Genomic DNA, 72,089 nt, shown 5'->3' on the forward strand with positions numbered 1-72,089 from the left:
ATCTATTTTTACCCCAAACAACTGGGAAAACTTATCGACTCGTGGTAAATACATTAGTATCCCCCAGTAATGAAAGCCTCATGGAGCCATAAGGACCTGTTTAGTGTCCCAAATAGCCCTGACAGGTACCCTTTAACCCACTAACTGTGCTCCAGAATTTCTAGAAACCTTCTTTAACAGTTTTATTGGTGAAAACTACAACCGAATACTGTCATAAACAGAATAAACAAAAAATCTAATAGTGTCCAAAAGGGTTAATTTTATGATTTGAGTTAATAGTGTACTGACTTCTAAAACAGAACTCTCCCTGTGGCTATAGTTAATAACAAAATTGTGACACTTACTAAACTCTGGTACGTGTTTTATCACTGATACTGACACCTTGAATACTATAGATTCTCCTGCTCTATCCTGTTGATGTCTCCATCATCAGTGTCAGACTGGTAGGGTACACCAGTAAAATTGACTATTGGATCCCCACTGAAGTGGTATAGGTGATTATTACCTGACATATCACTTTTGGATGCATTGTACCTTTTTGCAAGACTGATTTCTTGGTATTATGATTTGGTACATCCAATATATATTTTACTGGTCTGTATACGAGTACCTTCTTGGGGTTAGTTCATTATTCTGAGAAGCAGTTACAGACAGTCCCCTACTTAAGCACACCCGACTTACAGACGACCCCTAGTTACAGACGGAACCCTCTGCCCACTGTGACCTCTGGTGAAGCTCTCTGGATGCTTTACTATAGTTCCAGACTGCAATGATCAGCTGTAAAGTGTCTTCAATGAAACTTTATTCATAATTAGAGATGAGCGAACATACTCGTCCGAGCTTGATGCTCGTTCAAGCATTAGCGTACTCGAAACTGCTCGTTGCTCGGACGAATACTTCGCCCGCTCGAGAAAATGGCAGCTCCCGCCGTTTTGCTTTTTGGCGGCCAGAAACAGAGCCAATCACAAGCCAGGAGACTCTGCACTCCACCCAGCATGACGTGGTACCCTTACACGTCGATAGTGGTTGGCTGGCCAGATCAGGTGACCCTGGGATAGACTAGCCGCTGCCCGCGCTGCTCGGATCATTCTGTGTCTGGATGCCGCTAGGGAGAGAGCTGCTGCTGGTCAGGGAAAGCGTTAGGGTGTTCTATTAGCTTACTGTTAGGCAGGAGTGATTCTACAAGAACCCAACAGTCCTTCTTAGGGCTACAATAACGTTATACTTTTTTTTTTTTTTATTTGCAGCTAGTACCATATTGTGAGGAATTTGCAGGGGGACTTGCTACTGTTGTGTTTAGCTCTTAGTGACACACATATCCACCTCAAACACCAAAGTGGGAAAATTTATTAGGGGTTTGATTTCAATTAGGCACAGTCTGCCATTTACTTTTTATTTTACGTTTATTTTTTCATAACTCAGCGTCATCTCATCTGGCATAGCAGTGTGCTTTCATACTTGGCTAGAAAATAGCCATAGGAGAATCCAAACGGCTTACTTACCTACAATAGCGTTATATATTTTATTTTTGGTTGATCTGCTGGTGGCTGTCCTTGCTGCAGTGCATCTACTACCAAATTGTGAGGAATTTGTAGTGAGACTTGCGACCTTTGTGTTTAGCGCTTAGTGACGCACATATCCATCGCAAAGACCGAAGTGGGAAAATTTATTAGGGGTTGGATTTCAATTAGGCACAGTCTGCCAGTTTCTTTTTATTTTACGTTTATTTTTTCATAACTCAGCGTCATCTCATCAGTGTGCTTTCATACTTGGCTAGAAAATAGCCAAAGGAGAATCCAAACGGCTTATTTACGCCTACAATAGCGTTATATATATTTTATTTCTGGTTGATCTGCTGGTGGCTGTCCTTGCTGCAGTGCATCTACTAGCAAATTGTGAGGAATTTGGAGTGAGACTTGCGACCGCTGTGTTTAGCGCTTACTGACGCACATATCCATCGCAAAGACCGAAGTGGGAAAATTTATTAGGGGTTGGATTTCAATTAGGCACAGTCTGCCAGTTTCTTTTTATTTTACGTTTATTTTTTCATAACTCAGCGTCATCTCATCAGTGTGCTTTCATACTTGGCTAGAAAATAGCCAAAGGAGAATCCAAACGGCTTACTTACGCCTACAATAGCGTTATATATATTTTATTTCTGGTTGATCTGCTGGTGGCTGTCCTTGCTGCAGTGCATCTACTAGCAAATTGTGAGGAATTTGGAGTGAGACTTGCGACCGCTGTGTTTAGCGCTTACTGACGCACATATCCATCGCAAAGACCGAAGTGGGAAAATTTATTAGGGGTTGGATTTCAATTAGGCACAGTCTGCCAGTTTCTTTTTATTTTACGTTTATTTTTTCATAACTCAGCGTCATCTCATCAGTGTGCTTTCATACTTGGCAGGAAAATAGCCAAAGGAGAATCCAAACGGCTTACTTACGCCTACAATAGCGTTATATATATTTTATTTCTGGTTGATCTGCTGGTGGCTGTCCTTGCTGCAGTGCATCTACTAGCAAGTTGTGAGGAATTTGTAGTGAGACTTGCGACCGCTGTGTTTAGCGCTTAGTGACGCACATATCCATCGCAAAGACCGAAGTGGGAAAATTTATTAGGGGTTGGATTTCAATTAGGCACAGTCTGCCATTTCCTTTTTATTTTACGTTTATTTTTTCATAACTCAGCGTCATCTCATCTGGCATAGCAGTGTGCTTTCATACTTGGCTAGAAAATAGCCATAGCAATAGAATAGCATCGTTTGGTTTTAAAAACTAAAAAACCCAAAAAAAAAAAAAAAAACACAAAAAAACACAAAAAAAAGTTAAAAAAAAATTAAAGTTATAACTTTCATTTTCAAAATGTTTAACCCGAGGGCTAGGGGTAGAGGACGAGGGCGGGGACGTGGGCGTCCAACTACTGCACGGGTCAGAGGCCGTGGTCCTGGGCGGGGTGAGACACCACCTGCTGATGAGGGAGCAGGGGAACGCCGCAGAGCTACACTCCCTAGGTTCATGTCTGAAGTTACTGGGACTCGTGGTAGAGCACTGTTGAGGCCAGAACAGTGCGAACAGGTGATGTTGTGGATTGCCGACAATGCTTCGAGCAGTTTGTCCACCAGTCAGTCTTCCACGCAGTCCACCCATGTCACCGAAATCGGCACTCCTCCAGCTCCTGCACCTCAGCCTCCTCCCCCCCAGTCTGCCCCCTCCCATGAAAATTTGGCATTTGAACCGGCATACTCTGAGGAACTGTTTTCTGGACCCTTCCCACAGTCACAAACCACTTGTCCGGTTGCTGCTGAGCAATTTTCCGATGCCCAGGTTTTCCACCAGTCGCAGTCTGTGGGTGATGATGACCTTCTTGACGTAGTGGAAGAAGTGTGTAAAGAGGTGTCCGACGATGAGGAGACACGGTTGTCAGACAGTGGTGAAGTTGTTGTCAGAGCAGGAAGTCCGAGGGGGGAGCAGACTGAGGGATCGGAGGATGATGAGGTGACAGACCCAAGCTGGGTTGAGAGGCCGGGTGAACACAGTGCTTCTGAGACGGAGGAGAGTCCTCGACCAGAACATGTTGGAAGAGGCAGTGGTGGGGCCAGACGGAGAGGCAGGGCCAGAGCAGGTGCATCAGCGCCAAATGTGTCACGTAGTGAAGCTCCCGTGGCGAAGGCTCCCGCGAGGGCTCTCGCGGGCTAGATTTTCAGAAGTCTGGAGGTTCTTTAAGAAAACACCGGATGACCGACGGACTGTGGTGTGCAACCTTTGCCAAACCAGGATCAGCAGGGGTTCCACCACTACTAGCTTAACTACCACCAGTATGCGCAGGCATATGAATGCTAAACACCCCACTCAGTGGCACCAAGCCCGTTCACCTCCGGCCGTGCACACCACTGCTCCTTCCCCTGTGTCAGCTGATAGTCAGCCCCCTGCCCAGGACCCTGCCACAAAAACCCCATCGTCGCCTCCATGATCCTCCACAGCATCCACCAGCGTTCAGCTCTCCATACCCCAGACGTTGGAGCGGAAACGGAAATATAGTGCAACCCACCCACCCGCACGCCCAAGCCCTTAATGTCCACATCTCCAGATTGCTTAGCCTGGAGATGCTGCCCTATAGGCTAGTAGAGACCGAGGCCTTTCGCAACCTCATGGCGGCGGCCGCCCCTCGGTATTCGGTCCCCAGCCGCCACTACTTTTCCCGATGTGCCGTCCCAGCCCTGCACCAGCACGTGTCAGACAACATCATCCGTGCCCTGACCAACGCCGTTTCTGACAAGGTCCACCTAACCATGGACACGTGGACGAGTGCTGCTGTGCAGGGCCACTATGTATCGCTGACGGCACATTGGGTTAACTTGGTGGAGGCTGGGACCGAGTCTGACCCTGCGGCTGGTCATATACTGCCGACGCCGAGGATTGCGGGGCCTACCTCGGTCCAGGTCTTTCAGGCCTACTATGCCTCCTCCTCCTCCCACCCCTCCTCCACCTCTTCCTCCGAACTACCATCCGTGGGCATGGCGCCATCAGTCGCTAGCTCTAGGCACAGCAGCAGTGCCGTCGCTAAGCGACAGCAGGCGGTGCTCAAACTGCTGAGCCTAGGCGATAAAAGGCACACCGCCCAAGAACTATTACAGGGCATCACGGCGCAGACTGATCTGTGGCTGGCACCGCTGAACCTGAAGCCAGGCATGGTTGTGTGTGACAACGGCCGTAACCTGGTGGCGGCTCTGCAACTCGGCAGACTGACACATGTGCCATGCCTGGCCCATGTGTTAAATCTCATAGTTCAGCGTTTCCTCAAGACATACCCCAATCTGTCTGATTTGCTCACGAAGGTGCGCCGCATCTGTGCGCATTTCAGGAAGTCCAGCACAGATGCTGCCACTCTCAGGGCAGCGCAGCGCCGCCTCCAACTGCCCGCTCACCGACTGTTGTGCGACTGTGAGGGAATGGAATCCATTTTCTTTTGTGTAACATATGTTTTACTATACAAAGATCCCTATGAATAGCACCACCCCCCCAAGGACACTGATCATCTTTCAGAGGCTATTGGAATGTGGGCATGGTCAATAGGTTCCTTTGTCTCAAGAACCTATAAAAACTGTCTGCAACCTAAATAAATTGGAATTCTCTCAAACATGTGAAGGTCTGAGTGATTCACCGAGCAGCTCGTACTATACAATGAATTGGAACCACACATCACATCGAGATATTTCCCTGACAAAACATGGCGCCCTAACAGGGACCTGGGTTTGCATGACGCCTACCGGACAACTCAGGGATCATCCTTTCAGGACAGACAGACCATGCAGCTGCACAAAAAGGTAAGAAGTTTTTTTTTCTTACAAATTGCTCTGTCGCTCCTTGTTTGGATGGCCCCACGTCCGGTGAGTTGCATGCCTATATTGCCCAGTCCAAAGAATCTTGTTAGTTTATTTGAAAACTCCATGTGATGTGTGGTAGTGTGTATGGGTATTGTGTGAGTTTGAACATGTGTGTTTGATAGCGCTATTGTGATACTGTACTGTACTGGTTTTAAGAACGTGCTAGGAATTGCCCTTACCTAAAGAGTCTCCTAGGCTAGCTGCTTTTTGGAACGTAATTCGCTTGAGACAAAGTAGACTGAGTTTGGACAGTCGGACTTTATAAATTTATTTTGTGTGGTAGGTTCCAGAGCTGCTTCAAGGAAGGGGACTGCAGTCATCTCTTGACGGGCAAACGGTTGAAAAAAAAAAAGAAAAGAAAAAAAAATTTTTTTTTAGAATTAGAAGTGGTTAAAACTGCCCTAAGGAAGAGTGGGGGACTGCGAGTGTGTGCCGGCATTAGTGATATAATATAGAAAATTATGGGAAAATTTGCTAGGTAGGATGAGAGGCAATTCAGAGGGAAAACCAGACGTACGGATCTTGAATGATAAAAAAAGAGGCTGTAAAGGAAAATTGTCAGAGAATGTTGGAAAAGGACAAGTATATCAAAAGATGGTTGTTTGTATGTTGGTAAATGGAAAGGTTCTTAAAAGAACAAAGGCTGGTTGCATAATGATGATATGATGGAAATTGCAAGTGGATAGAAGAAAGTTACAGAGGAAATGACCAGAGGAGGTTATAAAGAAACAGCCATAGGAAATTGTGTGTTGTATGAGTGTTATGACGATGACGGACAAAAACGTTGGACAGACAAAAGACAACATTTAGAAAAGTTCGGCCTCCACCCTAAAATGGTGGATGAATTGATGTATGGAAACAAAGAAACAGACTGGTGGAGACATGTGAATGCAATGTGGCACCTAGACCCAACCCCCACACTGGAATATATCCGGTCAAGACTAGATTTGAAAAAGTGCGGGCTCCAACAGGACAAAGAAGTAGCGTTCAGATGTTTCTCCTGTAGGGGGCAGATGTTTCTCACTTTGATATACTTTAGTAGACCAGTGATATGGGTAATGATGCATTGCCTAAAGATCTTTGGATTTGCATCTCACAGTCTGCTTAGCTGTATTGTTGTAACTTTAGAAGTCAACTAAGATATAGTACCCAGGGAATAAATGTAGGAGACTGTGCCTGCTTATCTAAGAGTCACCTCTCAGAACTTCAAAGTCCAAAAACCCGGGTAGTAACATATTTGTTACGGATTTTGGTCTTCTGTGGGGAGAGCTCCTGGACGGTTGTGCAGTTCCAATTGGATTCCCTGAGCTGACCCTTGCCAGATACTGTAGGTGTTTTATGAGTTTATTCCGTTATACAGTCCTGCAGATTATGGCAAATATAAATATGTGTTTTGCCTATATGACGTGTAGTGCTAGTGGTATTTCATCAAAGTTACCAGATGTGAGGAAAGTCTAGCACACAATTGTGGAGATTGTTCATTGCAGGCTTGGACCTGAGAAATCCTGTGATTTATGTTTAATAACATCAGAAATGTAGTGTAAAACTTTATAATACACCTAAAAGTTTGAAGGGTGTGGTCAAAAGTTTTTGCAATTTGTGTAGGATGATGGAGTGAACTTAGATGTTACAATGGTGTGTTGGATTCTTTCTTTGTTCTCTTGGTATGCTGGGACACCTAGTACTACAGACACCACAGGGAGAAGGAGGGGGCTGCCTCCCCCCTTGTCTCAGTGAACACAGGAGGGGGGGAGGGGGAGCACATGTTGGAATGTTAAGAGAAGAAAGGAACAATGAGAATGTGTGTTCATTACTGATAACCCTCATGGTCCTTAGCAGATTTGGGTTTGATTCGGTGCAACATTTGTAATTTTAATGTTTTAACCAGGAGTAAAACCTCCCTATGATCCCATAGTATTACTCCTATTCAGCAGCTATGACTGAGATTATTATTAGGAGCTTTTCAGGCAGAAGTTATAACACACCTAGAAGCCTCCTACGTCACTGTCTCTAGTGATGCTTCTGCCCAGTATGTGTCCCAAGTATGTGCCCCCAGTATAACTGTATAGGTTATAATAAGATCTAAGGTATTTGTATGCTGTATGTCTCCAATTATACAGCATTGATACATCGGCATTGGTCCCAAAACTGTGTTTTTTCTGTAATATAGTGTTCACTTTCTATTGTTCTCATTTAAGTTTAAGCCAAGCACCTCAGAGGAGAGGACACAGGCCGGAAGCTCTGCTGATCGTGTGTCACATGACAACCTGGACCCTTCTTGGTTTTGTATCCTACTGCTGCCTGTGTATAAAAAGCTTCTGTAGTAGTTTTGGATTATCCTGATAGTATTTCACCTCTTCATGACTAGAAACCTTGGTTACAATGTGCCCTCTTTATGATGTATTACATTGAATCCAGCTCCACTACTTTCGCTAGATTCAAAGGGGGGAGACATGAGGTAGACGGGTTATATTTAAAATTTTCTATTATCTTAATGATTAATGAACCAGTTACCTTTTTGTAATGTCAAAACTGAATATCTCATTAATCTGCATTTTGAGTTTTTTGTAGATGGCTTTAGAAACCAGGAATGAGGTTAATTCTACATCAGATGTGCAGTGGTCACACAACATGAGGTAACAGCAGCAGAACCACTCCTGACCTACCTGTCTGTACAGGAGGCGGAGGTGAGGGCACTGATGGAGGGGGGTAAAGTGGCAGAGGGGAAGAATGTGAGTCTTTTGGGATTCCTTATGATTTCTAACTTCATATAATAAGTTTATCAACAACTATGAGACTTTGAAATAGCTGATAGAGGCCTTAGTGTTACAATAAAGGTCCATCCTAGAAGGTAAAACTTTTAAAAAGCTCTAATACATGAAGTGACCATACTGGTTACCGGAAAGCCTAGGGGAAAGGAGCCTGGATCAGTACAGTCCGTGACCCTCGCTGGCCCAGTAGATTTGTCTATACTTCAGACTTTACAAAAACAGGCTCCAGAAGGTGAGAAACAAGATTGGAGCAAAATAGGGGCCCAAGAGGCGGAGGGTGGACTATGGCAAAAAGGTGACAAGCAATGTCTGCCAAGGGCCCTTTACCCTATGATGGTTCACCAGGCTAAGACTCTATATGCTCCGTGGTGGATAAGTATGGAGTATCACTTAGATTCACTTTTGCTACTGTCCATTTACACAAGTATGTTTATATATACCTAGTACAATGTAGGGAGAGTAGTGAAAACCCTCATATATACACTCCGAAGCCGCTCTACCCCTTCCAGAGGTTGCAGATTGACTATATACAGCTACCAAAGGTAAGTAGCTATGAATATGTACTTGTGTGTGTGGACCTCTTTTCTGGGTGGCCTGAAGCCTATCCTGTGACAAAAGCCACAGCAAAAAACACAGCACAGAAGTTAATGAGGGAGCTAGTCTGTAGATTTGGGATTCCAGAGACCATAGAGAGTGATAGAGGTTCCCACTTTACAGGGGAGGTGATGAGGGAGGTAATGGGAGCACTTGGGATTGAACAGGCCTTCCATACCCCCTATCATCCACAGAGTAGTGGGAAGGTGGAGAGGTTAAATGGGACTCTTAAGTTAAAAATTCAGAAAGCCATGGAAGAGACAGGGAAGAACTGGGTTGATTGTCTTCCTTTGGCCTTATTTTCTATAAGGTACACTCCCAACAGGAAAACAGGCCCCTCACCTTTTGAGATTCTCTTTGGATTTGCTCCTAGAATGGGCTTATATTTTCCACAAGTTTTACAGATGTACCATGGAGAATTGACAGGATACGTCCAAGCCCTGCAAAAACATCTAGCTATGGTGCATAAACAAGTTTTTGCTTCTATTCCAGACCATGATGCAGTAGGAGGATCACATAATCTACAACCTGGAGATTGGGTGGTCTTGAAGCGACACGTGAGAAAAAGCCTTGAGCCACGTTTTGAATGACCATTTCAAGTCCTTCTGACCACATCTACTTCCGTGAAGTTACAAGGGAAGCCTTATTGGATTCACGCTAGCCATTGCAAAAGAGTATTGAATCCAGCTGCTCATGAAGATGAATCTGTATCTCCAAATGTTAATATTACTTAAGATACTATTGATATTACCCCTTGGAAGAACTTTCAACGAGATGTTGAGAGGGGATTGGGATAACTTGCTCATTAAGCATCACCAAGTCCTTTTAAAAGATATGAGACATGATGTATTACCCAAAGATTGTTGGATTTGTACCCACTGTCCTGTCAGCTCTAGCAGTATGCCTTATCTAGCTATCCCAGTGACTTTAGAGGAAATATTTTCTATCTGTAACAATACAGTAATAGCTGTGCTGGAAAGTGAACATAAGGAGATGACTGTACCATTACCTGTAGCTGCGTGGGTGGAAGAGCCGTGGATGATATTTAATAGGAGCGGTCCACCGTTAGAGCAGACTGTCATTCCTTGGGCTTTAAATAATGTTAATCTTGCCTGTTATCCCAATTTTACATCTTGCAGTTGTATCCAAATTAGATCTAAAGGAATGTTTTTCTCTAACTCCAACTATACAGAGTGTGATGGTAACAAATCTGACATCACTAAATGTGTAGGAGTCGATGCCACTATTAATTCTACACTCCCCTGTGTTAGCATGTCCTTGCAAAACCTTGTTGCAGGTTTCCTTTCAAATGACACCTTTTTCCAACAGGAAGTGAGTGAAATCCTGAAGGTGAACATGCTAGTCAGATGGGTAGCAGAGCTTTTTAATGGCACTGTCGTTGGAGTACCGAAAAACATATATGTTGTATGTGGCCATCAGGCTTATAAATGGCTTCCTAGCAATTTTCCAGGAGTTTGTACACTGGCTCGCCTTACTCCTGCCACTTTTATTGTCCCCCATACCAATGTAAATGTAAATCTTATTCCCAAGCACACATTACACAAGAGAAAAGCAGATAATCTTCCTAGACCAGACGGACGCCCACATGTGGTGGAGATGGGAACAGCTAACACAATCTTCAGCACACTTTTTATTTATCCTATGATAATGCAGATGTGGGATAAATTGGTAGAAGCCACAGATTATCTAGATCAACAAATTTTTCCGATTTTGGGGGCTGTGAATAAGACAAATGTCATCCAGAGACAGTTAATTGTGGTAACCAACCAACATACATTAGTTTTAGATTACATCACTGCGTCCCAGGGTGGCATGTGTCAAGTCATAGGGCCAACATGTTGTCATTACATCGATCCTCAAGTCAACATGCAAATTAAGACAAATTTAGCAAAAATTGCTGATTTTAGAGATAGATGGCTCAAGGAGCATGATAGTAATAAGGACAGCTGGTGGTCTGACACATTCACATCCTTAAACCCCGCCAATTGGTTTAAGGGTATTTTTGGGTGGCTCATGGGAGTTTTGCAAGCAATATTTCAAATCATTTTGTTATGTGTATTTGTTTATATCTGCATAAGAGTAGTAATCTGGCTTGTTGTAAAACTGTGGCGAAGGAAACCAAGGATTGTGCGATATCAACCTAGGTATACACCTAATTCTACAGAGGGAGTGGTTATACCTATGTACAATTTGGCCAAGAGAGTGTAGAGAACCTACCATTAATATTAGGACCGAATTAATTGTGTTGTGATATAATGTTCAGGATGCTCAGGAGGGAAGCAGGTGAAGGGTTAGATAAGTCCTGGATGTGTGATTAGCACATGTCAATGTACCACCTGAGCAGTACCTGAAATTACTCACAAAAGGGAGGAATTGTGAGGGAATGGAATCCATTTTCTTTTGTGTAACATATGTTTTACTATACAAAGATCCCTATGAATAGCACCATCCCCCCAAGGACACTGATCATCTTTCAGAGGCTATTGGAATGTGGGCATGGTCAATAGGTTCCTTTGTCTCAAGAACCTATAAAAACTGTCTGCAACCTAAATAAATTGGAATTCTCTCAAACATGTGAAGGTCTGAGTGATTCACAGAGCAGCTCGTACTATACAATGAATTGGAACCACACATCACATCGAGATATGGGGATATTTCCCTGACACGACGTGCCCACGAGGTGGAATTCAACATTAACCATGTTATCCAGAGTTTACCAGCAGCGCAGAGCGATTGTAGACTGCCAGATGTCAACTTCCACCAGAACTGGTAGTCAGGTCAGTCAGCTTCCTCAAGTCTACAATGAGGAGTGGACGTGGATGTCTGATACCTGTCAGGTGCTGAGTAACTTCGAGGAGTCAACACAGATGGTCAGTGGCGATGCCGCCATCATCAGCCTCACCATCCCGCTGCTTGGCATGTTGAAAAACTCTCTGATCAGCATGAAGTCGGAAGCTTTGCGCTCGTCACAAGAGACGGGGGAAGAAGATTCCCTTGTTGATAGCAAAAGCACCCATAGGTCTGTTTCTCAGCGCATATCGGAGGAGGTGGAGGTGGAGGAGGATGAGGAGGAAGAGGAGGAGAATGCTGGCGAGACACAAGAGGGGACCATTGTTGAGTCCTTCACTGTTCAGCGTGTATGGGCAGAAGAAGAGGAGTTGGAGGAGTTGGAGGAGGAGGAAATGGACAGTCAGGCCAGTGAGGGGAGTGAATTCTTACGCGTTGGTACTCTGGCGCATATGGCAGATTTCATGCTAGGCTGCCTATCCCGTGACCCTCGCGTTCAAAGAATTTATTCCAGCACCGATTACTGGGTATTCACTCTCCTGGACCCACGGTACAAGCAAAATCTTTCCACTCTCATCCCTGGAGAGGAAAGGAGTGTGAGAATGCATGAATACCAGCAGATATAGATAGTATGTCGCATCAGAGATGCGCGTGTGGTGGAGCGATATAAGGGCGCTTAGGACTAGTTGATATAGAATACAGATTTTATTTGGTAGTATATTAAAAACCAATAAAACCAATGCAAAGGGCAAATAAAAATAATAATAATAATAAATGAAGGGGGAGGGGGGGGGGGTCTTTAAAATATGAACAACGCGTTTCGCGCTCGGACTGAGCGCTTCGTCTGGTTCTGATGTAAATGCGGTGTACGAGATGTAATTTATATCCACGGACAGCGTATAGCCGTATCCGGTTGGAGATGGGGTCAATTAGACATAAGAATAGGAGTGACATACAGATACAAATCTCAAAATTCAAAAAACCTATTACGTATACCAAAAGACATATATATAAATATAAAAAGCTCTGTACAATATGAATAAATAAATATATATAAATAGATACATATACAAATGGGCGTCATGTGAAGCGACAAACAACATCCGGTACCGGATGAAACAGACTCCCCAGGGCCGATGTCTTGAACTACTAGGAACTACAAGTATGGGGAGAGGTGTGGACCAAATTAACTATCTGGAGGAGTAAGGCTACGGAAGCCGATGTGGATCAAAAGACGTCGGATACAAGTAGATGAACAAGTGGATGAACGGCTGAAATAACAGAAGAATTGCTGATATGGAGAATAAAGGAAGACTGGCACGTAAGTGTATATGTATTACAGAATCGTTTCATTTACCTCATTTAACCCATTGGGGGACAATGTGTTTAGCTTAAACATCCAAAAAACTTCTCTCCTGCATAGAGTAGGGAAACGGTTAGGTATTGTACTTGCAATGTGATCAATGGGCATGATGGAGATAGGAAATGGTTTGCCAGGGTGGGAGAGGGCACAGTGTTTCGAAACACCCTGCAAGAGAAAATTGTTTTTGATATTTTCCCGATGTTTATTCAAGCGACTACGTAGGGATTGAACTGTTCTACCTACATATTGTAGGTTGCAGATTTTACATTCTATTAGATAAATGATGTAATGGCTTTGACAGGACATTTGAGTTTTTATACTGAATTCCTCTTTCGTATGTGTACATGTGAAAGTTGAACCTGTTTTTATAGATATACAGCATAGACATCTCGGTTTGCCACATTTTTTGACAGAACCTTGATTGCTTATGAGTGTTGATTTGTGTTGTCTCAGGATACTGGGAGCTAGAATGTTCCTGAGTGTGGCTGATTTTCTATATATTAACTTTGGGTGCTCTGGGAGGTGTTCTTTTAGAAGAGGGTCATTTCTTAGAATATGCCAATGTTTCTGTATAATGCCACGAATTTCTCCGAAATTATCATTATATTTCGTGATAAAATTAGTTTCATATTGGTTTTGTTTCGAATCGGTATTGTTTTTCTTTGTGTGTCCATTCCTAGATATGCACTCAATTTGTTTTAAAGGCTTCACTTTCTGGTATGCATTCTTCAGGAGATCTTTGGGGTACCCTTTTTCTTCAAAACGTTTTTGGAGGATTTTGGCTTGTTCGTCAAAAGAGGTCGCATTTGTGCAATTTTTCCTTATTCTCTTGTACTGTGAGTAAGGCACATTTCTAATCCATTTTTTATGATGCGCACTCGAAAACTCCAGATAGTTATTAGAATCAACTTTCTTAAAATGGGTTTTCGTTTTGAATGTATGATCTTCATGATATACTTCGAGATCTAAAAAGGTAATCTGCTTTTCACTCATTTCCAGGGTGAAAGAGATACCCCAATCATTACAGTCGACGTAGTTAAAAAACTCCACTATCTTTTCTTTGGGTCCCATCCACAGGAAAAAGAGGTCATCAATATATCTTTTATATTTGATGATGTAAGGGGCGAAAGGGTTGTTGGTGTTCAAAATAAGTTTCTTCAAAGGCTCCCATAAAAAGATTGGCATATGTGGGCGCTACTTTTGTGCCCATGGCCGTCCCTAATTCCTGGTGGTAGAGATCTTTCCCATAGGTGAAGTAATTATTCTCAAGGACAAGCTTGAGGCAATCTAATAAAAAGGTTTTTTTATCTTCCGGAAGAGAGTGGTCCTTGTCCAGGAAGAGTTTGACACATTTGATGCCTATGAGATGGTTAATATTGGAGTATAAGGCATTTACGTCCATAGTGATGAAAATAATGTTATCTTTCCAGGTCGTTTCATATAATTCTCCGATGAGCTGATCGGAGTCTTTTAGATAGCTAGGAAGACTGATGACGTATTTTTGAAGATGCAGATCTAAGAATTGGGAGATATTACTAGTGAGGGATCCTATTCCAGAGATAATGGGCCTCCCTGGGGGTTTCTCCTCGCTTTTATGGATTTTGGGTAAGAAATAGAAATATGCTGTAGATGGAAAAGGGATATAAAGGAAGGATAATTCATCCTTTGTGATTAAACCTCTTCTTAATGATGTGTCCAAGAAGGTTTTGATCTTTTTTTGTGTGTTCAAAAGGGGGTCTCTGGTGGTGATCTTTTTATAATATTTGGTATCACTTAAGATACGGAGAGCCTCCTGGTGATACGCGGTGAGAGTGAGGATGACAATACTGCCTCCCTTATCCGCTCCGCGTATGACCAAGTCTTTATTTTTTTGGAGTGACTTGAGGGCTGTCATTTCTTTTCTCGTGAGGTTTTTCCTTTTTGTCTGGTTTCTGGCCGTACCGTATGTGTTTTTATGTTGGGAGCCGGTTAATGTGTTAAATTCTTTCAGGACCAGTTGGTGAAACGTTTTTATATTATGACTTTGTTCCTTCAACGGATAGAATTTGGATTTGTTTTTCATCTTAGCAGTATCTATGGTTTCACTGTTCATTTTTTCTGAATCCTTTTGTAAAATATTTTCTTTTTCTTTCTTTAGGAAGAATCTCTTCAGCGTTAGTTTTCTCACAAATTGGTTGAAGTCTAAAAATAGTTCAAACTCGTTTGGTTTAGAGTTTGGACAAAAAGAAAGGCCTTTTTCCAGGAGGGTCTTCTCAGCAGGTTTCAATACATAGTTTGTGAGGTTGAAAATTTTTACTGAGGATTTATTTTCAATATTAATGGGGGTTAAGTTGTTTTTTCTCTTTTTGCCTCCCCGTTTTCCTCGTTTAGGTTTTTTCTTTTTCGTGATTGCGATGGTTGGAAGAAGGCATGTATTGGTTTTGGTGGGATGTTGCTTTCCCCTAAAAAATGTTGACGATCGGTATTTTGGGCTGATTCAGTGTTCGATACTTGGATAGTGGGAATGGGTGTGGAACCATTGAGTATGCTTCTCTGATCATATAGACTCGGGGGATTCAGATATTTTCTTTGAGTAGATGTGGCAGATGTCGGAGGTGTGAGTTCTTCATGTGTGGTAATGAAGGACCAGTTGATGTTTTCCATGGGTGATGTAGGTAGAGATGTAGGAAGGAGGGGTTTCTTTGGGCTAGTATTACGGCCTGAGAGGATCTTTAGATGGGCCATAGTTTCTTTGATTTTTTGAGGGGTTTGAGGTGTCCCGGTATTGGATATATATTTGCGCACTTCCGATCTCAAGGTGTGTACAGTGGTGGAAAATTCATCGAGTCTTTCTTTTGGTGATCTCATCGACACTGTAGGATGAGAAGGTGGCGTGGAAGCACCGATATCCTTATTATTTGTAGGGGGATGTTGTGTAGGTGTAATTACTGTATTAGTATATTGCGTGTTTTTAGTGGTCTCATTGCAGACTCTAGAGGGTCTATATTTGTTTGCAAACTGATGCGAATTAGAGTTAAAAAATGTGGTAGTGTTTTTATGAGGATCAAACTTGGTTTGTTTATTATTATTACCATATTTTTGTGTGGCTCTTTTATCGCTATTTTTATTATTGTAAGTCGATTTCTTTTCTTGAGCCTGTGTTCCAGTAATGGTATTTCCGTTGGGTATATGATGTTTATTATTGCTCTTGTTTTTGAACCAATTTCGGTAGATTTGGTCGTTGAAATCTTGTCTGTCACGTTTTAGTTTCTGTACTTTTTTGTGTATTGTTTCATGTTCTAATTTTTGCAATCTACAGTTAATGTTAGAGTTAACTTTAATAAATTCAGATGTTTTTTGATATATTTTTAGCTGATTCAGTAACGAATCAATCTTTTGTGTAAGGTTATGACAGATATTTAATCTTTTATCTCTGATCATTTCAATCATGGATGCTGAAAATTTATTAAGGAGATTATCCCATGTTTTGGAATATTCCTTATCCTCTGGGAAAGTAGAGGTGAAGGTGGGTCGGAGACCTCGTGGGGCAATGTTTTCTGCTAGATATATGTCTAGGAATGTAACATCAATATGGTGTTGCAATTCTTCACTGAGATGATTCTCCAATATTTTACATAATTCATACATATATTCTAAATCAGAAGGAACAGTTCCAGGGTCATTATTAGACAGTGTCAATTTAAAGTCTCTAGATGTTGATTGAGTGAGTTCATTTATCAGATCGTAACGAGATGCAAGTCTTTTCTTATAATATTCCATGGTACAAAAGGATAAAGTCTATTTTGTATGCAGCTCCCTGGTGATGATCTTGTTTACCGCCTGTGGTGGGATCCACAAGGAAAAATAGTCTGAAAGGGAAAAAGGAGATGGGGCGCTCCTATAGTGCAATATCCTTAGTAACAGTTGGCATGTACAGATAGTAGTGAAACTGCTAACCTGATGGAGTTGTGCTGGCAGGCACAACTCTGTGTATTCGTTAAGAGATAGAAGAGATCGTTGGCGTCCTCGTGCAGCCTCGCTCCCGGTGTCGATCCTTACTCCTGCTTCGGAATCTCGACTCCGGATAGAATATAGATAGTATGTCGCATCAGAGATGCGCGTGTGGTGGAGCGATATAAGGGCGCTTAGGACTAGTTGATATAGAATACAGATTTTATTTGGTAGTATATTAAAAACCAATAAAACCAATGCAAAGGGCAAATAAAAATAATAATAATAATAAATGAAGGGGGAGGGGGGGGGGGTCTTTAAAATATGAACAACGCGTTTCGCGCTCGGACTGAGCGCTTCGTCTGGTTCTGATGTAAATGCGGTGTACGAGATGTAATTTATATCCACGGACAGCGTATAGCCGTATCCGGTTGGAGATGGGGTCAATTAGACATAAGAATAGGAGTGACATACAGATACAAATCTCAAAATTCAAAAAACCTATTACGTATACCAAAAGACATATATATAAATATAAAAAGCTCTGTACAATATGAATAAATAAATATATATAAATAGATACATATACAAATGGGCGTCATGTGAAGCGACAAACAACATCCGGTACCATTTGTATATGTATCTATTTATATATATTTATTTATTCATATTGTACAGAGCTTTTTATATTTATATATATGTCTTTTGGTATACGTAATAGGTTTTTTGAATTTTGAGATTTGTATCTGTATGTCACTCCTATTCTTATGTCTAATTGACCCCATCTCCAACCGGATACGGCTATACGCTGTCCGTGGATATAAATTACATCTCGTACACCGCATTTACATCAGAACCAGACGAAGCGCTCAGTCCGAGCGCGAAACGCGTTGTTCATATTTTAAAGACCCCCCCCCCTCCCCCTTCATTTATTATTATTATTATTTTTATTTGCCCTTTGCATTGGTTTTATTGGTTTTTAATATACTACCAAATAAAATCTGTATTCTATATCAACTAGTCCTAAGCGCCCTTATATCGCTCCACCACACGCGCATCTCTGATGCGACATACTATCTATATTCTATCCGGAGTCGAGATTCCGAAGCAGGAGTAAGGATCGACACCGGGAGCGAGGCTGCACGAGGACGCCAACGATCTCTTCTATCTCTTAACGAATACACAGAGTTGTGCCTGCCAGCACAACTCCATCAGGTTAGCAGTTTCACTACTATCTGTACATGCCAACTGTTACTAAGGATATTGCACTATAGGAGCGCCCCATCTCCTTTTTCACTCATGAATACCAGCAGGCCCTGGTGCACAAGCTGAAACACTATTTCCCTTCTGACAGCGCTAGCGGCAGAGTGCGTAGTTCTGCGGGACAAGTAGCGAGGGAGAGTAGGCGAGCAGGCAGCTTGTCCAGCACTGGCAAGGGTACGCTTTACAAGGCTTTTGCCAGCTTTATGTCACCCCAGCAAGACACTGTCACCTGTCCCCAGTCTCGGCAGAGTAGGGCTGATCTTTACAGAAAGATGGTGAGGGAGTACGTAGCTGACCATACCATCGTCCTAAATGATCACACAGCTCCCTACAACTACTGGGTTTCAAAGCTGGACATGTGGCACGAACTGGCGCTGTACGCCTTGGAGGTTCTTGCCTGCCCTGCCGCTAGCGTCTTGTCCGAGCAGGTTTTCAGTGCAGCTGGTGGCATCATCACCGATAAGCGTACACGCCTGTCGACTGACAGCGCTGACAGGCTGACGCTTAATAAGATGAATAAAGCCTGGATTTCTCATAATTTCCAATCTCCACCAGGTGAAGGAAGCTCAACCTGAATAATTTATGCACTCCTCCTCCTCCTCATTTTCCTCCTTCTCCTCCTCTTTGTACACTAAAGCAGAGGAAACTGGCTATTTTTTGACAGGGCCCACTGGCTCTAGCTATAGTACTTTATGCATTTAATTTTTCTGGAGGGCCACCTACCCGGTCCTCTGTTTTAAACAATTTTTGGGAGTGCCACATACAGGCACTCAATCTATTCAATTTTTCTGGAGGGCCACCTACCTGCTCCTCTGGTTTGAAAACTTTTTTGGACTGCCACATACAGGCACTCAATCTATTCCATTTTTCTGGAGGGCCACCTACCTGCTCCTCTGGTTTGAAAACTTTTTTGGACTGCCACATACAGGCACTCAATCTATTTCATTTTTCTGGAGGGCCACCTACCTGCTCCTCTGGTTTGAAAACTTTTTTGGACTGCCACATACAGGCACTCAATCTATTTCATTTTTCTGGAGGGCCACCTACCTGCTCCTCTGGTTTGAAAACTTTTTTGGACTGCCACATACAGGCACTCAATCTATTTCATTTTTCTGGAGGGCCACCTACCTGCTCCTCTGGTTTGAAAACTTTTTTGGACTGCCACATACAGGCACTCAATCTATTCCATTTTTCTGGAGGGCCACCTACCTGCTCCTCTGGTTTGAAAACTTTTTTGGACTGCCACATACAGGCACTCAATCTATTTCATTTTTCTGGAGGGCCACCTACCTGCTCCTCTGGTTTGAAAACTTTTTTGGACTGCCACATACAGGCACTCAATCTATTTCATTTTTCTGGAGGGCCACCTACCTGCTCCTCTGGTTTGAAAACTTTTTTGGACTGCCACATACAGGCACTCAATCTATTTCATTTTTCTGGAGGGCCACCTACCTGCTCCTCTGGTTTGAAAACTTTTTTGGACTGCCACATACAGGCACTATCCAAATTAAATTGTCTCCATAGCAGCCTCCACACGTTGTCTCCATTGCTACCTCCAAAAGTCGTCCATATAGCTGCCTCCATACATCGTCCCCTTATCAAACGAGGTGTGTCAGGCAGAAATTTGGGTTGTTTTCATGGATTCCACATCAAAGTTGTTAACTTTGTCGCCACCCTGCTGTGTTATCCACAAAATATACTGGCAAACTTTTACCTTTTAGGGATATTATTTCAGCGCTTCTTGCGCATCTGTTTACATTCCCCTCACCCGCCATATCCCAAACTTATAAGAACGCTACTACACTTAACTTGGTGCAGGCTGGGACCGAGTCTGACCCTGGGGCTGGTCATATACTGCCGACGCAGAGGATTGCGGGGCCTACCTCGGTCCAGGTCTCAAAGGCCTACTATACCTCCTCCTCCTCCCACCCCTCCTCCACCTCCTCCTCCTCCGAATTACCATCCGTGGCCATGGCGCCATCAGTCGGTAGCTCTAGGCACAGCAGCAGTGCCGTCGCTAAGCGACAGCAGGCGGTGCTCAAACTGCTGAGCCTAGGCGATAAAAGGCACACCGCCCAAGAGCTATTACAGGGCATTCCACATCAAACTTGTTAACTTTGTCGCCACCCTGCTGTGTAATCCACAAAATATACTGGCAAACTTTTATCATTTACCGATATTATTTCAGCGCTTCTTGCGCATCTGTTTACATTCCCCTCACCCGCCATATCCTAAACTTATAAGAACGCTACTACACTTGATCTTATACAAAAGGTTCTTAGAAGTGCTGTTTGGGGAGTAGCCTAGAGACAGGGGCTTGGATTGGCGAAAGCTCGCCTGGCAGCGGAGCGCCAGCTCCATGCCAAGATCCAACTAACATAGTTTTAACTGCAGCACCTTTAATCTACTACTAGTTCACTGCCTCCATACATGGTCCCCTTATCAAACGAGCTGTGTCAGGCAGAATTTTGGGTTGTTTTCATGGCTTCCATGTTAACTTTGTCGCCACCCTGCTGTGTAATCCACAAAATATACTGGCAAACTTTTATCATGTACCGATATTATTTGAGCGCTTCTTGCTCACCTCCTTTGGTTCCTCTCTGCCACCCATTGGTTTGAAGCCTGAGTCCATTTAGGGTATGTCGCCATGCCACTCCCTAGCCTGCCGCTGCCTCTGCATGCCGTCCCCTATAGTGTCAGGGTCAATTATTGGATGTTTTAGATGCTATCTAGCTTCATTCTGTCACTCTGTCATGGCCATGCTGTTGCCCATAATTTTGGCATAATGGTGCGATTAAGCAGCCTCAGAGGCATCCATGCATGCTGCCCCTGCTGTTTCCTGTCCATTTCCGTGGTGTTTCCATCCTTTTCTGAGGTTCCCAGGTGTTTGGCCAAGCTTCCCTGTGCAGAGCCTTGGTCCCCTTGAAAAATGCTCGAGTCTCCCATTGACTTCAATGGGGCTCGTTATTCGAGACGAGCACTCGAGCATCGGGAAAAGTTTGTCTCGAATAACGAGTACCCGAGCATTTTAGTGCTCGCTCATCTCTATTCATAATCCTTTTTTTCAATTAAAGCCAAAAATTTTGAAACTCCAATTGTCACTGGGACAAAATTTTTTTTGTCAGGAGCTACAATTATAAAATGTACAGTTCCCACTTACATACAAATTCAACTTAAGAACAAACCTATGGAATCTATCTTGTATGTAATCCGGGGAATACCTGTATATTGTTTTGTAATCACATGTAGGCACAAGTGGCATCAGGGAGCTACCACCTACTTATATCTAAGGCTTTTTTCCTCCTACATTATAGTATACCGTATATATACTTGAGTATAAGCCGACCCGGGTATAACCCGAGGCCCCTAATTTTAACACAAAAAAATGGGAAAGCCTATTGACTGGAGTATAAGCTGAGTGTGGGAAATGCATTGGTCACAGCCTCCAGACAGTATATAGCTATTCAGCCCCCTAGTATATAGCCTTCAGCCCCTGTCCCCCAGTATATACCATGCCAGACCCTGCCCCCGCAGTATATAGCCTTCCAGCCCTGTAGAATATAGCCTGCCAACCCCTGTAGTATATAGCCTGCCAGCCCCTGTAGTATATAGCCTGCCAGCCCTTGCAGTATATAGCCTGCCTGCCCCCCCAGTATTTAGCATGCCATTCCCCATTGTATATAACCTGCCAGCCCCCAGTATATAGCATGCCAGTCCCCATAGTATATAGCATGCCATTCCCCATTGTATATAACCTGCCAGCCCCCCAGTATATAGCATGCCAGCCCCCATAGTATACACTCACCGGCCACTTTATTAGGTACACCATGCTAGTAACGGGTTGGACCCCCTTTTGCCTTCAGAACTGCCTCAATTATTCGTGGCATAGATTCAACAAGGTGCTGGAAGCATTCCTCAGAGATTTTGGTCCATATTGACATGATGGCATCACACAGTTGTCGCAGATTTGTCGGCTACACATCCATGATGCGAATCTCCCGTTCCACCACATCCCAAAGATGCTCTATTGGATTGAGATCTGGTGACTGTGGAGGCCATTTGAGTACAGTGAACTCATTGTCATGTTCAAGAAACCAGTCTGAGATGATTCCAGCTTTATGACATGGCGCATTATCCTGCTGAAAGTAGCCATCAGATGTTGGGTACATTGTGGTCATAAAGGGATGGACATGGTCAGCAACAATACTCAGGTAGGCTGTGGAGTTGCAACGAGGCTCAATTGGTACCAAGGGGCCCAAAGAGTGCCAAGAAAATATTCCCCACACCATGACACCACCACCAGCCTGAACCGTTGATACAAGGCAGGATGGATCCATGCTTTCATGTTGTTGACGCCAAATTCTGACCCTACCATCCGAATGTCGCAGCAGAAATTGAGACTCATCAGACCAGGCAACGTTTTTCCAATCTTCTACTTTCCAATTTCGATGAGCTTGTGAAAATTGTAGCCTTAGTTTTCTGTTCTTAGCTGAAAGGAGTGGCACCCGGTGTGGTCTTCTGCTGTTGTAGCCCATCTGCCTCAAAGTTCGACGTACTGTGCGTTCAGAGATGCTCTTCTGCCTACCTTGGTTGTAACGGGTGGCGATTTGAGTCACTGTTACCTTTCTATCAGCTCGAACCAGTCTGCCCATTCTCCTCTGACCTCTGGCATCAACAAGGCATTTCCGCCCACAGAACTGCCGCTCACTGGATGTTTTTTCTTTTTCGGACCATTCTCTGTAAACCCTAGAGATGGTTGTGCGTGAAAATCCCAGTAGATCAGCAGTTTCTGAAATACTCAGACCATCCCTTCTGGCACCAACAACCATGCCACGTTCAAAGGCACTCAAATCACCTTTCTTGACCATGTCTACATGCCTAAATGCACTGCGTTGCCGCCATGTGATTGGCTGATTAGAAATTAAGTGTTAACGAGCAGTTGGACAGGTGTACCTAATAAAGTGGCTGGTGAGTGTATATCATGCCAGTTGCAATAGTATATTGCCTGCCAGCCTTATCCAGCATGTAGCCAGTCCATCCCCCCAGTACGTAGCCGGCCAGCCCCTGCCCTGAGTATACTGTACTCACCTTTCCGCCCCAGCAGGTCCTCTTCTTGCTTCAGATGCTCCGGTGCCTCTTCGGGTCTTCGGAATCGCGAGAGGACCCAAAGAGGAGCAGAACGACCTGAAGAGGAGACGAAGAGGAGTGGAAGGACCTGAAGACGCACCAGAGCATTGGAAGCAAGAAGAGGAAATGAGGGGGTGTAGGAAAGGTGAGTACAGTGTTCATTTTTGTTTATTGACTAGAGCAGTGATTTTCAACCTTTTTTGAGCCGCGGCACACTTTTTATACTTAGAAAATCCTGGGGCGCACCAACAACCAAAATAGCACAAAATGACACTAAAACAGTCATAAAAGGCCTCCCTTTACTAATAAAAACCCCTAGCGGCCTCCCTTTACTAATAAAAACCCCTAGAGGCCTCCCTTTACTAATAAAAACCTCTAGCGGCCTCCCTTTACTAATTAAGAGCCCCTAGCGGCCTCCCTTTACTAATTAAGAGCCCCTAGCGGCCTCCCTTTACTAATTAAAAGCCCTAGAGGCCCCCCTTTACTAATAAAAACCCCTAGAGGCCTCCCTTTACTAATTAAGAGCCCCTAGAGCTCTCCCTTTACTAATAAAAACCTCTAGCGGCCTCCCTTTACTAATTAAGAGCCCCTAGCGGCCTCCCTTTACTAATTAAGAGCCCCTAGCGGCCTCCCTTTACTAATTAAAAGCCCCTAGAGGCCCCCCTTTACTAATAAAAACCCCTAGAGGCCTCCCTTTACTAATTAAGAGCCCCTAGAGGCCCCCCTTTACTAATAAAAACCCCTATAGGCCTCTTTTTACTAATTAAAAGCCCCTAGAGGCCTCCCTTTACTAATTAAAAGCCCCTAGAGGCCTCCCTTTACTAATAAAAACCCCTAGAGGCCTCCCTTTACTAATAAAAACCTCTAGCGGCCTCCCTTTACTAATTAAAAGCCCCTAGCGGCCTCCCTTTACTAATTAAAAGCCCCTAGAGGCCTCCCTTTACTAATAAAATCCCCTAGAGGCCTCCCTTTACTAATAAAAACCCCTAGAGGCCCCCCTTTACTAATAAAAAACCCTAGCGGCCTCCCTTTACTAATAAAAACCCCTAGAGGCCTCCCTTTACTAATAAAAACCTCTAGCGGCCTCCCTTTACTAATTAAGAGCCCCTAGCGGCCTCCCTTTACTAATTAAGAGCCCCTAGCGGCCTCCCTTTACTAATTAAGAGCCCCTAGCGGCCTCCCTTTACTAATTAAAAGCCCCTAGCGGCCTCCCTTTACTAATTAAGAGCCCCTAGCGGCCTCCCTTTACTAATTAAGAGCCCCTAGCGGCCTCCCTTTACTAATTAAGAGCATCTAGAGGCCCCCCTTTACTAATTAGAAGGCCCTAGCGGCCTCCCTTTACTAATTAAAAGCCCCTAGAGGCCTCCCTTTACTAATTAAGAGCCCCTAGATGCCCCCTTTACTAATTAAAAGGCCCTAGCGGCCTCCCTTTACTAATTAAGAGCCCCTAGATGCCCCCTTTTACTAATTAAAAGGCCCTAGAGGCCCCCTTTACTAATTAAAAGGCCCTAAAGGCCTCCCTTAACAAATAAAAAGCCCCAGCCTACCTTTACTAATAAAAAAAAAAGACCCTAGCTGCCTTCCCTATACAAATAATAACCCTATATACTTACCCTTGATGTCTTCTTCCACGTACTTTCCCTCCTAATGGCGATCCGCTCACCTTCTGTAGCTCCTGCACCGCGCGCCTCTGGTCACGTGACTTACGCGACCTGACGTCAGGTCGCGTCAGTCACGTGACATGGGCCGCGCGGTACAGGAGCTACAGAAGATGGGCGGATTGCCGACGCGGGGCTTGGAGGTAAGGATGGGCGCAGAAATACGGGGGCGAGGCGGCAGCTCGACACAGGAGCAGCTTAGTTCGGGGAACTTTCCCCGCGGCACACGCAACCTTGAGTTGCTGCACACTAGTGTGCCGCGGCACACAGGTTGAAAATCACTGGACTAGAGTATAAGCCAAGTTAGGTTTTTGTGCTGAAAAACTTGGCTTATACTTGAGTATATACGGTAGATATTTTGTAAATAAATATTTGTTCCTATTTCAAAAAATATCAACATGTATTTTATTAGTCTGAGTTTGTTCACAATTCGTTTTTGTGCATACATTTTAAGGACACATCAGGGGAATTCCGAGGTGCTCTCACAAGGTATGGCACGGATGCATCCCATTGTGTGTCTCAGCTTCTGCCAGTCTCCTCCAGTGTGGTTGTTTAATTCCCCTTTATGTGTTGTGAATTAGTTCTATATAAGTAGGAAATGCTAGGTGTCTTCATAGCATAATTGAATTCAGCAGAATGTGAATTAACCACTTCATGACTGAGGGTCATCCTTTCCATAAATTTGCAAGTAAATTGTGCAGTTCTGTTTTGCTCTTCTTTACCATATCTCTAGAAAAGCTTTACACAGCATAACAAATTTTTCTTTGTTTTATTGTTCATGACATGTGAGACTTTAACCTGATAGGATATGTTTTATTAATTGCATTTTTACATTTTTTTCTTTATAAAATTATGAATGACTTTAAATGTGAAAAAATAAGCTTTGTGTATGAAGTATATAGCAGTATGGCAGTCGTGATGGGGCTAAATAAGAAGGAAACGCTCCGGCCAATATTTTTCAAAACCAGTGCAGTCTGTACTATGTGCAGTTTATCTTTTATTAATTAAAACTGGTCCACTGTCTTTATGAATCTGGCACCCCCTGAACTACTCTGGAATTGCGTGCCATTTTTTTGGTCACTTTGTTAATGCTGCAGAATTGTGGAGCACGTCAGTAATAAATATGAAACAAACTCCAACTAACCAGTAAAATGGCCCTTTTGGTGCACCTTTTTTTTGTCTTGTGGGACACAAAAGTGACGCAGACACTTTATAAATACAAATACAAGCAGCTTACACCTTCTTTTCAGTGCAAAGTCAGAAAGAAAACTTTAATAAATGTGAGCCTCTCTCTTAGATAATATGGGGCAGATTTACTTACCCGGTCCGTTCGCAATCCAGCGGCGCGTTCTCTGCGCTGGATTCGGGTCCGGCCGGGATTCACTAAGGTAGTTCCTCCGCCGTCCACCAGGTGGCACTGCTGCGCTGAAGTTCCCCGGAGGCGCGCTGGAATGCCCTGAAATTCACCGGCCTATACCTGGTGAAGGTAAGTGTAATTTTCGCAACACAGTTTTTGTCTTAAATGCGGTGGTTTTTCCGAATCGGGTTTTCGTTCGGCCACGCCCCCCGATTTCCGTCACGTGCATGCCGGCGCCGATGCAAATCGGAAATATTCGGGTAACACGTCGGGAAAACGCGAATCGGGCCCTTAGTAAATGTTTTTTATAAAAATAACTGTCTATTTTCGATAAAAAGAAAAGTTAGACAAAAATTTACCTTTCTCTCTGCAGAGAGGTGTCCCTTAACCCAAGGCAGAAGTCAGTAAGGAGTGGTCTCCCCCCCCCCCCCTCACCCTCAGGAAACCGCTCCGTCATGCGTCTATTTGAAATAGTAGGGATAAGGGTGTTTTTAAAATTTTAAATAGACGCATGACGGGACAGTTTCCCGAGGGTAGGAGGGGGACTTCTCCTAACTGGCCACTGCAATGGGACAGAGCTCTGCAGAGAGAAAAGTAAGCTTTCATTTAACTTTTCTTTTTATTCAAAATAGCTAGTTTTATTATAAAAACTATTTTCTTTATGAGGACATGTGGGAAAAAAAAAGGCCTCCACTGGCCACTACCATGGGCAGAGAGAAAGGTAAACTTGAAAAAAGCCAGTTTTATTATAAAAAAACACTCTGGCAATGTGCACACTATTCTCTATGGGGACATGAGGGAGCCAGAAAAAAGACTCCTGATGACAGGATCCCTGTAAATTAAAGATCTGCTTTAAAATCTGCTCCTCAGCTCAGCACTGCCAACACTTCTGAATGCTAGACCTATACAGTAGCACATGAAGGTTTTATTTAGTATGTGGTACACAAACGATTTCCAAGAAAAATAATCAAATGTAAAAAAGATTTATTTTAATCATTTTTTTTATTATTAGCATGCCATTAAATGAAATAAGACAACTGATTATTTTTGTGCCCTACTAATATAGATTGGATTTGATAAATGCTCAAATTATTTCTTTCTGAAAATACTTTCTGTATGTGCTGATAGCATACATTGTATATATAATGTAACATATTTTATGTTGAGAATATAATCCTGTAATGATGTAATGATGGCAGGTAAGATGCCATTATTTTGGTTTTCGGGCATGAATGTAATAATAACCTTTATAATCTGCAAGATCGAGTCTTGAATTATCAATGCGCGGAGCATACACGGCCTTTTCAATTTCATATCCCGCCTCTTTAAAAGCCGCCTCCAGCTCCTCCTTTCTTGTGGTCATACTGGAAAAATATTTCTTACCAACATAGTAAAATGTAGCATCTAGTACACTCAAGATCAATAAGTGTCCTCCAGGTTTAATCAGATCCTTAAAATTTTTCAGAACATTACAGAATGACTTGATGTCTTCACAAGGAGCCTCAAGGCAGAGACAAGTAAGGAGACAATCGGCCGGTTGCAGGACGATAGGATCGAAAGGGTTTCTTTTCAGAGCATCACATTTCAGGACTTCCTTCACCTTCCTGCGAAGCGTCTCAGCCTTTTTCTCACAGGTTTCCCTTTAAAATATTTAAAATATAATATTACTTGATCCTTTGTTATTTACTAAATAGTTTTTAGAGTGTAAAATCAAACTAAATATGGACTTTTTGGCTGTATCAACCTTCCTCTTTGCTATCCACTACAGTGATGGAAACAAAATTAGCATCTCTACTCATTTCTTCATCTTCAATTTGAGTAAACCATGAATTGTCCAGGGCCAAGAAACCATAAATGTCCCATAAATCCACATTGTTATACAGTAATTCATAATAAATTTAAAGGGGTTGGTCAATCTCTTAGTGAATATTGAAGTCTTTTATTTCTTCATTCAACTGAATCCCAGGCAAGAGGTCACTTGACATGGAGAAGCCAGAAAAAGGTATCCTGATGACAGGTTCCCTTTAAATACATGTCATACACAAATAAATATATATATTTTTTTTTTTTGTATTGGGCATGTATATTAGATATGTACTAGTATGGTCTACTGGTACCTACTAGAGTACAGAGCAACTGAATCCATTCAACTGAATCCCTCAATGCATCCATAAGTGTTACTTGACCTGTCATAGTCCTCAGAACTCGAAGACAGCTCTTTAGTCCTGAGGCTAAACACCCCCTTCCATGTCTTTTGTATTGGGCATGTATATTAGATATACTGTATACTAGTATGGGCTACTGGTACCTACTAGAGTACAGAGCAGATGTCCCTTTAACTCACAGTACTGCCATTCATTATTTTTTTTTGTACCTTGAATTCTGCATGAATAGTGAGTAGTGAATCTCATGCAGCAATATTTATAATGTATAAAGCATTGGTAGGACCATTGTACAATCACTGTCCCCTCCAGCGTCACCCTTTCTCCCCCCGCCTGTAATTCCTAATGTTTAAATCCATTTTATGACCTATAATGTTTGAGTTTATCTGTAAATGTACACCATGATCTGAAAAATAGTGCAGAAGTTGCTATAAAATAATTAAATTCTATTATTTTTACATAAAATATATTATAAAAAATAAAATACAAATAGAATAGAATTTTTTTTACCCATTTCCTTCCAGCTCACACACATATTTTATAATATCGGTCCAGTCAAAGGCTTTGGGGTCTTTTTTCAGCCATTTTTGTAGTGCATCCAGGTTTTGCTCAAGAAAATCTGAAGTGATGATTTTATCAAATGCTTCACAAGCAGAAAGAAGGTGATAAATGGTGGGTCCAGCGCCGAAATCAAGCAGTGTATCTCCTCTTACTCCACCTTATTTAATAGAAGAGATGCAATATTGATCAAAAAGTTAATGCATATTCTTAGAAATAGCTCAGTAAATGTGGAAATAGGGAATCAACAGTCTTATAAAACACAGACTATGAACAAAAGTCTCAGAGTGTCTAAAAGTTAGAGCAGGAAAAATTAGACTTAACAGTTTTATATTGTGCCTAACCTAAGTGATACACTTGGCTAAATTTAAAGGACATTTACCACCAGGGTGAAGGATTGTAAACCAAGTACACTGTCATACTGGTGTGTACCCCCTGTAGCAGGATCCATTCTTCTTTTAGCTGCTTATGCCCTTGTTTTTAAGAAAAACAGGCCTTAAAAGTTATGCAAATAAACTTGAGGGGCTCCAGGCTCCATTCTATGGAACCTAGAGCCTTCAGGCTCAATTGCATAATTTTGAAAGCTTTTTAAAAAAAAAAAAAAAAAAAACAGGCATAAGAAGCTAAGAGAAGAGCAGATTCGGCCAGATGGTACATACACCAGTATGACCGTGTACTTGCTTAACAATCATTCATCCTGTGTTAGATGTCTTGAAAAAGGGAACCTGCCACCAACTTTTTGCTAACTAAACCTAATGAAGGTATTAAACTGCCTTTTAATCTTTTTCTCATTTATGTTAAAAATCTTCCCTTTACTTTGAAATAAACTTCAAAGGGATTTTACATTGGTGTGTTTTAAAGCTGAGATTTCATATTTAAAATTACATAAGAACAGTGGTGTCCAATGGAGGCACAAAACACATTCTCTTTGGGGCCTGCCGGTTGGCTGCAGGCAGGCTGCCTATCTTTCTACAGAAGATTAGGCATTTATACATGATACGTTATGCATTATACGTTATGTGGGGCATTTAGAGAGCACGGTATATTCATTCATTAGGGAGGTGCTGTATATAAGGTGAGGTCTAGTATATATTATACATGAACCCCTTATCGTCACAGCCCATTTTTGCTTCTCCAATATTTGCTCATCTCTGAAATGCCAGAACTTTTTATTTTGCCATTTCCATAAAGCTTTATGACAGCTTGTTTCCTGCATGAAAAATAGTACTTGCTACTAGAACGATTTCTTATAACTATTTAGTGTATGGAGCCGTGTTGTCTTATTTGGACCATGGGAAAAATATAAAGTGTAGTCCTTGCCTACAGCAAAGTCTACTTGAGTGGACAACCATGGGAGCATCAGAGCGGCTCAGGCTGTCACAGCAATGGATTACCGACCCCAGGAGGATTCACACCATGGCAAGTAAACAATTAACACCCGATATTGATGACAGCACTTTTTTTTTGGAACTTTTAATAAATATCTCCCTATAAAGCTTAATCTATTTTCTTGAAAAGCTTATTATCCTGGTGTACACATATCTAAGATGATATGTACTAAAGGATCCAAACATTTATAGGGGCATTCATACCCAAGCCCTGGAACACTTAGCAGTCATTAAAGCTCTGTGTAGCACTGTGGAATCTGTAGATGCTATATAAATAAAGGATTAACCATAGTCCCCCATTAGAAATGAAACAGCATAATAAAGGTGTAATATTACAATGTATTATAATGACAATACCACCATCGGAATAGGGGCTATAATTCCATGACTGTAAATACCTGTAGTGAATGTTTCATGAAGGTTCCTTAAGACAAACTCTGTCCATTCTCCATGAAGAATTCCGCCTTCTGATACATAGTATGTCTTATAGTAATCTTCAGCTCCAAATTCATCCAAGTAGGTTTGCTGACTGGTAAAGGCAGGCTCCATGATGTTTGTAATCTCAGCAACAACAAGTATTTCAGATATGTCAGATTATAATCCTGCATGTTAAATAAAATAGAATGTTCATAAAAAAAGATTAAAGTAAAAGAACTCTAGAAGTCACTGAGCAGCCAGTCAACCAACTTTCAGCCCAACAGCAACCACAATCCTGCCCTGTATGAACATGGCTGTGATTGGCCAGGTGGGACATGTGACCCTGCTGTATAAGACAAAAGTCATGGAGCAGTTACTCATGCTTTATGATAACTCTTCTAGCTGGGATTCTGAGGCCCATCCACCAGCCCCTGTTCCAGTTGTTGACCTAGAGCTGCAAGATTCCCAAAAACTTGTGTCGGAGAATGAGGGTGTAGACAGCTGATGACCGCAAGAAATCTACAACAATCATGAAAAGCTGTCAAATTCTGTGGCTTTCTGCAATGTACAGATTGAGAAGGAGGGCAATGGTGAGAGTTCAGTGTTTAGTTATTAAGTGGTTATTACTTTTGAGTGCTTTAAAATTTTCAGTTGAATCTTTTTGCTATATGGGATATACTTTACAAATACTTAATTTTAGGACATCTTAACTATGTCTGAACCCCCAGAGCACCTTTACCTTAATGACATCAACAACATATTTTTGTTATTTTGATATTTCTTTTATTTTTTATATTTTATTTTCTTATGTAATTATTTTAAATAGTTTCCCTAGCTCAATTTAGTTAAGGCAACTGTCCTATTATTTCCGGAAATTTGCAGCCCTTTACCCCTTCGTACCCCCATTTTACAGCCATTTTTGGTTGTTAAAATTTGGGTCTCTATTGACTTCAATGAGGTTCATGATCGGGGTCAAGTCTGAGTTCCAAACCAAATTTTTTCCAGATTTTCATCCAAACTCGTTGAACCCAAATTTTGCCAAACCCCCTCATGACTAGTTGTGTTTCAGCCTTTATGAATGGTATTTTCTTTTGTAGGTCAAGAACTTTAACTCTCATTCCACAAACCATTCCTGTGCAATCTTTGAAATGTGGGCATTACCCTTAAATACTATTATTCGGTAATGCTGTTGCCATTAAAGGTTGTGTTTAGTCTTCAGCAATCTTTAGGTATAAGGAACATTTACATAAGTGTGAGAATCTAAGGTTTTTGAGGTGCATTTTACTGCCTGCAATTGCATTTCTTTTTTCCCATAGTGATTTCTGATTACAATTCTTCCCCAGCTAAGTGTCTCACATTCACCTGGCACATCATTTATTAGATCAAGATAATCTAGCTATAATGTTCATGTGCCCATTGTAGACCATTTGAGTGTTGGGCAGTGTGATGGGCCTGTTACTATTTAGCCACTTATTTGCTAATACCATACACATTTTTGTTATGATGGACAGAATAAGTGTATAGAGTGATTTTTATACATAGACCAACTACCGAGATCAGAGAAAACTAATAAATGGAACAAAAACCTTATTACTGCAGTCAAACACAATGGGGCTTATTTACTAAGGGTTCCGCAGATCGCAGTTTCGTCTGCTTTTCGGGATTTGCGCCGCTGTGTCGCAAGACAATGCACTTACATACACCGGGAAGAAAAAATGCAGGAAATTGGTTGCAGGATCTTTGTGAATCGCGCAGGAGTGCATGATCATCGGACAATGCACAAGCATTGTCCTTATCCTTAAATGGCTCCTTTCTATGGCTGCAGTTTTACAAAATCTGTTTGTAAACTTATATGCAGCACACCTGAGGTGAGTCCATCACACTACTTGAGTCCAATAAAGCCCTGTATATTAATGAGTTTCTTGCACTGTTTTGCCTCCTTGTTCCTTCTCAGTGCAATGATATTCTGCTGTATGGAACATTAAAGTCAAGTGACCAGGATGACATCATCTAATGTCATCTTATATCTGCATCACCTACCTCATGTATTTATCTAATCACATGAAATCACAGCAACGTCCATGAAGTGAAGCAGAATTCCATTGAGGATGGATAGGAATAGAAGTCCATGGAGACTACTGTGATTTCATGTGATCATTTATATGAATGGTGTACAGTTTGCTAATATTAGGAAGCTAAAGTACATGTGATGATGTCACCCTGGTCACATGACATGCCTCGAAGAGGAGTAGATGGGAGGGGCTGGCCAAGTAGGACAAGCCTTCTTTAATGTCAGGGAATGTAACATAAAGTTAATTTATTGATGTAAGAAGGGTTAGTTAAAAGGGATTTATAGAAATCTGTCACTATCTGTATTTGTGAAAATGTGGTGACAGGTTCTCTTGAAGTATTTTACAGTATTTTACTGTTTAATATTGCAATAAATTAAGCTCACATAAGTTCACCAAAATCCCAAATTCTTTTGGTCTACTTTCCACCAATTTCCAACACCAAAATATGAAAAATACACATAATAATTGTGTCAGAGTTTCCACACCATGAAAAAATGCCCCTTTTTGGAGCAAAGTAAGAGGAGGCGGAAAAGTACATTTTCTCTGGCGCAAAAAATTAATAAATGGGTCAGAAAGGAGAACAGGCTGTTGGATTACCACAAAAAGGCATAAACCCCTTAGTAAATATTCCCCAATATAAATAAGCAAAAAGGCAAAATAGTTTATCTAATTTATAAATTCACAGATTTTAAAATGCTACATCTGTTTTTACTTGATCAATATCGCATTAAAATTTATCTACATTATGGCAAATTATGTAGAATATATTTACACAATTTAAGCTGTTTTGTTTAATTAAAAAATTGAAAAATTTGCGAATTAAGTTCATGAGCCAAATAGCCTCCGAAACACGTAGGAAATTTGTCGTCCATTCCCTTTCTTAGCAAAATGGTGACGTCACCAGAGTGGAAGCCCACGAACGATACACAGTAATTGCGGACAACCGAATACAGCCACCAGCAGGGGCTGAATCGGATGTGCTGCAGTAAGAGATCTACTATGCCACATACTACCAATTGGATTAAAAGCAAGAAAAAAGAAAAGACTTTAATGTGGAGCCCATAATACATTGGGGCACATTTATTTAACCGGTCCCGTGGAGTTCACGATAATGCACTCTGCCGCAATATCCTGCATTTTACGCTTCCCCGTTCAGGTCCGACAGAGGTCACCTTCTTCTTCCCAGCGACACAATTTGAAAGTTTAATTCCGCGCTCAGTCCGAATCAGTCGGATCATCTGATCCGATTTCTTTTCCATGAAAGCCAGTGCAGCTGCACCACACTCCGATCACGTTCGACACAATCCCAGTGCAGACCCCTGTTAAATACCTGTCAAAGCTGCGCAAATCGCGAAATTGCAATCCGTGACCCTTAGTAAATAAGCCCCATTGTGTTACACAAGTTTATAAAATTCTCACTTTTGAAAAGTTTTTTCATTATTCTAAAAATTGTTTAATAGTGTAAAAAACATTTATTTGATATTACCAAAAGTTTAATAACTGTAAAGATACTGACATATTGAATTTCATTAAATCAAAAAACAAAGTTTCAAAAAATGTCAATTTACAGTTTGTTTTGTTTTGCATCTTCCTCCTCTTAAAAAATGAATAATGAAAACTAATAAATGTATAACATGTATCCCAGTATGTTTGGTTTCAACAAAATTGTGCTGTCTGGAAGGATAAAAGCACAGTGTACAAAATGTTATATAAATCAGAAAACAACAAAAATAACTGATTTGTTACTTGTTTTGCATCCACCAAAACACAAAGAATAATAAATGCTGATCAGTAAATGCATCACAATGTGTTACTGTTAAAAAAACACAAGCAAGTCTAAAAAACAAACAAAAACAAGCTCTTATACAGCTACATCAATGAAAGCAGATTAAAAAGATATGAATTACAAAAAAAAAAATGTTTACCATGAGAAATTAGTTGCTAAGTTTGTCATTGACCTTCCAAAAGGTTTTCCAGAATAAGAAACATCACCTATTAAATCATAATAACTGCTCCAATGTGCACAACACAATACTGTATGCAATATCCCTGGACATAAAACAACTAAGAGGTCATTACATGTAATTATACAGTGTTGTATAAATTAGTTCCCCATTAAACTACAGTCTATAGTTAGATATTAAGCCTCCTCTGGTCACATATTGTACTTGTTGTCACCTCCATGAGTGCATATGAATAGTAATAGTGGATGAGTGTCTCTTACCTCTGCTCCTCTGCGCTCCCTAGTAAACTAGCTGGACTCTTGGCCAAGTTACAATTTAAAGATTCCATGTATTTTTTTTTCCACTAGCTCAAAGAATCACGTGGTCACATTTTAGTTGGTGGAAGCAGCCAATAATCATTCCTTATATCAACAACATATCTACAAAGCTTTTACAAAATGAGCTTGCCAAATATTAACATTCATGGCTCCTCTGGCTGAATTCCCCCCCCTCCATTAACCCCTTCAAGACCAAGTTTTTTTGCGTTTCCGTTTTTTCACTCCGCTCCTTCCACAAGCCATGTGCCACATACTGGGAAGCTGGAATAAAATTGTGGTGAAATTAGCAAAAAAAAAAAAAAGAGAGAAAAAACAGAGTCATCATATTCTGATTGGCTTTATTTTTACAACTTTGAATACACAGACAAGATTACAAATCTCTTATATTCTTCACATCAGTATGGTCAAGAATATACCAGATTTATATACCGTATATACCCGAGTATAAGCCGAGTTTTTCAGCACAATTTTTTGGCCCGGCCGGCGTACTATGTTATTTCAGCAGCGGCTATATACTGGGGCTGTGACATGCATTTCCCACCCTTGGATTATACTCGAGTGAATAGGTTTTTCCAGTTTTTTGTGTTAAAATTAGGGGCTTATAATCCGGTCGGTTTATACTCGAGTATATACTTATGTCTTAATATTTTAAATATAAAGTTAAAAAAAATGCCCTGCCTAACAATATTTTGGTGTACGGACCAGTGTAAGGTGTCATTGTGGGATGAAATGGCGTTTTCCTTAATACCATATGGACAGCTGTACGACCATTTGATCACTTTAAATTCAAATTTTTATTGGGTGAAAAAGTTGCAAATCTGACATTTAGGCACAATTTTCCGTTACGGGGTTAACCTCTGGGAATAATGGTCTTTATAGTTTCATAAATTGTACATTTTTGGACATGGTAATACCTAACGTGTTTATGATATTATGTGTTTATTTTTATGTGTCCTAGGAAAAGGGAAGTTATTTGAGCTTTTTTGCTTTTTGTAATTTTTAAATATTTTTTAAACTTCCTTTTTTTATATTATTTCAGATCCCTTCAGTTATTTAAGTTTTTCACACCTATATTTGAGCATCCTCCGCCTCTTCCTTCCAGATCCTCTCCAGTTCCCTCAGGTTGGATGGTGAACATTGGTGAAAGCGATTTTCAAGTCTCTCCTGAGATGCTTAATTGGGTTTAGGTCAGGGCCCTTCAGGAATGGTCAAAGTGTTGTTCTGAAGCCATTGCTTTTTTTTATTTTAACTGTGTGCTTAGGGTCGTTGTCTAAGGTTGAAAGCATCTTCCAGGAAATCTCTACATTTGGCTGAATTCATCTTTTCTTCAATTACAAACAGTCATCCCATCCCTGCATCTGAAAAACTCTCCCATAGCATGATTCTGCCACCACCATGTGTCACTGTTAAGATTGTATTTGGCAGGGGATGAGCAGTGCCTAGATTTCTCTACACATACCACTTCGAATTAACAACAAAAGCTCTTCTCCCACAATTGCTTAGTTTGGCTGGACAGCCGGGTCAGTGAAGAGTTGTTGTCGTCCCAAACTTTTTTTTTAAGGATTATGGAGACCAATGTGCTCTTAGGAACCTTGAGTACTGTCGAAATTATTTTGTAACCTTGGCCAGATCTGTTCCTTGTAACAAATATCTTTTTGTGCTCATTGGGCAGTTGCTTAGACCGCATGATTCTCATGTGCTCTGCTATGCACTGTGAGCTGTGAGGTTTTTTATAGGCTGGTGTGTGCCTTTCCTAATCAAGTCTAATCAGTTTAATTAAACACAGCTGCACTCCAATGAAGAAGTACCAAACAAATAAGTGGGTTGCGTTTCAGAGATATCTACATTTCAGTTTTTTTCTATCAAGAGTGTACATGATCAAAAAAAATAACTTAATTGACCTTAGCAATTGGTTGCAATGAAACAAAAAGTGAAAAATTTAAATATAATTTTAAATATAATATAAAATTAATACTTTCTGTACCCACTGTATTTTCTTATGAACCCCATTATGGTACACACTGATCGGTTGCACTGTTCAGTGGAACAACTGACAACCAAAAAATGTAAGATTTGGGGTAGGGTTAAACCATGTTAGCATCAAATGGAGTAAACTGTGGTGGATTTATAGTATTATAACTGGAACACAATGGATAAAAGAAGACATCACTAATTATTAGTCATCAAAGAATGATGCGAAATATAGCAGCCACCGGAGTTCGACAACATACGGCAGGGGGAAAGAGATGCCCCTACACAGATCCCATACATATCATTATAACTGGAGATATATGAAAGAGAATTTTGTACGTACATGCTTATTATATAGTAAGTGCACACGGTACATTTTCCCCTTTACTGTTCTCCTTATGCACTATGGTCGGCCATGACATATCTCTGTTATATCTTGGGTCTGCACTGTGCTCCTCAGGGGCGGTGCATGTGTACTCTAGACAATATCGGACTCTCCTCTTCCAGGGAAAGGAAACTGTGGCTACAAAGTAGTTTTCTCCAGGCAAACAGCTGATACTGAAAGCTTACCCCATTTTCTGCCACTACTAAGTCTTGTGTGGCATTTTTTTACAATCCAATCTTATAGTTTAGATATTAAGGTAATGCTTCAAAGCTTTGTGACAAAACTGCTCTTACCTTTCATTTTAGTTTTATACATATTTTGGGAGAGATTTATCATTGAGATCCCAGGATGTTTTTTTTTTTTTTTTTTTGCTTTAAAAAATAGCAAAAAAAAATCTCATTGTGGTTTTTGTGACTTTGTGTCACCAAACAGTCACTAGGAGAATTTATGACAAAATCCATAAAAACAAAAACCGACAAATGTATTGTTCTGTTGGGTAGTGCAAGGCCGAATATATAAACTATAATATAAATAGTAGTCAAGAACCCTTGGCGTATATGAAGTTGATGCAACTTTTTAACATCACTGTGACTTTTTATGCAATTAAAAAAAAAAAAAGAATCACGTAGAAGAAGATTGCTGCAGGATTTTTTGAAGTGACAAAACCACATGGTATATATGTCGGCAAGAGGACCAGCAAAGACTGACTTAAAATAGCCGTTAGATGCCTGCCTAATGATCAATGTATATACAGGCAGTCCCCGGGTTACATAAAAGATAGGTTCTGTAGGTTTGTTCTTAAGTTGAATTTGTATGTAGGTCGGAACTGTATACTTTATAATTGTAATCCCAGCCAGAACTTTTTTGGTCTCTGTGACAATTGGATTTTAAAAATGTTGGGTTGTCATAAGAATCAGGATTAACACTAAAGCTTCATTACAGACACCTGTGATAACTGTTACAGCTGTTTATTGTAACCTAGGGCTTAAGTACAATAAATTACCGATATCCAGAGGTCCGTTTGTAACTAGGGGTCGTATGTAAGTCGAGTGTTCTTAAGTAGGGGACCGCCTGTATATGTATATTTATATACATTTCATAAAAGTGAACATATACTCAGCTGTAAATTCACATATAATTCTCTTTGCTCTAATATACTCTCTACTCGAAAAAAAAACTTTTGGTTCTACACATTGCAAGTTCATTTAAGGACACCAAACAAGCTTCAGGTTCCCAGTCATCTGCTTACACTGGGAGTTTGCCAGAATAAAAGATTAACATTTTTGTGTTTGCGTAGTTTTTAACTTGCTTTATAGCAAACAGTATTATTAAAGTTCTCTGTAAGGTTTACTTTGTAGTAGTGACTATTGACCTATCCTTACAATAAATGACAACAATGCAATGATGAATTATTGCACAAAATTTACAGTAGGACACCAATCATTTTCTTTAGTTCTTTCATTATTTCCAAGATCCCCCCCCAGATTCATAAATATCATAATTTAGTTATTTCTATTTGTAAGTTCATAGGGGGAGATTTATCAGAAGTGTCTAAGAGCAGAACTGTTCTAGTTGCCCACGGAAACCAATCAGAGCTCAAGTTTCAATTTCCCACAGCTGTTTATGAAATGAAATCTGAGCTCTTATTGGTTACCATGGGCAACTATAACAGTTCTGCTCTCAGACAAATCCCCCACAGTGAATGTGTCTCTTCAGTTGAGTAACGTGATCTTATGACGACCCACCATTTATCACATGCCATTCTGATGCCTGGGGAGGGTCAACAGTTCAGGTACGAGGCTTCATGGATAAAGGAAATACTATCAAAAAATATGAAACAAGTTCAGCTTCCAGAGGATCCATGGCAAGTTTATAAAATTCTATTCTTTATTTGGAATTCCATAAAACATACAAAGCTTAGGAGCATATCACGAGCAAAGGGCCTGCGCCTCCTCGGAAAACAAATTCCTTATTCATGGCTAATCTGAACTATTCGTGACGCTCATTTTTCTTTTTGAAAGGAAGTTACTTTGACCTTACCGGAGGGGTGATCCACCGTAGGGAGCAAACTCCCTACAGTTACCATTGATGATTAGACAGATTCCATTTGGAAAAAATACATGTTAACAGCAACAGATGGTAATACTTTTAACTGCTGTTGTGATGCGGTAATGTTATGCTAATGAGACTAATTAGGCTAATTATTAGGCTAATTATTACCTCCCCCTCCATATCTGCTCCCTCAGCACTTCCCCCCTCCCTCTGCCTCATATAATCTCATTACAGCAGAGGAAGTTTCAGCACACCCTGGGAGGGGGAAGTGCTTCTTCAACAGTGTAACATCCTTTTTACAGCACAGAGGGGCTCTGGTTACACCCCAAGTATCTCTTCTGGCTCATAAGCATGATTTAGCTTTTATTTTACAGAAAAGAAGGCCATGGATAAGAAATATAAGAAGCCACAGCCGTGGCGCCTAGATCTATTTGTAAGTGTATTTGTATCCATGCTTGATTTCCTTTAAATCTGTATGGAAGGGGTTCAGGGCTGTGCCCGCCTTATACAGAGTGGGTGACTCCTGTATCACTTTTGTAAACCTTTTAAGTGCTTTGGTCATGTCAAACAAGACCAAATCTCTGATTATCAAATTTGCACTTGTGGACCATGGAGATTCTCAACAGGTCCGTAATGATTGGAACCAGCATCTTTAACTCTGTGTTGAGAACCATGGATAACACATTTAACATGTCAAATAGCAGTGTCATCGGAGAATGTCCACCATTCAGGTTGTGCAAATTTCTGCGGTAAAAACTTTTACAAATATGAACTTTTATTGATATATGTGATATATGCATTCATGCAAATGGAAGATGAAGGTACATCATCTGTAATGGAAGAATACCTACGGGACAGAAAGGGTTTGACAACCATGAGCACCCGATATCAGAATATTTTTTTAATTTGTTCTGCTACAGGGATAATATTTTTTATATATGTGGAATTCATGGAAACAATGACATCACCAAAATCTGGTGAAGCAGTTTTTGTTTTGTGTCTGTTAATTAGCAGTTTGTTAGTCTTCAAAAGTTGTGCAGTTACACTTCTGTATGGTACCTTGATTGAGTCTAACAGAAGAGCTAGGTGGGGATTGATTTGTGGTGGCGCAGTAATAGTGTCAATAGCAGAATATGGAGTGTGATACCCCTGGCGCCACAACCTCTCCAGCAAGTTGGGAGGGAGGTAGGATATAAGTGCTAATTTGGCTGGTGAGCAGTAATCTTAATGAACACTTTTTGGAAAGAGGTACAATGGGATGGGTAATGGTAAGGGAAAACGCCTTATACCAATGGGCGAGATCAAAGATCCTTCCAAGTTATTCTTCCCATTTTAACAAATGTGCTTTTTTTCCCCAAAAAGTTATTAGCACCCAGAGAAATGTCCTGTAGAGATCAAAGAAACCATTTTAGGTAGTAGTTCATTTTAGGAAAATCTCTTATCCTTAAATATATGTAAATTGAAGTTGATGGGAACTGGTATTTTTGAGAATGAGACCCAAGTAGCCAGGTTGAGATAAAGATCTAAGATTCCAAAATTCTAATGGCATATATTCGGGTTGGAAGGAAATTAGATCCTTTCCATTCCCAGTCAGACGTAGATATAACTGAAATGTAAGATGGAGGGGGAGGCAATTGTCACATTGCTGCTATCATTCTGCTTTTGAGTGAAGTTTACAGAATGCGTTTTCATTGTGTTTCGAAACTCACACCAAATACATCAGGCGAAACACATCCCTAAACACATCAGGTGAATTTTTCCCGGTATGTTTGCAATGTGTGTTTAAATCACAATGCATACATTCAAATTGCATTGCTGCAGATAGAGGTCTTTTGACCAAAAATATCAATGGTGAGTATAAAATTTAACTTTTATTTGTATTTGTCTAATAGTGATTCAGAACTCAATCTGTAATTATTGTTTGAAATCAATATACTGAATCAAGGAAGATATTTAAAATATTTGTGTGATAGCGGAAGGTAAGTATCGTTACATATCAAAAAAGTAAGACCTTTGGAATGTATACCCGTATAGTATGTGTGTGCAGGTTCAATGCTAGTCATCTGACTGCTATTGGTTTGTCATGGCTCTCCTGACAGTCTCCAAACTTGAAAGAGGGATTCGGCCGTTAATCCTCTCTTTGCTTATATTCACACATGCTCTCAAGGAAGGGGTATTTGTAGGAAATTTCAGGCATACACATGCTCTCAAGGGAAGGGTATTTGTAGGAGATGACAGGCATATACATAGGCATACACACACACATATATCTATCCTGGTATCCAAATGGTCTGTACAATCAAGGTTTAGAGGTAAATTGCTAAATAGAACTAGAAGATTTCTCACTGCAGTCTGACAAATCTAGGTCCTACGGCTAGCCTCCGCTTTCTATCACAGAAAATTAAAAGGTTTTTCGTTCGGTCAGCCCCCCCGACATGTTTCGCCACGATCTGGCGTCCTCAGGGGGTTCAGCCCCCTCTTAAGCAAAGAGAGGATTAACGGCCGAATCCCTCTTTCAAGTTTGGAGACTGTCAGGAGAGCCATGACAAACCAATAGCAGTCAGATGACTAGCATTGAACCTGCACACACATACTATACGGGTATACATTCCAAAGGTCTTACTTTTTTGATATGTAACGATACTTACCTTCCGCTATCACACAAATATTTTAAATATCTTCCTTGATTCAGTATATTGATTTCAAACAATAATTACAGATTGAGTTCTGAATCACTATTAGACAAATACAAATAAAAGTTAAATTTTATACTCACCATTGATATTTTTGGTCAAAAGACCTCCATCTGCAGCAATGCAATTTGAATGTAAATATTGATTCACAATAGGTCTGGACCAGTATTTCACACTCTGGATCTTTCCTTGTGTATTTTTTCTCTCTTTAAATCACAATGCACACACACAATGTAAATGCAGCCGAAACCATGTTCATTAAATGTGATTGGATAGTTTTTTAACCCCTGCAGTCTGTTGCTGCATCCCGACACTCATGTACGGTTAAGCGGTCACCTAGGCTCAGTAGCAGAGCCAGTACGATCGCGGCGGGAGCACGGCTATATGTAAAAGCCAGGCTCCAGCAGTAACAGCTTGGATCAGAATACAAGCAATCCAGGCTATTGAACCCCATAGACGCTGGGGTCAGGGTCATAGTCTCACTGCTCTAACAGTAAAGAATCCCTGTCCATGGTGATGGTAGAACAGCCTTTCCTCTAGGTGTGGAGGATGCCCCCTTGTTGCACAGTCCTAGGTATAAAAAGATCTTTGCAGAGATCCTTGTGCTGCCCATTCTGGTATTTGTGTTTTGGTCACTAAAATTAAGTTTACCATCCACCAATATCCCTGAATCTTTTTCTGCAGCAGTTTTACCAAGTAATTGTCTTTTTAGAACATAATTGTACCTTTTGTTTCCATGGTCTAAGTGCAAAACTTTACATTTATCTAAATGAAACATCAGCAGCCATTTATCTGCCCATTTCTCCAGCTTCCACAGATCCCTCTGTAATGCTAAACTATCGACCTCAGTATTAATAACTAGAGATGAGCGGACACACTCGTCCGAGCTTGATGCTCGTTCGAGCATTAGCGTACTCGAAACAGCTCGTTGCTCAGACGAATATTTCGCCAGCTCGAGAAAATGCCATCTCCCGCCGTTTTGATTTTTGGCTGCCAGAAACAGAGCCAATCACAAGCCAGGAGACTCTGCACTCCACCCAGCATGACGTGGTACCCTTACACGTCGATAGCAGTGGTTGGCTGGCCTGATCAGGTGACCATGGAATAGACTAGCCCCTGCCCACGCTGCTCGGATCATTCTGTGTCTGGATGCCGCTAGGGAGAGAGCTGCTGCTGCTGCAGGGATAGCGTTAGGGTGTTATATTAGCTTACTGTTAGGCAGGAGTGAGTCTACAAGAACCCAACAGCCCTTGTTAGGGCTAGAATATTTTTTTTTGTTTGCTTGTGGCTGGCCTTGCTGGCACTAGCAGTGCAGCCAGTACCATGTTGTGACGAATTTGCAGGGAGACTTGCGAACGTTCTAATTAGCTCTTAGTGATACACATATCCACCTCAAACACCTAAGTGGGACAATTTATTAGGGGTTTGATTGAATTAGGCACAGTCTGACGATTATTTTTTTTCAAAACTTAAAGTGACAGGCACACCACAAAATCCAGTTGTGTGCTGTCAGTGTAGGTTAGAAACTAGCCATACAAGAACTCAACCGGCTTTCTTAGGGCTACAATAGCGTTATATATATATATTTTTTTATTTGCTTGTGGCTGGTACTAGTAGTACAGCTAGTACCATATTGTGAGGAATTTGCAGGGAGACTTGCGAACGTTCTAGTTAGCTCTTAGTGACAGACATATCCATCTCAAACACCTAAGTGGGACAATTAATTAGGGTTTTGATTGAATTAGGCACAGTCTGCTGATTTTTTTTTTTTTTTCAAAACTTAAAGTGACAGGCACACCACAAAATCCAGTTGTGTGCTGACAGTGTAGGTTAGAAACTAGCCATAGCAATCATCATCATCTTCTGTGGTTGCTGTGTGATTTCTTCGGATCGTTTTGTTAAAAAAAAAACAAAAAACACAAAAGAACAAAAAAACACACCAAAAACACACAAAAAAAAACACAAAAAAATTTACAGTTTACACTTTAATTTTGAAAATGTTGAACCCGAGGGCTAGGGGTAGAGGACGAGGGTGTGGGCATCCAACTACTGCAGGGGTCAGAGGCCGTGGTCCTGGGCGGGGAGAGACACCACCTGCTGATGAGGGAGCAGGGGAATGCCGCAGATCTACACTCCCTAGGTTCATGTCTCAAGTTACTGGGACTCATGGTAGAGCACTGTTGAGGCCAGAACAGTGCGAACAGGTGATGTCGTGGATTGCGGACAATGCTTCTAGCCATTTGTCCACCAGTCAGTCTTCCACGCAATCCACCCAGGTCACCGAAATCAGCACTCCTCCAGCTCCTCCACCTCAGCCTCCTTCCCCCCAGTCTGCCCCCTCCCAGTAAGATTTGGCATTTGAACCGGCATACTCTGAGGAACTGTTTTCTGGACCCTTCCCAGAGTCACAAACCACTTGTCTGGTTGCTGCTGAGCTCTTTTCCGATGCCCAGGTTTTCCACCGGTCGCAAACTGTCGGTGATAATGACATTGTTAACGTAGTGGAAGAAGTGTGTAAAGAGGTGTTGGACGATGAGGAGACACGGTTGTCAGACAGTGGTGAAGTTGTTGTCAGGGCAGGAAGTCCGAGGGGGGAGCAGACTGAGGGATCGGAGGATGATGAGGTGACAGACCCAAGCTGGGTTGATAGGCCGGGTGAACACAGTGCTTCTGAGACGGAGGCGAGTCCTCGACGAGAACAGGTTGGAAGAGGCAGTGGTGGGGCCAGATGGAGAGGCAGGGCCAGAGCTGGTGCATCAGCGCCAAATGTTTCACGTAGTGAAGCTCTCGTGGCGAGAGCTAGATTTTCAGAAGTCTGGAGGTTCTTTAAAGAAACACCGGATGACCAACGGACTGTGGTGTGCAACCTGTGCCACACCAGGATCAGCAGGGGTTCCACCACTACCAGCTTAACCACCACCAGTATGCACAGGCATATGAATGCTAAACACCCCACTCAATGGAACCAAGCCCGTTCACCTCTGGCCGGGCACACCACTGCTCCTTCCCCTGTGTCATCTGCTGCCTCTGCTTGTCAGCCCCATGCCCAGGACCCTGCCCCAAACACCTCCCGTGCGAAAACCACACCTTCGCCTCCACAATCCTCCACAGCATCCACCAATGTCTCCATGCGCAGAGTCCAACTCTCTATACCCCAAACGCTGGAGCGCAAGAGGAAATACAGTGCAACTCAACCACACGCCCAAGCCCTTAACGTCCACATCTCCAAATTACTCAGCCTGGAGATGCTGCTTTATAGACTGGTAGAGACCGAGGCCTTTCGCAACCTCATGGCGGCGGCTGCTCCTCGGTTTTCGGTCCCCAGCCGCCACTACTTTTCCAGATGTGCAGTCCCAGTCCTGCACAAGCACGTGTCAGACAACATCATCCGTGCCCTGACCAACGCCGTTTCTGACAAGGTCCACCTGACCACTGACACGTGGACGAGTGCTGCCGGGCAGTGCCACTATATATCGCTGACGGCACATTGGGTTAACTTGGTGGAGGCTAGGACCGAGTCTGAACCTGGGGCTGGTCATATACTGCCGACGCCGAGGATTGCGGGGCCTACCTCGGTCTAGGTCTCTCAGGCCTACTATGCCTCCTCCTCCTCCCACCCATCCTCCACCTCCTCCTCCGAAATTACCATCCGTGGGCATGGCGCCATCAGTCGGTAGCTCTAGGCACAGCAGCAGTGCCGTCGCTAAGCGACAGCAGGCAGTGCTCAAACTGCTGAGCCTAGGCGATAAAAGGCACACTGCCCAAGAGCTATTACAGGGCATCACGGCGCAGACTGATCTGTGGCTGGCACCGCTGAACCTGAAGCCAGGCATGGTTGTGTGTGACAACGGCCATGCCCTGGTGGCGGCTCTGAAACTGGGCAGACTGACACATGTGCCATGCCTGGCCCATGTGTTAAAACTCATAGTTCAGCGGTTCCTCAAGACATACCCCAATCTGTCTGATTTGCTCACGAAGGTGCGCCGCATCTTTGCGCATTTCAGGAAGCCCAGCACAGATGCCGCTACTCTCAGGGCAACGCAGCGCCGCCTCCAACTGCCCGCTCACCGACTGTTGTGCGACATACCCACGAGGTGGAATTCAACATTAACCATGTTATCCAGAGTTTACCAGCAGCGCAGAGCGATTGTAGACTGCCAGATGTCAACTTCCACCAGAACTGGTAGTCAGGTCAGTCAAATTCCTCAACTCTACAATGAGGAGTGGACGTGGATGTCTGATATCTGTCAGGTGCTGAGTAACTTTGAGGAGTCAACACAGATGGTCAGTGGCGATGCCGCCATCATCAGCCTCACCATCCCGCTGCTTGGCCTGTTGAAAAACTCTCTGGTCAGCATGAAGTCAGAAGCTTTATGCTCGTCACAAGAGATGGGGGAAGAAGATTCCCTTGTTGATAGCCAAAGCACCCTCAGGTCTGTTTCTCAGCGTATATCGGAGGAGGTGGAGGAGGATGAGGAGGAAGAGGAGGAGAATGTTGGTGAGACAAAAGAGGGGAGCATTGCTCAGTCCTTCACTGTTCAGCGTGTATGGGCAGAAGAAAAGGAGTTGGAGGAGGAGGAAATGGAGAGTCAGGCCAGTGAGGGGAGTGAATTCTTGCGAGGTGGGACTCTGGCGCATATGGCAGATTTCATGCTAGGCTGCCTATCCCGTGACCCTTGCGTTCAAAGAATTTATTCCAGCACCGATTACCGGGTATTCACTCTCCTGGACCCACGGTACAAGCAAAATCTTTCCACTCTCATCCCTGGAGAGGAAAGGAGTGTGAGAATGCATGAATACCAGCAGGCCCTGGTGCACAAGCTGAAACAGTATTTCCCTTCTGACAGCGCTAGCGGCAGAGGGCGTACTTCTGCAGGACAAGTAGCGAGGGAGAGTAGGCAAGCAGACAGCTTGTCCAGCACTGGCAGCGGTACGCTTTACAAGGCCTTTGCCAGTTTTATGTCACCCCAGCAAGACACTGTCACCTGTCCCCAGTCTCGGCAGAGTAGGGCTGATTTTTACAGAAAGATGGTGAGTACGTAGCTGACCATACCATCGTTCTAAATGATTACACAGCTCCCTACAACTACTGGGTTTCAAAGCTGGACATGTGGCACGAACTGGCGCTGTACGCCTTGGAGGTTCTTGCCTGCCCTGCCGCTAGCGTGTTGTCTGAGCGGGTTTTCAGTGCAGCTGGTGGCATCATCACCGATAAGTGTACACGCCTGTCGACTGACAGCGCTGACAGGCTGACGCTTATCACGATAAAGCCTGGATTTCTCAGGATTTCCATTCTCCACCAGGTGAAAGAAGCTCAACCTGAATAATGTATGCACTCCTCCTCATTGTCCTCCTTCTCCTCCTCTTTGTACACGAAAGCAGAGGAAACTGGCTATTTTTTGCCTGGGCCAACTGGCTCTAGCTTTTGTACTCTACGTATTTAATTTTTCTGGAGTGCCACCTACCCGATCCTCTGTTTTAAACAATTTTTGGGAGTGCCACATACAGGTACTCTATGTATTAAATTTTTCTGGAGGACCACCTACCTGCTCCTCTGGTTTGAAAAGTTTTTTGGACTGCCACATACAGGCACTATCCAAATTTAGTTGTCTCCATAGCAGCCTCCACACGTCGTCTTTATAGCTGCCTCCACACGTTGTCTCCATTGCTACCTCCACACATCATCTCCATAGCTTCCTCCCGAAGTCGTCCATATAGCTGCCTCCATACATCGTCCCCTTAGCAAACGAGCTGTGTCAGGCAGAATTTTGGGTTGTTTTCATGGCTTCCACATCAAACTTGTTAACTTTGTCGCCACGCTGCTGTGTTATCCACAAAATATACTGCCAAACTTTTATCATTTACCGATATTATTTCAGTGCTTCTTGCGCATCTGTTTACATTCCCCTCACCCGCCATAACCAAGCCAATTACTTATAAGAACAGTACTACACTTGATCTTATACAAAAGGTTCTTAGAAGTGCTGTTTGTAGCCCCCGCCTGCTCTGAAAATTATAATTTTTTCAAAGTAAACGCTTCTGGTCCCAAGGCCCATTTTGGGTGGGGAGGGGCGGAGAGTCAGGGGCTTGGACATGAGAAAGCTCACCTGGTGGCGGACCGCCAGCTCTATCCCAAGATCCAACTAACATATTTTTAACTGCAGCACCTTTAATCTACTACTACCTTACTACCTTACTGCCTCCATACATCGTCCCCTTAGCAAACGAGCTGTGTCAGGCAGAATTTTGGGTTGTTTTCATGGTTTCCACATCAAACTTGTTAACTTTGTCGCCACCCTGCTGTGTTTTCCACAAAATATACTGGCAAACTTTTATCATTTACCGATATTATTTCAGCGCTTCTAGCGCATCTGTTTACATTCCCCTCACCCGCCATAACCAAAACTTATAAGAACAGTACTACACTTGATCTTATACAAAAGGTTCTTAGAAGTGCTGTTTGTAGCCCCAACCTGCTTTGAAAATTATAATTTTTTCAAATTAATGTTTAATTTTCAAATTAAACGCTTCTGGCCTCCACGATCCTCCACAGCGTCCACCAATGTCTACATGCGCAACGTTCAACTGTCTACACCCCAGAAGCTGGAGCGTGAGAGGAAATACAGCACATCATCCCCTTATCAAACGAGCTGTGTCAGGCAGAATTTTCAGGTGTTTCACCAGATACTTAATGGAACTCGGCCCATCTGTCGCCTCCATGCTGGAGACCTGAAGTTGCAAACATAGCAGCGCAATATGGATGCCCATTCTGTCGCTTTTAATCATTGAACCATTTCCAAAAAAACTATTAAAAATAGAACCGCTATGCTATTCCATTATTCCTAGATGAAATATTCAAATGACCCCACCTGCTTTGAAAATTATAATTTTTTCAAAGTAAACCCTTCTGGCCCCCAGGCCCATTTTGGGTGGGGAGGAGCCGAGAGACAGGGGCTTGGACAGGCGAAAGCTCGCCTGGCAGCGGACCGCCAGCTCCATCCCAAGATAAGGCAGCCGCAGAGGCATCCATGCATACTGCCCCTGCTGTTTCCTGTCCATTTCGCCTCCACGATCCTCCACAGCGTCCACCAATGTCTCCATGCGCAACTTTCAACTCTCTATACCCCAGACGCTGGAGCACGAGAGGATATACAGCACATCATCCCCTTATCAAACGAGCTGTGTCAGGCAGAATTTTCAGGTGTTTCACCAGATACATAATGGAACTCGGCGCATCTTTTGCCGCCATGCTGGAGACCCTAAGTTTCAATCATAGCAGCGCAATATGGAGGCCCCATACTGTCGCTCTTAATCATGGAAGTCGTCTCCATGGCTGCCTCCACATGTTGTCCCCTTACCAAACGAGCTTTTTTGGGTGTTTCACCAGATAAGTTATGGAACTTGGTCACTACGTCGCCACCATGCTGTGTTATCGACTAAATATACCGTCAACCTTTTGTTCACATAGGAAATAATTTCAGTGCTTCTTGCTCACCTCCTTTGGTTCCTCGCTGCCGCCTTAACCAGGCAAAATACTGATACATACAGTGCTACACGTTATCCTCGCCAAAAGGAATTTTTTTAATTGGTTTGAAGCCTGAGTCCATTTTGGGTATGTCGCCATGCCACTCTCCTGGCAGCTGCAGGGTGCTCCTTCCCTTCTCCGCCTCGTTGTGCCCCCATAACACAAGTAACGACCACATGTCGGAGGTCTCTGCATTCAGGAGAAATTGTAGAACAAATTGTATGGTGGGTTTTCTCTTTTTATCTTTTGGAAATGTGTTAATTTTAGGGCTAAATGAACGAATAACCGACAAAATTTGACCATTCTAAATTTCACCTCCATTTTGATTCAATTCCTATGAAGATCTCAAGGAGTTAACAATCTTCATAATAAAACAGTCTGACCGGAGCTCCTTGTGTGTCCTTTTATATATCCTTTGATAAATCGACGATTTCACTCTTTTCCCAACTATGTTCCAAATTCTTCAGTACACTTCCACACAAATGGTATTTGGATGGGAATAGTATTCAGACAGTTTTAAGCTGCGTTTTCTTGCATCCTGTAGCCAAATAGTGTACAGCTACTATAGAAGAGATTAAGCAGCAGATAGGGTTGTATGTTCAAATATATGGAATTTATTTTCTTAAAACATACTCACAAAATAGAATAAAATCATGCGCATATAAAATCCACCATGTGGACGCCAGACTCGCTAGGGCGAACTAGTGAGTCTGGCGTCCACATGGTGGATTTTATATGCGCATGATTTTATTCTATTTTGTGAGTATGTTTTAAGAAAATAAATTGCATATATTTGAACATACAACCCTATCTGCTGCTTAATCTCTTCTATAGTAGCTGTACACTATTTGGCTACAGGATGCAAGAAAACGCAGCTTAAAACTGTCTGAATAGCGATTTATTCCCATCCAAATACCGTTTGTGTGGAAGTGTACTGAAGAATTTGGAACATAGTTGGGAAAAGAGTGAAATCTTCAATTTATCAAAGGATATATAAAAGGACACACAAGGAGCTCCGGTCAGACTGTTTTATTTTTACTAATTGCTAGATGTGGGATCCATCTGTGACTGTTTGGAAGCTCCTATAGGGGATAGTGTGCATCACAAAAACACTTAATCTTCATAATAGCTGTTTCTGATAGCTTGAGGGGTGCAGATTTGAAAATGGGTTGATTATATAGGGGGTTTTAATGCTAAGTATGTAAAATTTAATTTCAAACAGTATTTATCCCCAAAATAGTCAATTCTGAAAATATGGAAAATTGCTATTTGATTTGTAAGCCACGTGACGTCAAAATAAATTATCCAAACATTTCAAAAATTATGAAATTGTAAAGTAGACATTTGGGAAATGTTATTCGGCAGGTTATTTAGGTGGTAAATCTATCTGCCTGAAAACGTGATGATTTCGAATTTTGAAAATGGCAAATTTTTTCTATAAAATCATATTTTTTTCTTTTTTTGTAAATAAACGCAAAACTTATCAGCCAAAATTTACAACTAAAATGAAGTACAACATGTGGGGAAAAAAGAATCTCAGAATTGTTTAGATAAGTAACAGTATTCAATAGTTATAACCATATAAAGAGGCGCAGGTCAGAATCCAAAAAATGGTACTGAGCCTTAAGCTACAAAATGGCTGCATCCTTAAGGGGTTAAGGAATCTTTTAAATGTTAAAAATAATGGTCTGTCTATCACAGCACATAATGTATGCAGGGCCATCTGGGCCTGGCGATTTGTCTATTTCAGTGACTTTGAGGTGGCGCCTCACTTCTTCCTGGGTTAAAAACTGTTTAACATTCAAAAAATAATTTATATTGTCCTTCATCAAGTCTTCCTCCAGGGGATATTCCTGGGTAAAGACCGTTGAGAAGGCAACATTCAATAGAATGACCTATTACTCATTTTTCACCACGACCCCCAGATTATTCCTCAGAGGGACCAAACTCTCCGTTTTTATTTTCTTATAATTTTTATACTTGAAAAATTATTTAGGATCATTTTTACTTTCCTTGGCAATATTTCTTTCAGTCTCTATTTTTCGTCCATTATCTGTTTTTTTACAGGATTTATGTTTCTCTCTTTAATCCTGCAATGCCTCCTTGCTACCTTCTTGTTTTAGCAACTTAACCGCATTCTTGTTTATTGCTTGCCTTACAGTACTAGATAATCACATTGGCTTTTTCTTGTTTCTCTTATACTTTTTCCCATATGGTATGTGTTTTTCACCTTTTTAGATTACTTGTGAAAATGTCCCATTTTTGGGTGCTTTTTTTTTTTGTCCCTGTTTATGCTTCCTTTATCAGTTTTTTTGCCCTCATGAAGTTTAGTGTGTTTGTTTGCCCCTCTACTAACCATCTCAGTAAAGCATAATATGAAATCAATAATATTGTGGTCACTATTACCCAGGTTCCTCTGCTGCATCCATTATAGTTGGAGCCTTATATCAAACCCTTATAACAAAAATAGTAATATTTTATTATTCTTTTACCCATTGGGAGTCCACATTTTCATTTTTCTCACCAATATTATCTTGTAGAATGGGTTTGATGCAAGATTTTGAATATAAACAAATCCCTTCCCCTTTTATTTACAAGATCATTTCTAAAAAGACTATAGCCATCTATATCAACAGTCAAGTTATAGCTATTGTCCAGCCTTGTTTCACTGATACCTATTATATCATATTTGTGCTCCAACATTAAAGCCCGTTCCACACTTGCAAGTGTGATGCGATGAACTTGCATCACACTCGCAACGCATGCTGCCCGGATCGCACGGTACGCTACAAACTAGGACTAAACTGATATGCTGAGTTCTGTTCCGGTTTGCAGCGTTTGGTCCGTGTGATCCGGGCAGCATGCGTTGTGATTGTGATGCGAGTTCATCGCATCACAATCGCAAGTGTGGAACGGGCCTAAGAGTTCCAGTTCCTCCATTTTGTTTGTAAGGCTTCTGGCATTGATATGCGCTTTATATGGTTTTCCCTATGCCTATTACTTTGATTCTTATTCCCTGATCCTTTCCCAACCACCCTTCTGGGAGTATTTCAGAGAAAACTACTACCCTTGAGGTCCTCGGTCCCTAAATTTAGGCCTTAGTCCCTAAATCAATTTGAGGACCTTCCACCTACAATACCTCTTAATTTGTCCTTATTGCCAATGTGGACTATCACCAGCGCCGCCCAGTAATCGGTCAACCCGATCCACAACATGTCGAACCCAAGCACTCGCCAAACAACACACTGTTTGGTATGTCCTGTCTGTTCCCCTAATAATGGAAGCTTCCAGTACGAGCACCTGTCTGACCTTGCCTGTGCTCCCATTCACTTTCTTACTGGAGCAGGCAGTTCCCTGGTTTCTAGAGGCCATGTCTTGCTACAACATTGCTACCCCTGAGCTGATATCCCTCTTATCTGCCAGCTTAGCACACTTACTGGGATGCACCAGATCAGGACTAGACTCCCTACAACTCTTCCCTCTACTGCGCCTTCTACATGTTACCCAACTTGCTGCCCCCTCACACTGAACCTCCATACAACAATCCCCACCTTGATCTTCCCCAGTGAGTTTATGCTCATTTATATCCAGAATCTGGGATCCAAATGCGCAATTGTCACACATCCCACAAAGAAGTTTGGTCCCTCAAATGGTTGCTCAAGGCAAGCATACATGGCACAGGATGTGCAATGTGTAGCATTGGCACTAATGGGGAGTACAAGAAAAAATAAGTAAGCAAAGTAGAATTAACAGTAAGAGTACCGCAAAAAAAACAGCAGTAACCTCCTAAAGTCTCTTAATCTTAATCACTTAATCCTACATCCCACTTTGGACACACTAATGATCTATTTATGCTTGCAAATGCTATCACACTCTCTTTTCTGCTTTATAAGGTTTAAGTGCCAAATAAGTTGCTCCTTTCACTAAAAATTTAGCGAGGGCCAAGCAGGTGTTCAAAAGTTAACTCCGCCAAACGCCTTCTCGACATCGCCTGTCACAAAGTTTTTTGCAATGTTGGGCTTAGTTCCAAGGAACTATATATAGAAGAATTAATTTATGAAGCACTTATATCCGATTCGCCAAATATTATAGGATAATTAACTAAAGTGTGGGAAAAGGAGGAAAATCTTGTCAGTCAAGGGGCCCAAAATCCCTAGTGGCAGCAGTTGCTTAAGGTTGTGGATTGTTTTTTGGATGGCTACAATTTCTCTTTCCCTTTGTTTATATACACTATTTTATAATATTTTGCATTTGGCCTGGATTTGGGGAGCCTTTTGGAATATACCCGCTTTGGGGTTTTTAATTGTTTTTAAAGAACTGTTTCATTAATAAAATTTGTTATTGGCTACCTATGCACATCTGCTTTTTTCTCCATGTTTGCAGTACCATTTTGGAGGTGTGATTCATTATTTATATTTATATAACCACCCCATCTCTTTGTGGTTTTGTGTATAGAACTATTGGCTCTCCACACAAAATCACTGTGTGAAGACAGTTTGTCTGAGAATGTAAAGGAGATAGGAGAGTGATCGGACCATCTGATGTCTCCAATGTGTGTACTGATAGTTCGATCCATCAAGGACCTGTCAGTGAGGATTAGGTCATTGCGCAAGCTATGCTGCAGTCTCCATATATCATACAGATTATATGTCCAAAGGAGAGAATTTAAGGAACACTCTATGGGTAGATGCAGATGTAGAGGTGGTGTCCAGAGAGGGATCACATATAGCATTGAAGTCCCCTGCCAATATCAGCAAACGCTTCTTAACCTTAGAAATTATTTTAAGAAGCTTCTAGTGAAGGAGCCTTGCTTCCTTTTTAGGGCATATACTGGTACAATCGTATATTTTAAGTTGTTGATTGTGCACAGTAAAATTATAAATCTACTATCTGGGTCAATAATTTGTTTCTCAATACGAATTGCTAGTGAGAAATTTAATGCAATCATCACCCCCGCTGTTTGTTAGAAAAAGTCAGGAAAACAGTCAATGTTTATCTTTTATGAGATATCTTGGGGAGATGTATGCTGGAAAAGTGTATTTCTTGAAGACAGAAGATATCAGATTTTTATTGGGGGGGCCTCTTTCCACAGCAAATATATCTGAAAGGGGCTGTCTTGTTCCTAGGCATTGATCCAGAAAAGTTTAATCCCTGTTAGTAATTAGAGAAAATAGTTGTATAGGACAGGAGATGCATAAGGTGGGCTGAATGGAGTAGATGGAAATCATCTAGGATTAAGGTTGTGGGCTGTCATATCAAGATCATAAGATAAAATGGCCACGATTACATAAAAAAAAAAAACATAGAGGGTGACAACAGATGGTCACCCTAGGTAGAAACATAACATTATGATAAACACTATTAGGTGCATTTCCAAAAGGGGTGTAAATACAAAAATCTGGACATGGAGAGAGGACATGGGTCTAGTCAGTCCCGTCTCAACATGATATCAGGTCAACTCAAAAATACATTAACACCTGAGTGGCACTGACCACCCTCCATTTTTAGTTCAGGTGTTGGGGAAGGCCTTTTGCATGGGTGGAGATCAGATTATCTTGGTTTATCTTCCATGAGTCAAGCAGGTTAAAGCCTACCATTTTGAAGGATTGGATGACATTATTCTTGCGCATGGGAATGTTTGTGGGGTCACCCCACCTGTAAGTGACTTCATTAGAGATGAGCGAGCACTAAAATGCTCGGGTACTCGTTATTCGAGACGAACTTTTCCCGATGCTCGAGTGCTCGTCTCGAATAACGAGCCCCATTGAAGTCAATGGGAGACTCGAGCATTTTTCAAGGGGACCAAGGCTCTGCACAGGGAAGCTTGGCCAAACACCTGGGAACCTCAGAAAAGGATGGAAAAACCACGGAAATGGACAGGAAACAGCAGGGGCAGCATGCATGGATGCCTCTGAGGCTGCTTAATCGCACCATTATGCCAAAACTATGGGCAACAGCATGGCCATGACAGAGTGACAGAATGAAGCTAGATAGCATGTAAAACATCCAATAATTGACCCTGACACTATAGGGGACGGCATGCAGAGGCAGCGGCAGCAGCGGCAGGCTAGAGAGTGGCATGGCGACATACCCTAAATGGACTCAGGCTTCAAACCAATGGGTGGCAAAGAGGAACCAAAGGAGGTGAGCAAGAAGCGCTCAAATAATATCGGTACATGGTAAAAGTTTGCCAGTATATTTTGTGGATTACACAGCAGGGTGGCGACAAAGTTAACATGGAAGCCATGAAAACAACCCAAAATTCTGCCTGACACAGCTCGTTTGATAAGGGGACCATGTATGGAGGCAGTGAACTAGTAGTAGATTAAAGGTTCTGCAGTTAAAACTATGTTAGTTGGATCTTGGCATGGAGCTGGCGCTCCGCTGCCAGGCGAGCTTTCGCCAATCCAAGCCCGTGTCTCTAGGCTACTCCCCAAACAGCACTTCTAAGAACCTTTTGTATAAGATCAAGTGTAGTAGCGTTCTTTTAAGTTTAGGATATGCCGGGTGAGGGGAATGTAAACAGATGCGCAAGAAACGCTGAAATAATATCGGTAAATGAAAAAAGTTTTCCAGTATATTTTGTGGATAACACAGCTGGGTGGCGACAAAGTTAACAACTTTGATGTGGAATCCATGAAAACAACCCAAATTTCTGCCTGACACACCTCGTTTGATAAAGGGACGATGTATGGAGGCAGCTATATGGACGACTTTTGGAGGTAGCAATGGAGACAACGTGTGGAGGCTGCTATGGAGACAATTTAATTTGGATAGTGCCTGTATGTGGCAGTCCAAAAAAGTTTTCAAACCAGAGGAGCAGGTAGGTGGCCCTCCAGAAAAATGAAATAGATTGAGTGCCTGTATGTGGCAGTCCAAAAAAGTTTTCAAACCAGAGGAGCAGGTAGGTGGCCCTCCAGAAAAATTGAATAGATTGAGTGCCTGTATGTGGCAGTCCAAAAAAGTTTTCAAACCAGAGGAGCAGGTAGGTGGCCCTCCAGAAAAATTGAATAGATTGAGTGCCTGTATGTGGCAGTCCAAAAAAGTTTTCAAACCAGAGGAGCAGGTAGGTGGCCCTCCAGAAAAATTGAATAGATTGAGTGCCTGTATGTGGCAGTCCAAAAAAGTTTTCAAACCAGAGGAGCAGGTAGGTGGCCCTCCAGAAAATGGAATAGATTGAGTGCCTGTATGTGGCAGTCCAAAAAAGTTTTCAAACCAGAGGAGCAGGTAGGTGGCCCTCCAGAAAAATGGAATAGATTGAGTGCCTGTATGTGGCAGTCCAAAAAAGTTTTCAAACCAGAGGAGCAGGTAGGTGGCCCTCCAGAAAAATGGAATAGATTGAGTGCCTGTATGTGGCAGTCCAAAAAAGTTTTCAAACCAGAGGAGCAGGTAGGTGGCCCTCCAGAAAAATGAAATAGATTGAGTGCCTGTATGTGGCAGTCCAAAAAAGTTTTCAAACCAGAGGAGCAGGTAGGTGGCCCTCCAGAAAAATTGAATAGATTGAGTGCCTGTATGTGGCACTCCCAAAAATTGTTTAAAACAGAGGACCGGGTCGGTGGCCCTCCAGAAAAATTAAATGCATAAAGTACTATAGCTAGAGCCAGTGGGCCCTGTCAAAAAATAGCCAGTTTCCTCTGCTTTACTGTACAAAGAGGAGGAGAAGGAGGAAAATGAGGAGGAGGAGGAGGAGTGGATCAATTATTCAGGTTGAGCTTCCTTCACCTGGTGGAGATTGGAAATTATGAGAAATCCAGGCTTTATTCATCTTAATAAGCGTCAGCCTGTCAGCGCTGTCAGTCGACAGGCGTGTACGCTTATCGGTGATGATGCCACCAGCTGCACTGAAAACCTGCTCGGAAAAGACGCTAGCGGCAGGGCAGGCAAGAACCTCCAAGGCGTACAGCGCCAGTTCGTGCCACATGTCCAGCTTTGAAACCCAGTAGTTGTAGGGAGCTGTGTGATCATTTAGGACGATGGTATGGTCAGCTACGTACTCCCTCACCATCTTTCTGTAAAGATCAGCCCTACTCTGCTGAGACTGGGGACAGGTGACAGTGTCTTGCTGGGGTGACATAAAGCTGGCAAGAGCCTTGTAAAGCGTACCCTTGCCAGTGCTGGACAAGCTGCCTGCTCGCCTACTCTCCCTCGCTACTTGTCCCGCAGAACTACGCACTCTGCCGCTAGCGCTGCCAGAAGGGAAATACTGTTTCAGCTTGTGCACCAGGGCCTGCTGGTATTCATGCATTCTCACACTCCTTTCCTCTCCAGGGATGAGAGTGGAAAGATTTTGCTTGTACCGTGGGTCCAGGAGAGTGAACACCCAGTAATCGGTGCTGGAATAAATTCTTTGAACGCGAGGGTCACGGGATAGGCAGCCTAGCATGAAATCTGCCATATGCGCCAGAGTACCAACGCGTAAGAATTCACTCCCCTCACTGGCCTGACTGTCCATTTCCTCCTCCTCCAACTCCTCCAACTCCTCTTCTTCTGCCCATACACGCTGAACAGTGAAGGACTCAACAATGGTCCCCTCTTGTGTCTCGCCAACATTCTCCTCCTCTTCCTCCTCATCCACCTCCACCTCCTCCGATATGCGCTGAGAAACAGACCTAAGGGTGCTTTGGCTATCAACAAGGGAATCTTCTTCCCCCGTCTCTTGTGACGAGCGCAAAGCTTCCGACTTCATGCTGATCAGAGAGTTTTTCAACAGGCCAAGCAACGGGATGGTGAGGCTGATGATGGCGGCATCGCCACTGACCATCTGTGTTGACTCCTCAAAGTTACTCAGCACCTGACAGATATCAGACATCCACGTCCACTCCTCATTGTAGACTTGAGGAAGCTGACTGACCTGACTACCAGTTCTGGTGGAAGTTGACATCTGGCAGTCTACAATCGCTCGGCGCTGCTGGTAAACTCTGGATAACATGGTCAGTGTTGAATTCCACCTCATGGGCACGTCGCACAACAGTCGGTGAGCGGGCAGTTGGAGGCGGCGCTGCGCTGCCCTGAGAGTGGCAGCATCTGTGCTGGACTTCCTGAAATGCGCACAGATGCGGCGCACCTTCGTGAGCAAATCAGACAGATTGGGGTATGTCTTGAGGAAACGCTGAACTATCAGATTTAACACATGGGCCAGGCATGGCACATGTGTCAGTCTGCCGAGTTGCAGAGCCGCCACCAGGTTACGGCCGTTGTCACACACAACCATGCCTGGCTTCAGGTTCAGCGGTGCCAGCCACAGATCAGTCTGCGCCGTGATGCCCTGTAATAGCTCTTGGGCGGTGTGCGTTTTATCGCCTAGGCTCAGCAGTTTGAGCACCGCCTGCTGTCGCTTAGCGACGGCACTGCTGCTGTGCCTAGAGCTACCGACTGATGGCGCCATGCCCACGGATGGTCGTTCGGAGGAGGAGGTGGAGGAGGGGTGGGAGGAGGAGGAGGCATAGTAGGCCTGAAACACCTGGACCGAGGTAGGCCCCGCAATCCTCGGCGTCGGCAGTATATGACCAGCCGCAGGGTCAGACTCGGTCCCAGCCTCCACCAAGTTAACCCAATGTGCCGTCAGCGATATATAGTGGCCCTGCCCGGCAGCACTCGTCCACGTGTCCGTGGTCAGGTGGACCTTGTCAGAAACGGCGTTGGTCAGGGCACGGATTATGTTGTCTGACACGTGCTGGTGCAGGGCTGGGACGGCACATCGGGAAAAGTAGTGGCGGCTGGGGACCGAATACCGAGGGGCGGCCGCCGCCATGAGGTTGCGAAAGGCCTCGGTCTCTACTAGCCTATAGGGCAGCATCTCCAGGCTAAGCAATCTGGAGATGTGGACATTAAGGGCTTGGGCGTGCGGGTGGGTTGCACTATATTTGCGTTTCCGCTCCAGCGTCTGGGGTGTGGAGAGCTGAACGCTGGTGGATGCTGTGGAGGATCGTGGAGGCGACGATGGGGTTTTTGTGGCAGGGTCCTGGGCAGGGGGCTGACTATCAGCTGACACAGGGGAAGGAGCAGTGGTGTGCACGGCCGGAGGTGAACGGGCTTGTTGCCACTGAGTGGGGTGTTTAGCATTCATATGCCTGCGCATACTGGTGGTAGTTAAGCTATTAGTGGTGGAACCCCTGCTGATCCTGGTTTGGCAAATGTTGCACACCACAGTCCGTCGGTCATCCGGTGTTTCCTTAAAGAACCTCCAGACTTCTGAAAATCTAGCCCTCGCCGCAGGAGCCCTCGCCACGGGAGCTTCACTAGTTGACACATTTGGCGCTGATGCACCAGCTCTGGCCCTGCCTCTCCGTCTGGCCCCACCACTGCCTCTTCCAACCTGTTCTGGTCGAGGACTCTCCTCCGTCTCAGAAGCACTGTGTTCACCCGGCCTATCAACCCAGCTTGGGTCTGTCACCTCATCATCCTCCGATCCCTCAGTCTGCTCCCCCCTCGGACTTCCTGCCCTGACAACAACTTCCCCACTGTCTGACAACCGTGTCTCCTCATCGTCGGACACCTCTTTACACACTTCTTCCACTACGTCAAGAAGGTCATCATCACCCACAGACTGTGACTGGTGGAAAACCTGGGCATCGGAAAATTGCTCAGCAGCAACCGGACAAGTGGTTTGTGAGTGTGGGAAGGGTCCAGAAAACAGTTCCTCAGAGTATGCCGGTTCAAATGCCAAATTTTCCTGGGAGGGGGCAGACTGGGGGGGAGGAGGCTGAGGTGCAGGAGCTGGAGGAGTGGCGATTTCGGTGACCTGGGTGGACTGCGTGGAAGACTGACTGGTGGACAAATTGCTCGAAGCATTGTCGGCAATCCACGACATCACCTGTTCGCACTGTTCTGGCCTCAACAGTGCTCTACCACGAGTCCCAGTAACTTCAGACATGAACCTAGGGAGTGTAGCTCTGCGGCGTTCCCCTGCTCCCTCATAAGCAGGTGGTGTCTCACCCCGCCCAGGACCACGGCCTCTGACCCCTGCAGTAGTTGGACGCCCACGTCCCCGCCCTCGTCCTCTACCCCTAGCCCTCGGGTTAAACATTTTGAAAATGAGAGTTATAACTTTAATTTTTTTTTTACTTTTTTTTGTGTTTTTTGTTTTTTTTTGTGTTTTTTAGTTTTTAAAACCAAACGATGCTATCCTATTGCTATGGCTATTTTCTAGCCAAGTATGAAAGCACACTGCTATGCCAGATGAGATGACGCTGAGTTATTAAAAAAATAAACGTAAAATAAAAAAGGAAATGGCAGACTGTGCCTAATTGAAATCCAACCCCTAATAAATTTTCCCACTTCGGTCTTTGCGATGGATATGTGCGTCACTAAGCGCAAAACACAGCGGTCGCAAGTCTCACTACAAATTGCTCACAATTTGCTAGTAGATGCACTGCAGCAAGTACAGCCACCAGCAGATCAACCAGAAATCAAATATATATAACGCTACTGTAGGCGTAAGTAAGCCGTTTGGATTCTCCTATGGCTATTTTCTAGCCAAGTATGAAAGCACACTACTATGCCAGATGAGATGACGCTGAGTTATTAAAAAAATAAACGTAAAATAAAAAAGGAAATGGCAGACTGTGCCTAATTGAAATCCAACCCCTAATAAATTTTCCCACTTCGGTCTTTGCGATGGATATGTGCGTCACTAAGCGCAAAACACAGCGGTCGCAAGTCTCACTACAAATTGCTCACAATTTGCTAGTAGATGCACTGCAGCAAGTACAGCCACCAGCAGATCAACCAGAAATCAAATATATATAACGCTACTGTAGGCGTAAGTAAGCCGTTTGGATTCTCCTATGGCTATTTTCTAGCCAAGTATGAAAGCACACTACTATGCCAGATGAGATGACGCTGAGTTATTAAAAAAATAAACGTAAAATAAAAAAGGAAATGGCAGACTGTGCCTAATTGAAATCAAACCCCTAATAAATTTTCCCACTTTGGTGTTTGAGGTGGATATGTGTGTCACTAAGAGCTAAACACAACGGTAGCAAGTCCCCCTGCAAATTCCTCACAATATGGTACAAGCTGCAAATAAAAAAAAAAAAGTGTAACGTTATTGCAGCCCTAAGAAGGGCTGTTGGGTTCTTGTACAATCACTCCTGCCTAACAGTAAGCTAATAGAACACCCTAACGCTTTCCCTGACCAGCAGCAGCTCTCTCCCTAGCGGCATCCAGACACAGAATGATCCGAGCAGCGCGGGCAGCGGCTAGTCTATCCCAGGGTCACCTGATCTGGCCAGCCAACCACTGCTATCGACGTGTAAGGGTACCACGTCATGCTGGGTGGAGTGCAGAGTCTCCTGGCTTGTGATTGGCTCTGTTTCTGGCCGCCAAAAAGCAAAACGGCGGGAGCTGCCATTTTCTCGAGCGGGCGAAGTATTCGTCCGAGCAACGAGCAGTTTCGAGTACGCTAATGCTCGACCGAGCATCAAGCTCGGACGAGTATGTTCGCTCATCTCTAGACTTCATGTTTCCTGAGAATCAGGGTTCAAAGCTTTTCTTGCTTGGATGGTAGATGTAGATAACTCAACAAAGAGATTCATTTCCTCATAAGGTGAAGGAAGAGTTTGGAGTCTTCTTTTATTGCTAAATTAATTGTTCTTTGATACAAAATAAAGTAAAGCAGGCAAGCACATCTTAAGGGATAGTTTAAGGCAGGCTAGCCAGTTTGGGTAATCTGTGAGCCCCTTTAATACTGAGTTCATAGTTTGTGAGATCAGGGAGCAGAGGCTTTGATATGTGTTGGCTGAGGCCTTGAACTAACATGTGGCCTTGAACCAGCTCTGAAAGGCTTAGTATCTGCACAATGGGCGTCATTTACTAAGGGCGCGGATCGCGTTTTTCAGACGGTTATCGGAAAATTTCCGATTTGCGCCTGAATTTTCCCTGAATTGCCCCAGGATTTTGGCGCACGCGATCGGATTGTGGCACATCGGCGCCGGCATTCACTTGATGGAAATCGGGGGTCGTGGCCGTACAAAAACCCGGCGCATTAAAAAAAAAAAAGTGTTGCTTGACACGCGCATACCTGCACCCACCACCCACGATAGGATGGTGAACTCCAGTGCATTCCGATGAACTTCAGTGCAGCAGCGACACCTGGTGGACGTCGAAGGAACTACCTTAGTGAATCCCGGCAGAACCCGAATCCTCCGCAGAGAACACGCCCCATTGTTTCTCCTATCCCTATCAATTACCCTGTTTAACTTGTATCTTATCCTCCGCTGAGTTGTGTGACTCACTTGATCATTGTGGGCAATAGTGATGGACTCCACCTTTGATTCATTGTTGGGAAACTCTGCCCCCAATCTCAATAACTGCAATTTGCAGTGGAAAGATGAGGTAGTATAGATCCTTAGGCAATGATGAATGAAAAGCCTCCAGTATGGCTTTTTATGTTGCTTAAGACACTGTTTTGTCCAAGGTTGGAAATTTGGCAAAATGCGTCAGGCGTTTCAGTGTGGGGTGGCTCCCTGCCCGCAGCAGATAAATTGTTTTCCAACAGCTTTTGACTATGTTTGGAACTTGCTGAGGGAGTGGGACATGCAGCCAGGAGAGGGAGGATGAGCCTGAGTTCTCCGGTAACTGGTGGGACAATGGAGGCATACTTTATTCCTCTTGTAGCTCAGAAGGTGAGGTCGGGATGTTGGAGGGGCCTTGCGGCACCACATATGGTGGGGGCCTGGAAGGGACAGGTATTACCACATGTTTGGGGTGCTTACTTGCAAATCCAGTTTTAGGGACTTAGTCCATTGCATTGCAGCTGGACTGTGGTGTGGTCCACTAAGGTAGAAGATGAGGGGGAGCCACCGCCACCTTGGTTCCTCGTTACATCTCCTCTCAATCATTATTTGCTGGGGTATTCAAATACATAATTTGTCTTTTTTTGTAAATAAAAAGATGTCCTAGAATAGTCTGTATAAGACCCTCCCTTTTTAGCCATTTTACTATCAATACAAATTTCAATAACGATTGTTTAGGTAAGAAATAGTATGAAAATGTCAGACTGTCCCACAAGAAATTAGCCCTTTTACAGATAGATACACATGTTTAAAAATTCATGTAAGAATATGCCAATAGAGATTTTTCTGTTTTCAGTTTTTTTCTTTACTTTATAAGGTGTTTAAAGCAAAATAAAAACTACTAGTTATCACCGTGATCATACTGCTCTGAAGAAAAAAGGGGATGTTCAACTTGAAATGTAACTGGGGTAATCTTCTTATATTTGTTATCCATGGCCTCCTTCCTAATAATATCAACTTTTAAAATTATGCTAATAAGCCTGAACGGCTCCTGGAAGGGTAACCAGAGCCCCTCCATGCAGTAGTTTTATGGTGGCTGTAGCTATTAGTACCGTATATACTCGAGTATAAGCCGACCCGAATATAAGCCGAGACCCCTCATTTTACCACCAAAACTGGGAAAACCTATTGACTCGAGTATAAGCCGAGGGTGTAGTATACAGCCAGTCTCCGTGTAGTATACAGCCAGTTTCCGTGTAGTATACAGCCAGTCTCCGTGTAGTATACAGCCAGTCCCAATGTAGTATACAGCCAGTCCCAATGTAGTATACAGCCTGCCCCCATAGAGTATACAGCCTGCCCCCTTAGAGTATACAGCCTGCCCCCATAGAGTATACAGCCTGCCCCCATAGAGTATACAGCCTGCCCCCTGCTAAGCGAATAAAAAAATTAAAAACCTAATACTCACCCTCCGGTGTCCCGATCTTCAGCGCGAGGCTCCCGTTCCTCGGCGCGGTACCAGGCGGTGGCGGGTCCTCTTCTCTCTTCTGTAGCCGTCAGATCACGTCCATGTGATCTCCCGGCGGGCGCGCACTATGATACCGCGGTGTCGCGGCTGATGACGTCATCAGCCGCGACACCGCTGCATCTTATTGTGCGCCCGCCGGCAGATCACATGGACGCGATCTGCCGGCTACAGAAGAGAGAAGAGGACCTGCTGCCGCCTGGTACCGCGCCGAGGATCGGGAGCCTCGCGCTGAAGATCGGGACCCGCGCTGAAGATCGGGACACCGGAGGGTGAGTATTACGGTTTTTATTTTTTTCTTGACTCGTGTATAAGCCGAAGTGAAGTTTTACAGCACATTTTTTGTGCTGAAAAACTCGGCTTATACACGAGTATATACGGTAAGTACCCCTGGTTTATCACGCTTGATTTTTGATGGTAGATTTCCTTTAATAATGATACAAAGTAACACCCAGAAAACAAAATATTATATTATGTTATCTATAATTATCCCTACTATAAAACAACTCATTATTTCTTTTTCATTGTGGAAAGTTGTAAAATAAAAGTAACAATTAATGGTAGAATTGCTGTTTTATTTACCTAAGAGAAATATGATTTTTAAGTAAAATTTTAAAACTCTAACATAATAATATAATAAATAATATAATTAATGTAATATTCTGAATTGAAATTGGTTTGCAGGATAAAGTTTTATGATTTTCATACTGTGCAGTACACAGTATAAGAGAAAAAAGAAATGGCCTCGTTATTTCTTCATCCCCATTTTGCCCAATTGGAACAACTTTTCACGCAAAAAAACAATCCCACATATGGCTGCATCGACAAGTAAACAAGTTATGGTATGTGGAATGTAAAAATAAAAAAACCTAAAAAAATGCTTCACTCTTCAGTGTCAAACTATGCTGTAATTTTAAACCATGACTCACAAGTGCAACTTATCGTCTGCTTGAAATGTGGACTGAAATGACCCTGGGATGTTGAAATATCTTACACAACTTTTCATGTAAACTATTTGATTACGCACTTCCAAATTCTCCATTATACCTTCTAGAAAAGGGTCATTTCACAGGATCAGGATTGTTGGTGTCAATCTGTAACCATATTTGCATTCAAAAAAATTGTATGTCGTATGTGCATATGGTTGCAGATTTGAGAGGTCAGCTGCACACACTTGCTTGCCTCCCAAAAGTTCCTTCTCCAGCGAGACAGTCCCGATTTTCACCGAGCAGGACACCGAAAGAGCTGATTACAGTGATAAGGAAGAGAGCCTGAAGCTCCCTGCAATATCCCTGTGCCTCTGCTGCTGCTGTGTGTCACAGAGATGCCAGGTGTGTGTCAGGGTTCGGGGTCTGTGAACCCCCTGGACCACCACGGGAGATGGTACTAGCCAACACCTGGAACCGGAATCTAAGTGGCACCTGGTTTTCACCAGAGCCCGCCGCAAAGCGGTATGGTCTTGGTGCGGCAGGGTGCCATCAGGTCTTTCCACAGCCGACGTTGTGGTGCAGAAACAGAGTCCAGGCTTCAGGTCAGGAACAGGCACGAAGTCAGGGCAGTCGGCAGAGATGTGGAGGTCAGAGGTCAGGTCGGAGGTGACAACAGGGATAACAGCAGAGCGGGGAACAGGAACAGCACAGGGAGCACACTGGGAGCTTTTTCAATGGCAAAATAGCGCAAAGATCCGTGAGGAAATGCCGAGAACAGCGGGTCTATAAGGAAACCCGAGAGTGCCAGCACCAATCAGAGGTGCGCTGACCCTTTAAATCCTAGAGTGCCGCCGCACACGCACCCTAGAGAGCAGCGACGCACACGTGGACCAGACTGGATGGGAGCAGGAGCATGGAGAGGTGAGTTTGCCGCAGAGTGCCGGGGGAGCAGTACCACGGAGAGGGGCATGGGTGTGCCCTCGATCCGAGACATGGATCGAAGGGGCACCTGTGGTAGTGTGATGTAATGATGTCATCCCTGCCTGCTGGCTTCAGTGCTGCACACAGCAGGATCTGAGGGGAAAGGAGCTGCTGCAGGGGAACAGGAAAGGTGAGGGGTCACAATAAGAGGGGGAACTGCTTAGGGGGCCAAAGTAAGAGGAGGAGTTTTAAGGGCACAAGTAGAAGTTGCCTGGAGCACAATATCAGAGGGCTACCATGTGACATGGAGCTGAGGGAACACAATGTGAAAAGGAAATGAGGGGCACTAAGAAGAAAATTGTACTGTCTGGGGGTGGAGTAATGGGTGGAACAAATGGTGTAGGGCAAAAAAATTCAGCAGCATGTATAGCATCTTTCAACCCTCTACCTATGCTACAAAAGTTGGGAGGTATGTTCATGTGCTATTCATGTACAATGGGGCTACTGTGCTAGCATTTTCTTTTCAGGTAGCACAAGGCCTCACTAAGTTCTATGCGCTCATGCCTATGGCCAGTGGGTCCAATGGGTCGACTGGCAGGATGTATGCCCATGATGCAAATTTTAGAGCAGCTCCTATTCCTCTCCATCATTTTCTGTTGACAATGGTGGTGTGAGCAGTGTTACCTTCATTATGTTCCCTTGTTTGCAGCAGAAAATTGGAAATCCGTGCCACGTGTAATATTCCATACTCACAATGGAGGACTTGAACGCCAGCTTCAAGAAGTAATTACACGTTCTTTTATTTCCCCCTTACATCACATCCACACCAAGTGGGCATGAAAGGGTGTGAAGGGGGATGTGCCTTTTGGTGTAGCCGGTCAGCACATGTGCACTTGCATATAGCCTGTGCCTATTCTGTCACAGATAATATCAAAATTCTACGGCAGGTAATTGTACTTTAGCGCAGTCAGCTGCCGGATACCTCGGGAGGTCAGAGCCTCCAGATGTATCTGGCGCAGTTGATGGGCGTGGCATTTCATCACACGCCAGTGTAGTATGATAAATTCTCCCCAGTGTGTTCATGAGATTTTCGAAAGCGAATAGACTGGAATATTGTACTACAATGTGGTCCCCCTGAATTTACCTAATCGTTTCAAAGAAAACTCTTACAATGCCTCATTTTTGCAATCTTTTTTATTCCAATTATAGGAATGTCCATGAGTAAGTGTGTTTTACTTGATGGATAGTAACATGTAGAAGCAAGAATGGTATAAAACAGTCAGGAATATTGCTTTATGTGATAACTACGCAAACTGCTTTTAACTAAATGTCTTGACGTGAACTATATAACCGTTTATTTCCAATATTTTCAGTATCAAATTCTGAATCATTATATTAGTATATAATATTATATTAGTAGTGATTTGCAGATTATTATATTTTCCAAATAATTACTTAGTTATCTGTAATAATTATTCCCTTTCTGTAATGAATGTCTGCTTAGTCTGCCATGAATTTGGTTTATGCATATCAACCAATAATAATTCCTTTATTTATATAGTGCCAACATATTTTGCAACACTACATGGAGCTTTTCAAATCCGTCCCTGTCCCCATGGGGCTCACAATCAACCTATCAGCATGTTTTGCCGTGTGGGAGGAAACCGGAGGACCTGGAGAAAACCCATGCAAACACGGAGAGAACATCCAATCAGGGGAAGCCTTGCAGGAAGGCGGGGCGGAGCAGCTGGGTTCCCCGCTTTTCGTCTAAACACCGGCATTGATTGAGCTGTAATCGATTACTGCAGTGCTGCTCTTTAGAGGGGGAAGCAGGGACTCCTTGTATCATTTAATCCCATCCCTACAGTGTAGTTAGCTCATGACACAGGACTCTGTAAGGTCCTTGTGTGAAACTGTGTGTCACAATGTATGTGCCCCTGTAGTGCACTGTACAGAAACTACAATTGTAGAGAAACTACAGTCTTAGATCATAGTTCTGCCCTAGTGGAAATGAGATGAATAATATCTATGGAAAGCAGGTAGAGATATGCACACCCAATGTTCCTGTTTGGGTTAAGGATTGGGCCCTCACAACCCCCCTGACCAATCACAGCCATGGCTAGTTGCTAAGGGCATCAATTTTCCAGATTGGCTGTTCGGCCTCCAATTGGGCTGTATGTCTGCGTTGTATGGGCTGAACCCGAACCCTGAGCCTGAATGGAAACATTGGGTCCACTCATCTCTATTTATTATCTTCTGTAAGTAGCGACTTATTTTTTGTTTTGTTTTTATGAAGGTTTTTGTATGGTTGACTTGCAAATAGTGGACATGGATACTAAAATTGTGCTATATTCGTCATGTGTTTACAGACTTAGTTTAGTATGATAAGTAGACCTACTACATAAGGTCCTATTTAATTTTTTTTTTTTTTAGAATTTTCTCATGTATTTTGTGTTTTGTAGACGGGTTTCTTCTGTTCCCCTTGTGTCTCTGTACATATAAAGCCAGGTTTAATGTGACAGCAAGTTGAGTAAACACAAGATGGCATCCTTAAAGGGATTTGGCAGAGTTTAAATGTGATCCCATATTCGGAGGAGAGGGTATAATAATCTGGGCTTAGGAGAGGACCACACCAATCACAAGAATGTGGTCCTGTCCTTCCTAGTTGATGGCGTGCCAGGTTCAATCCATGAAGTACATAGTGACATCCTGCCAGTCCATTAACTGGCTATGGAAGTGTGGAAATTGTATAGTATAGAAGACTACAGTCAATTGCTACTGATATTCATCCTGGTTGCAGGACATCTATTTAGTCAAACAGTCTTGAAGGACCTGCTGAAGACTATGGGGCAGATTTATGAAGTGTCTGAAAGTCAGAATATTTCTAGTTGCCCATGGCAACCAATCACAGCTCCCCTTTAAAATATTCAAGAGCACAGGTAAAATGAAAGCTGAACTGTGATTGGTTGCCATGGGCAACTAGAAATATTCTGCCTTTCAGACACTTCATAAATCTGCCCCGATGTCTTAAGGTAGCAGTGGGGGCATTGTTTTCCTTATGAAAAACTGAAGAAAAACTACATCAAAGAAGTAAAGACACCATATTGCCCAGATGTGCATCACAAAAGTGTTTTAGATAGTACTGTAAGGTTGCGGGTTACTAGCTATTGTTTTTGGGTTTGCTCGGACAATCTGTCCCTATTGGAGGGCAGATTGTCTTTATGGTGTCTTCATGGGTTGTCGCCATAGACCACGTACCATTTAACAGACGTGGCATTGATAGGGTTAAAACTCTCAACATGCAGGAGGCTTAATGGATCTTGCAGCTTGACATGAGATATCCTTTGGGATTAAACTATAAAACCAATTTATTACACATGTACTAATTCTCATTTCTGCCACCTGATATTTCCATACTTCAATGTTTCATTTTCTTTGTCATCTTATTTTCTATTGGTCTTCTCATTTATGCTTCTTGTCACATATTTTTCTCTAATTACCTACAGCCCAGTGTGTAGGGTGTATGACATATTTCCTCCCTTCTTTTACCGGTCTGTTACTCTAGAAATAAAGGTATAAAATAAGGACCTTTGCGTTTCGGGCCGAAACACGTTACCTGCTCCCTTCAATGGAATTTTTAATGTCAGTTTGATACATTTTTGACTTTCCTGTACTTCTTTGCCTGACCATGATGGTTTTACTTCTTCAGTTTTGCATTTATCTTTTGAAAACAGATCAGGTTTACCATCGTGGCACGGTGTTTACCAGAGCTACATGGCCCGCGGGTGAGATAACACCTTTCTTATACATTTGTATTTTTCGATTGTTTTCCTTATCCCACCCTGGAAAACGTATTTTTATATTTCTTACATTAATGAAAATCTACCATTACTGTTTTAGTAAAATGAAACTAAACATAACTCCCTATAGCTGTCCTCTTTTCTCCTTTTTATAACTCTGTTTGTATAATAATCCTGGCATGTCAACATTAAAAAAGGCCAGCACCAGGATCGCTATAAGAGAGAGTTATAAAAAGCAGCTACATAACACCAGATCTGATGTTGACTGCTACGTGCTGTTAATTATTCACGCCCCTTGTGTGATGTCAGCTCCGTACTGGAGACGGAGGTGATGCCATGCAAGAGGCATGAAAAATTAACAGCACGGAGAGCCGGGCACTGGGGGTCATTTACAAAGGGACCAAATCGCGAATTTTCATCGGGTTTCCCATATTTTACTCCTCGGCGGACTTTGGCGCAGCAGCGACACCTGGTGGACATCAGGCGCACAACCTTAGTGAATCGCCGGAAGACCCGAATCCTCGTCAGAGAACGCGCGCTGGATCGCGACAGGACCGGGTAAGTAAGTGACCCCCACTGTGTCCAGTGCTTTGTAGCTGCTTTTTATAACTATTATTTATAGTTCTATGTCAAGCTTTAAAAAAATTGCATGGCACATGGAATGGGAAACTGCTCCTTTCCAGCCACTCCTAGGGGATGAGTGCCTAGTCACACAGCAAGGTACAATATAACATATCTTTTTTTCTGCAAAACCTATTTTTTATACAAAAACACTTGTGTGGCAGTGTATGTACTATGCTCTGTGGGGACTGGGGGAGTGCTAAAAATGGGTCTCCTGGTGACAGGTTCCCTTTAAACTCAGCATAGCATAAGCCAGTGGTGGCAAACTTATGGCACGGGTGCTAAAGTGGCACTCAGAGCCCTCTCTATGGGCACCTAGCTCTGGTGACAGGCTTTAAGATTACAATATACTTGAAGATGTTTAAAGTATCTCAAAAAGAACTAATATATATTCTGATTTCTAGTCACTTATACTATTGTACTATAATATACTATTATATTATTACTACTACTATTAATAATATACTATGGTAGCTCTGGTATTTGTAATATAATAGAGCACTTCAACTTATATCTTGGGTTTGCTAACATAGATGACAATTATTAAGCTTGATGTTAAAATTACTTACTACCAATGTTACATACTACTGGCTACCTGTGAGATGCTATAACTAAATTACTAAGATTAGAAATAAGAATATTGTTTTATTATGTATTTTCCTCTTCTTGTCTCTCAATTAACATCTTTGATTTTACGAGCAAGGACAAACAAGCTGGAGTCATGGTTGCAAAGATTGAACTGGTCCTTGTCATACTTTCTTTGAATGACTTCCAGATCGACAATTTCAAACCCTGTCTCAACCAAAGCACTTCTCATAAACTCCTCTGTAAGCACCAGACAGGAGAACCTTTCCCCCCCAGCTAAGTAGGAGCTACAATTAAGAACTTCCGTTAGTATTAAATGCCCACCTATTTTTAACAAAGAAGAGACATTTTTAAGGACATTTCGGTAGGTGTCCAGATCACTGCAAGCACATTCCAGACAACCAAGAGACATCACACAATCAACCTTGGGCAAAACCAAAGGTTCCAATGGGTTTTTCTTGAGGACATCACATTTCAGAGTTTTCTTCACTGTTTTTTCAAGTTTCTTCCTCTTCTCTTCTACAGTCCTAAAACGTAAAAAAATGACAAATAAAAAAAATCAAAAATATAAAATGATTTAGAAACTTATTAGGCCAATGCACACTGCCATTGCCCACCGTACTGTAGTACGGTAGTACGGCGGGCACACGGCAGTACCGGAAGAGAGGAGGAGGGGGGAAGCGCCGCTCACCCCCGCCCCTCTCCATAGGAATAT

General features: G+C 42.8%; 2 protein-coding genes across 3 annotated transcripts in view; both read right to left on the reverse strand.

Moving 5' to 3' along the window:
- Positions 1–27,238: 27,238 nt before the first annotated feature.
- On the reverse strand, positions 27,239–35,198 carry LOC140065665 (nicotinamide N-methyltransferase-like). Its single transcript, XM_072113247.1, has 4 exons — positions 35,076–35,198; positions 30,761–30,964; positions 28,927–29,134; positions 27,239–27,894 (listed from the first exon to the last, which is right to left on the reverse strand). Exons 2-4 carry the CDS (start codon positions 30,909–30,911, stop codon positions 27,465–27,467), a joined length of 789 nt encoding a protein of 262 aa, XP_071969348.1. The 5' UTR covers positions 30,912–30,964; positions 35,076–35,198; the 3' UTR covers positions 27,239–27,464.
- A 33,541-nt stretch (positions 35,199–68,739) lies between these two features.
- LOC140134972 (indolethylamine N-methyltransferase-like) overlaps positions 68,740–72,089 on the reverse strand; it is a 13,020-nt gene continuing 9,670 nt past the window's right edge. For both annotated transcript variants that reach the window (XM_072155834.1, XM_072155833.1), the window contains one exon: positions 68,740–71,901. In XM_072155834.1, coding sequence (XP_072011935.1) covers positions 71,463–71,901 — 439 coding nt within the window. In that variant the 3' untranslated portion in view covers positions 68,740–71,462. The remainder of the gene's footprint in view (positions 71,902–72,089) is intronic.

Source organism: Engystomops pustulosus, chromosome 6 (genome assembly GCF_040894005.1).
Source record: "Engystomops pustulosus chromosome 6, aEngPut4.maternal, whole genome shotgun sequence".
Lineage (NCBI taxonomy): Eukaryota > Metazoa > Chordata > Amphibia > Anura > Leptodactylidae > Engystomops > Engystomops pustulosus.

What these genes read in the sequence shown, in the direction of transcription:
- LOC140065665 (XM_072113247.1), bottom strand. Translation starts at nt 30,911, where the DNA reads ATGGAGCCTGCCTTTACCAGTCAGCAAACCTACTTGGATGAATTTGGA. An exon ending in TCATGAAACATTCACTACAG is followed by an intron (nt 29,135 to 30,760) that starts GTATTTACAGTC and finishes CTATTAAATAAG; the next exon opens with GTGGAGTAAGAGGAGATACA. An exon ending in TGTGAGCTGGAAGGAAATGG is followed by an intron (nt 27,895 to 28,926) that starts GTAAAAAAAATT and finishes AATATTTTAAAG; the next exon opens with GGAAACCTGTGAGAAAAAGG.